The sequence below is a fragment of the Chiloscyllium punctatum genome, chromosome 34 (genome assembly GCF_047496795.1).
Source record: "Chiloscyllium punctatum isolate Juve2018m chromosome 34, sChiPun1.3, whole genome shotgun sequence".
Lineage (NCBI taxonomy): Eukaryota > Metazoa > Chordata > Chondrichthyes > Orectolobiformes > Hemiscylliidae > Chiloscyllium > Chiloscyllium punctatum.
Window position 1 is genome coordinate 47,839,233 of NC_092772.1, and position 72,089 is coordinate 47,911,321.

Here is a 72,089-nt window from a genome sequence, read left to right on the forward strand (position 1 = left end):
TTGTTCCTTTACCTTCTTGAAACTTTCTAACTCTCTGGGAAGCATTTATCATCCCACAGAGAATCAAAGTAGTCAGTGAGGACATGGTCGAAAAGCAGCTCTGATCTCTGGAGACCTATCGACAATAGTTGAAGTCTCACCAACTCCCTTCTCTTTCAGAGCTTGACAGGGAGAAGCCGGTGAAATATCTGGGAGTAGACACTGATTGAGAAATCTTACTTCCTGCAGTCACTTCTTCAAGGTAATGTCATCGTCAGCTTTGACAGATTTATGTTTAATATTGTTTGTAAAAGCTCATTGTTATTGAGCTCCGTCTGGGAAATCAGTGTAGCAGTGAGGCAGTGTACACATTCATACCTAGTCCTGGTCACCCATCACATTGCGCTCACTGATATACACTGGCTCCCAGTCTGACAAAGAGACCCCACAGTGTACATTGCAGAGGGAGATTTCAGAGGGAGGGAGTTGAGAGGGGTGACAGAGGGATGGGAAAACAGTGGTGATTATCATAAAGTTGAAACGTTGTTAACCAGTGGAATTATGTGAACAAGAATTCAGTCCTGGGGGTAACCTGTGATAAAACCTGGGGAATGATGTTTAACCTGACACTGCAAGTTCAATTGCAATTTTTTGAAATTTATGCTTTTTACTGGTTTAGTTAGAATTTCCCATGAAGACAGTACAGCAGCTCCTAGAATAGACAGACTGGTCAGCATCGCACTTCCTGTTTATTCTCACTGTGCTAGAAACCTCAATAAGGGTGTGAGATAACCGACAGAGAGAAGGGAGAGTGCAGGGCTGTCATATTCCCATGAAGGTGAAGGGCAGGACAATAGGCTGAGAGAATCCTGAATGTCAGTGGATGCACAGGATTGGATACGGGGAAAAACCCTTTTGACAGATTTTGAGGGCTCAAAGCACTAAATGCCTCAGAAGAAAATACAGGGGTTTACTGAAAATGGAAATTAGGAGAACAATGAGGAGACATGACGAAGCAATGGTGGGTACCATTAAGGAAAACCCAAAGGTGTTTTATAAGTGTATTTGGGCTCAGAGAAAAGGCAGAAAAGGAGTAGGCCCCATTGGGGACTAAACAGGCAAACTGTGCGTGTGGAGCCAGAAGACACAGCTGAGGTTCGAAATTAGTACTTTGTATCTGTATTCACTGTAGAGAAGGACAAGGTAAATCTAGGATGCAGGAATCCCTGTTTCTGTAATGACCCTCAGCCCTTACACCCCTCTCTATCTCTGTAACCACCTCCAGCCTCTATAACCCTCCATATCTCTGTCGCCTCCTCCAGCCCCAACATCGCTCCTGATCTCTGTCATCTCCTGCAGTCCCTACACCCCTCCCTATCTCTGTCACCTCTTCCAGCTACTACAACTCTCCCTATCTCTGTTACCTCCTCCTGCCTCTACACCCCTCCTTATCTGTAAACTCCTCCAGCCCCTATCACCCTCCCCTATCTCTGTAACTTCCTTCTGCACCTACACCCCTCCCTATCTCAGTCACCTCCACCAGCCCGGATGAACATCCACAATCTCTGTGCTCCTGCAATTCTTGAGTATCTCTTGATTCCATTGCTTCCCCATTGATTGGTGTGTCTTCAGCTGCCTGGGGGCCCTTAGCTCTGGCATGCATCCATAGACCTATCCAAGTCCATTTATTTATCTCTCTCTATTTCTGTCAATCTCTCTCTCTCTCTCTCTCTCTCTCTCTCCCCCTTTGTTTCTGTCATCTCTATCCCTGTTAGTTTCCCTCACTCTTTCTCCTGCTCCCACCTTTTCAATGCACGACTTCAACAATGTCCTCTTCAACCAAACCTTTCATTGCCTGTTTCATGATATCCCCAAGCGGACCTCGGAGTGACACTGTGCTTGATTGAGATGCTGTGGTTTCTTCATATTAAAGGCATTACGTTACTGCACAATTGATTTCTCAATCAATTTCGATAGTGCCAGTCTGTCGGAAGGTCAGTACTGAAGGAGTGGGCACTGTTGTACGTCAGTACTCAGGGAGTACCACACTGTCAGGGGGTCTGTGCTGAAGGAGTGGGCACTGCCGGAAGGTCAGTACTCAGGGAGTACCACACTGTCGGAGGGTCAGTACTGAAGGAATGCTACACTGTCGGAGGGTCTGTGCTGAAGGAGTGGGCACTGTTGTACATCAGTACTCAGGGAGTACCACACTGCCAGAGGGTCAGTGCTGAAGGAGTGGGCACTGTTGGAAGGTCAGTACTGAGGGAGTGCCACACTGTAGGAAAGTTGATATGCAGTGAAGAAGGCATATGGCGTACTGGCTTTTATTGGTAGAGGAATTGAGTTCTGGAGTCCTGAGGTCATGCTGCAGTTGTATAAGACTCTGGTGCGGCCGCATCTGGAATATTGTGTGCAGTTTTGGTCGCCATACTATAGGAAGGATGTGGAGGCACTGGAACGGGTGCAGAGGAAGTTTACCAGGATGTTGCCTGGTATGGTAGGAAAATCCTATGAGGAAAGGCTGAGGCACTTGGGGTTGTTTTCATTGGAGAAAAGAAGGTTTAGGGGTGATTTGATAGAGGTGTACAAGATGATTAGGGGGTTAGATAGGGTTGACAGTGAGAACCTTTTTCCACGTATGGAGTCAGCTATTACAAGGGGGCATAGCTTTAAATTAAGGGGGGGTAGATATAGGACTGATGTTAGGGGTAGGTTCTTCACTCAGCGAGTCGTAAGTTCATGGAATGCCCTGCCAGTAGCAGTAGTGGACTCTCCCTCTTTAGGGGTATTTAAGCGGGCATTGGATAGGTATATGGAGGATAGTGGGTTAGTGTAGATTAGGTGGGCTTTGATCGGCGCAACATCGAGGGCTGAAGGGCCTGTACTGCGCTGTATTCTTCTATGTTCTATGTTCTATGGCATCGTGTTAAACGAGGCTGACTTGCAGATGATGTTAGCATTATCAGTATGGCCGTGTGTGGTTTGTCACTGCCTTGCTATTTTGGGGAGCAGACTGTGTGGAATTCTTGCTCTCGGTTGGGTTTCCTTGCTACAAATCCGCTCTGTCTAATAATGGCAGAGGTTTCTGGGATATCTTGCTGCAATTGTTCAGGGGCCTTGTTGAGACCATACTTGGCGTGTTTTAGTCTTCTTATTTGAGGAAGGATGTTCTAGCGATGGAGGGAGTTTGGCAGAGTGTTTCTCAGATTGATTCTGGGATGGCAGTGCTGATGGATAAAGAGAGACTGGTCTGGTTAGCAATACATTCACTGGCATTTAGAAGAGCAAGGGGAGAGATCTCAGAGAAACCAATAAAATTCTAATTTCAGAGGGTAAACAGAGGAAGGGATTCCAATCTAAGGATACAGAGTAAACCCTTTTGGACTTTGATGAGGAGAAACACCTTCACCCAGAGAGTGGACAGCCTGTGGAATTCTCTACCACAGAAAATATTTGATGCGAAAACATTGAATATTTTCAAGAATCAGATAGAGGTAGTTCTTAGAGCTAAAAGGATCAAAGGCTATGGGGGAGAAAGAGGAAAAAGGGGCCTGAGTGGGAGAATCAGCCTTGATCAGATTGAATAGCAGTGCAGGCTAGAAGGGCCAAATACCTAATCATGCACCTGGTTTCTCTGCCTCTATGGTTCTAGGAACTGGTTGGCCATTCGGCTCCTCCAGCCTGTTTCTCCTCCATTAGAATGTCTCCATGCCCACCTCCTTCTCGGTGAACTTGATCCTACTACCCCCCCCCCTCACCCATTATTGTCAAGAAGCTGTCTATCTCTGCCATAAATATTTTAATACTTAAACACATCTCATATGCCATCAATGTTGAAGGAATTGTGTTCCACAGGCGCATGCTTCTGTGAGAGAGAAAGAGAGAGTGAGAAAGAGAGAGAGCGCAGGATTCCCTACTGATCTCCAGTTTCAGCTGATTTTAAACCAAATCCTCGCTGGTCAAGACCATTTCACAAGGTAAGCATCATCTAACAGTCCTCCCTGTTCTTCGAAACAGTCGGTATGCCTTGTAGCGACATGCTCGGGACATTATCACTACATCGTAACATGTGACCTGAAGATGTAATGGTCTCAGATTCATGTTTTTGGGACATTGGTTCGAATCCTACCATGGGAACTGGTGAATTTTGAATTCAGCAAAATGAAAATCTAATCTAATGACGAGCATATGAACACTGTCAATTGTTGGATAATCCGATTGGAGTCACTAAAATCCTCCAGAGAAGGAAATCTGCCATTCTTCTCCGGTCTTGCCCTATGTGTGACTCCAGACTCACAGCACTCAAAGATCCCTCTGGACATACCCTCTTGAGGGTCCTGGCATTTACTGTATATTTAACTTTTGCATGTGTCCTGCCAAAATGCTGTGGAGGTGCCACTGTTAGACCGGGGTGGACGCAGTTAAAACTCGTGCAACATCAGCTTATAGTCCAACAGGTTTACTTGGAAGTACCAGCTTTCAGAGCACTGGTGCTTCATCAGGTAGCTAGTGGGGCAGGATCATCGCACACAGAATTTATAATAAAAGATCAAAGTGTCAAACAACTGATGTATTGAACACATCTAGATTACTGTTAAGTCTTTAATCACTTTAGAATGGGGTTGCAAATTTCAAGTGATTAATATGTAAATCCCAGAACTTCTTTCAAGTCACTTTCCTGAGATAACTTAAGGTTTTATGAAAAAAAAATGACAACTCAGCTCAGATAATTCATTAAATGGGTGAGGTTCCTACTTTGGAAATAGAACTGGTCTGACTCAAGGTTGGAATATAGACAGATTCTAACTTCACACCCTTTAATGCATTGTCTGAGCTGAGATGTCACCTTTTTTTGAATAAAACTCGAAGTTATTTCGGGAATGTAATGTGAAAGAAGTTCTGGGACTTCCATATTAATGAATCGAAACCTGCAACTCGTTCTAAGTGATTAAAGACTTAACGGCAATCTAATACATCATATTAGTTCAATACATCATATCAGTTGTTTGACTCTTTGATCTTTTACTATAAATTCTGTGTCCTAAGATTCTGCCCTACTAGCTACCTGATTAAGGAGCAATGCTCCAAAAGCTTGTATTTCCAAATAAATCTGTGAGACTATAACCTGGTGTTTTGTGTGATTTTTAAAAATGAATCACCTCACACTTATCCTGATTAAACTCCATCTGCAGTTTCTCTGCCCAACTTTCCAGATGATCTGTATCCATTGATGACTTTCCTGACTATCCACTACTTCACCAATGTTCATGTCGTTTGCAAACTTATTAGACAGACCATTCAAATTTTCACCCAAATTATCTATATGTATCACTAAACATTCCATTCGCAAAGACCTGAAGAGAAATGGAACACCACTGGTCACAGACTTCTCGTTATAAAAACACCCCTCCACAACTATCCTTTGTGTTCCATGACCAAGGCAAATTTGTATCTAACTGACCAACTCACTGTGGATCCCATGTGCCTTAACCTTCTCAACCAGTTTACCTTTTCAAATGCATTAGTAAAGTATGAGTAGACAACATCCACGGCCCTACCCTCATCAGTATTCCTCATCACTTACTCAAAAAGCTCATTCAAGTTTGTGAGACATAATTTCCCTGCATAAAGCTATGGGGACTATCCCTCATCAGAACATTCTTTTCCAAATGCAAGTAAATCCTGTGTCTCAGAATCTTCTCCAATAAATACCAATTAGAATATAAAAATAATATCTAACACCTTCGTAAAAACATTCATTGTTTTAGCCTCAACTGCTTTTTGTGACAGAGAATTCTACAGGCTCCCCACTCCATGGATGAAGAACATTTACTCATCTCAGTCCTAAATGGTCTACCTCTCAGACTGAGACTGAGAGCCCCTGGTTCTGGAGTCTCCAGTCATCAGGAGCATCATTCCCGTATTTACAGTGTAAAGTCCTGTTAGAATTTTAGGTGCCTTACATCTCTCTTAGTACTGACTCTCCGACAGTGTGGCGCTCCCTCAGTACTGACCGTCTGACGGTGTGGCACTCCCTCAGTACTGACCGTCTGACGGTGTGGCACTCCCTCAGTACTGACTCTTCCACAGTGCGGCACTCCCTCAGTACTCACTTAAAATTGGCCTCCAATACTACTGCCCTCCATCAGTACGAATCCCCCAAAAGTGCCGCACTCCCTCAGAACCAACATTTCTTCACTCCCTCAGTACTGATCCTCTGACACCATGGCCGTTCCTCAACACTGTCCCCCGACAGTGCGGTACTCCCTTGATGCTGGCCCTCCACCAGTTCGGCACTCCCTCGGCACTGACCGTCAGACAGTATGGCTTTCCTTCAGCACTGACGCTCTGACAGCGCGGCACTCCCTCAGCACTGACCCTCTGACAGCGTGGCACTCCCTCCGCACTGACCCTCAGACAGTGTGGTGCTCCCTCAGCACTGACGCTCTGACAGCGCGGCACTCCCTCTGACAGTGTGGCGCTCCCTCAGCACTGACCCTCCGACAGTGTGGCACTCTAACAGTATGACACTCTGACAGTGTGAGACTCATTCTGCACTGGTCCACTCAGATGTCTTCCAATTGGGGCTGGTTCAGTTAGTGAGTAGGAATTTAGACATTTAGGATGTAAATCTTATCATGAAATGTCTCCATTTCTCTTCAGGTCTTTGCGAATGTTGTGCTTCATCTTGTCACTGCTCCTGTCTTCAGTCTGTGGTATGTGTCTTTCAAAATGTACATCTACAGCAAACAGGTGAAGGAGCCTTGTTGGAGTGAGGCAGGGATAGAGAGGGAGATTGGAACATTTTCGTTCAAATAATTTGGATAGAACAGGTTTTGTCAGGTGTGTCCAGGAATGGTTCTTGACTCAATATGTAGATAGGCCAACTAGATGGGAAGCCATATTGAATTTTGTGCTTGGCAGGTGTCAGATCTCTCGGTGGGAGAGCATTTTGGTGATAGTGATCACAACACCCTGACCTTTACTGTACTGTTGGAGAGGGATAAGAGCAGATGGTATGGGAAACTAATTGGGGGAGGGAGAATTACAATGCAATTAGGCAAGAACTGTGGTGCCTAAATTGGGAAGAGATCTTCCCTGGGAAATAGAGTCATAGACATGCACAGCATGGAAGCAGACCCTTCGGTCCAACCAGTCCATGCCGACCAGATATCCAAAGGCAATCTAGTCCCACCTGCCAGCACCCGGCCCATATCCTTCCAAACCCTTTCTATTCATATACCCATCCAAATGCCTCTTAAATGTTGCAATTGTACCAGCCTCCACCACATCCTCTGGCAGCTCATTCCATACACGTACCATCCTCTGCGTGAAAAAGTTGCCCCTTAGGTCTCTTTTATATCTTTCCCCTCTCACCCTAAACCTATGCCCTCTAGTTCTGGACTCCCCGACCCCAGGGAAAAGACTTTGTCTATTTATCCTATCTGTGCCCCTCATAATTTTGTAAACCTCTATAAAGTTACCCCTCAGCCTCCGATGCCCCAGGAAAAACAGCCCCAGCCTATTCAGCCTCTCCCTGTAGCTCAGATCCTCCAACCCTGGCAACATCCTTGTAAATCTTTTCTGAACCCTTTCAAGTTTCACAACATCTTTCCAATAGGAAGGAGACCAGAATTGCACCCAACATTCCAACAGTGGCCTAACCAATGTCCAATACAGCCGCAACATGACCTCCCAACTCCTGTATTCAATACTCTGACCAATAAAGAAAAGCATACCAAATGCCTTCTTCACTATCCTATCTACCTGCGACTCCACTTTCAAGGAGCTATGAACCTGAACTCCACGGTCCCTTTGTTCAGCAACACTCCCTAGGACTTTACCATTAAGTGTATAAGTCCTGCTAAGATTTGCTTTCCCAAAATGCAGCACCTCGCATTTATCTGAATTGAACTCCATCTGCCACTTCTCAGCCCATTGGCCCATCTGGTCAAGATCCTGTTGTAATCTGAGGTAACCCTCTTCACTGTCCACGAATTTTGGTGTCATCTGCAAACTTTCTAACTGTACCTCTTATGCTTGCATTCAAATCTACATTATGTTAATGACAAAACGTAGAGGGCCCAGCACCGACCCTTGTGGCACTCCACTGGTCACAGGCCTCCAGTCTGAAAAACAGCCCTCCACCACCACCCTCTGTGTTCTACCTTTGAGCCAGTTCTGTATCCAAATGGCTAGTTCTCCCTGTATTCCATGGGGAACCTTGTCGAACGCCTTTCTGAAGTCCATATAGGTCACATCTGCTGCTCTGCCCTCATCAATCTTCTTTGTTACTTCTTTAAAAATCTCAATCAAGTTTGTGAGACATGATTTCCCACGCACAAAGCCATGTTGACTATTCCAAATCAGTCCTTGCCTTTCCAAATACATGGACATCTTGTCCCTCAGGATCCCCTCCAACAAGTTGCCCACCACCGAGGTCAGGCTCACCAGTCTATAGTTCCCTGGCTTGTCTTTACTGCCCTTCTTAAACAGTGGCACCACGTTTGCCAACCTCCAGTCTTCCGGCACCTCACCTATGACTATTGATGATACAAATATCTCAGCAAGAGGCCCAGCAATAATTTATCCAGCCTTTCACATCATTCTCGGGTACACCTGATCAGGTCCTGGAGATTTATCCACTTTTAACCGTTTCAAGACATCCAGCAATTCCTCCTCTGAAATCTGGACATTTTGCAAGAAGTACCATCTATTTCCCTACAGTCTATATCTTCCAAATCCTTTTCCACAGTAAATACTGATGCAAAATATTCGTTTAGTATCTCCCCCATTTTCTGTGGCTCCACACAAAGGCCACCTTGCTGATCTTTGAGGGGCCCTATTCTCTCCTGAGTTACCCTTTTGTCCTTAATATATTTGTAAGAACCCTTTGGATTCTCCTTAATTCTATTTGCCAAAGCTATCTCATGTCCCCGTTTTGCCCTCCTGATTTCCCTCTTAAGTATAGTGCCTTTATAGTCTTCGAAGGATTCACTTGATCTATCCTGTCTATACCTGACCTCTGCTTCCTTCTTTTTCTTAATCAAACCCTCAATTTCTTTAGTCATCCAGCATTCACTATACCTACCAGCCTTCCCTTTCACCCTGACAGGAATATACTTTCTCTGGATTCTTGTTATCTCATTTCTGAAGGTTTACCATTTTCTAGCCGTCCTTTAACCTGCGAACATCTGCCTCCAATCAGCTTTTGAAAGTTCTTGCCTAATACTGTCAAAATTGGCCTTTCTTCAATTTAGGACTTCAACTTTTTGATCTGGTCTATCCTTTTCCATCACTATTTTAAAACGAATAGAATATGGTCGCTGGCCCCAGAGTCCTCCCCCACTGACACTTCAGTCACCTGCCCTGCCTTATTTCCAAAGAGTAGGTCAAGTTGTGCACCTTCTCTGACAGGTACATCCACGTACTGAATCAGAAAATTGTCTTGTACGCACTTAACAAATTCCTCTCCATCTAAACCTTTAACACTATGGCAGTCCCAGTCGATGTTTGGAAAGTTAAAATCCCCGACCATAACTACCCTATTATTCTTACAGATAGCTGAGATCTCCTTACAAGTTTGTTTCTCAATTTCCCTCTGACTATTGGGGGGTGTATAATACAATCCCAATAAGGTGATCATCCCTTTCTTATTTCTCAGTTCCATCCAAATAACTTCCCTGCATGTATTTCTGGGAATATCCTCCCTCAGCACAGCTGTAATGCTATCCCTTATCAAAAATGCCACTCCCCCTCCTCTCTTGCCTCCCTTTCTATCCTTCCTGTAGTATTTGTATCCTGGAACATTAAGCTGCCAGTCCTGCCCATCCCTGAGCCATGTTTCCGTAATTGCTATGATATCCCAGTCCCATGTTCCCAACATGCCCTGAGTTCATCTGCCTTCCCTGTTAGGCCCGTTGCATTGAAATAAATGCATTATAATTTATTAGTCCTACCTTGTCCCTGCCTTTCCTGACTGTTTGATTCACTTCTGTTCTCAACTGTACCAGTTTCACATTGATCTCTTTCCTCACTATCTCCCTGGGTCCCACCCCCCAACCTTACTAGTTTAAATCCTCCCAAGCAGTTCTACCAAATCTCCCTGCCAGTTCCAATTTAGATGCAATTTAGATTCCCTTCCAATTTAGATGCAATCCGTCTTTCTTGTACAGGTCATTTCTATCCCAAAAGAGATTCCAATAATCCAAAAATGTGAATCCTTCTCCCACCCATACACCAGCTCCTCAGCCATGCATTCATCTGCTCTGTCTGCCTATTCCTGCCCTCACTAGGTCAGAGAACTGGGAGTAATCCAGATACTACTACCCTTGAGGACCTCATTTTTAAATTTCTGCCTAACTCTCTGTAATCTCCCTTCAGAGTCTCAACGTTTTCCCTTCCAATGTCGTTGGTTCCAATGTGGACAATGACCTCTTGCTGGCCCCTCTCCCCCGTGAGAACATTCTGCACCCTCTCTGAGACATCCTTGATCCTGCCACCAGGGAAACAACACACCATTCTGCCTTTTCTCTGCTGGCCACAGAAACATCTGTCTGTACCTCTGACTACAGAATCCCCTAACACAATTGATCTCTTGGAAGCTGACATACCCCTCGTTGCATTAGAGCCAGCCTCAATACCAGAAACTTGGCTGTTCGTGCTACGTTCCCCTGAGGATCCATCACCCCCTACATTTTCCAAAACAGCATTCCTGTTTGAAATGGTTATATACAGCTTTCATTTGTGGGGGATTGAGTTTAAGAGCTGCAAAGTTATTGCTGCAGCTCTATAGAGGCCTAGTTAGAGCATACTTGGAATATTGTGATCAGTTCTGGTTGCCTCATTATAGGAAGGATGTGGAAGCTTTAGAAAGAGTGCTGAGGAGATTTACCAGGATGCTGCCTGGACAGAGGGCATGTTTTATGAAGAAAGGTGGAGGAAACCAGGGCCTTTCTCATTTGAGTGAAGAGGGATGAGAGGTGACTTGAGAAAGGTGTACAAGATGGTGAGAGGCATAAATAGAGTGGATTGCCAGAAACTTTTTCCCAGGGCGGAAATGGCTATCTTGGGAAGGTGGGAGAGGGGGCATAATTTTAATTTAATTCGAGGAAGGTTGAGGATAAGATGTCAGAGATGGATTGTTTACACAGAGAGTGTTGGATGCGTGTGTTGCACTGCCAGCTGTGATGGTCAAATCAGATACATTAGGGACACTTAAGCGACTCTTGGGTAGGTACATGGAAGGTAGTACAATGGAGGGTATGTAGCTTAATCTCACTTTTGAGTAGGATAAAAGGTCGGCATAACATTGAGGGCTGAAGGGCCTGTACTGTTCTATGTTCTGCAAAGTGGAAAATCTGATTGGAAGCTTCACCTCAAAAAGCTTCAGGATTGAGGTGCGCTGTGAGTGACATTCCCAGGGCAGCCCTTTCCCAGTGTAAATTCCCCAGTCTCTGTCACCACTCGCTGCATGAGATCACTGACCCCTGTCGCTGAGTCCCTTTCACCAGTCATCCTCCTTTTGTTCTCTCTCCTGCATCATTTCCCAGTCCCAGAAACACCTCGATTATAAACTTCCCACTTTTGGTTTCGAATCCTTTCACCACTCCTCCATACCTTGGGCGACTGTCTGTGTAGAGTTTGCACATTCTCCCTGTGTCTGCATGGGTTTCGTCCGGGTGCTCCAGATTCCTCCCACAATCCAAAGATGTGTAGATCAGGTGAATTGGCCATGCTAAATTGCCCGTATTGTTAGGTACATTAGTCAGGGGTAAATGTATAGAAATGGGCCTCTTTGAAGGGTCGGTTTGGAATTGTTCAGCTGAAGAACCTGTCTCCATACTGTAGGGAATCTAATCTAATCTAATCTAATCTGCGTAACCTTCTCCAGCCCCCTACACCACTTCCGATTGTTGTAACCTTGTCCAGCCTCACAGTGTAAGTAAAGACAGTGTGTGATAGGCAGAAAATATCCCTCTGCTTCAAACTTGCACACTTCCAGTTTCCATTTCCATCATTTAGAACACACTCTGAGCTTTATGCACATTTCCAGTCTTCGCATTTCTCGGTCAGACCCACATTCGGAGCACCATGCACAGTTCCAGTCTCCGTACCCCTCAGTTAGACCCACACTCGGAGCATCGTGCACAGTTCCAGTCTCTGTACCCCTCAGTTAGACCCACACTCGGAGCACCATGCACAGTTCCAGTCTCCGTATCCCTCAGTCAGACCCACACTCGGAGCACCGTGCACAGTTCCAGTCTCCGTACCCCTCAGTTAGACCCACACTCAGAGCACCGTGCACAGTTCCAGTCTCTGTATCCGTCAGTTAGACCCCCACTCGGAGCACCGTGCACAGTTCCAGTCTCTGTATCCCTCAGTTAGACCCACACTCGGAGCACCGTGCACATTTCCAGTCTCTGTATCCCTCAGTTAGACCCACACTCGGAGCACCGTGCACATTTCCAGTCTCTGTATCCCTCAGTTAGACCCACACTCGGAGCACCGTGATCAGTTCCAGTCTCCGTATCACTCGGTTAGACCCACACTCAGAGCACTACGCTCATTTCCAGTCTTGTATCCTCAGTTGGACCCACAATCTGAGCATGGTACACAATTCCCAGTCTCCATGTCCCTCCATTAGACCCACACTCTGAGCACTGTGTGCGGTTTTCTGGTCTCCATAGTATAAGTGGATAGTCAAGCATTACAGAGGTGGACCAACTTGAGAATGTGAAACATTGATCCAGAGTAGAGGGGCTGGATAGGCTGTTCTAGGATATGATTTTGGAGGAATTCTGATGGTCTCTCTCTGAAATGATGTCCGTGCTCAGGGGCAGCATTTATGAGGGAACTTGGAAGAATGTTCCATGATATTCCACAGCTTTATCCCTCTCCCTGGCTTGAATTGAGCTTTAATTCCCATTATAGATGGTCCAGAAGGTAATGTTCGCAGTGAGGCACAGGGAGAGGTGAAGGAGGGAGTCTGAGGTACCTTGATCTGTAACACCAGGAGTAATCCAGGAGCTCTCTACACTTGGCATAAGGACCATGTGAACACAACATCTGACAAGGGGATAGGGAAAGTCGGGACCATTTTCTCCATCAACCCCATGGCTTCTAGAGATTATTACGACAAAGCAGAAAACTACTTTGGAAGCTTCACTTCAAAGAGCTTCAGGATCAGGATATCCTCTCCCAGGGCCAACGTCCCTTGCTATCTGTCATCGAAACCAGCCCTGACAACCATCCATTTCCTTTATAGCTTCCTTGACACCCTAGATCCCTTGCTGTATCCGTGACCTTCTACAGCCTTTACACCCCTCCCTGTCTCTGTAAATTCCTCCAGCACCTACGCACTTTCCCTATCTCTGTAACCTCTTCAAATTGGACCTGTCAAGTATTGCCTGATTCCCATTGCTCTGACATCATGTGTCGTGCCTTCAGCTGCCTGGAGGTCAGGTATTCCTCCCTACAGCCGTCCATCTCTTTCTCTCCCACTCTGTCTCCTCCTCTAGGATGTACCTCAAAAGTGACCTCCTCTGACACATTGATCACCTGCCCTTACTCTTTGTTGATGCAGCTTCGAGTGGAGCTGTTGTTTCATCCCTTGCAGTCCATATCCTGGTGAAGCAGGTGCTACACAAATGCACATTGCATCTTATTGCCATTGTTGGACAAATTTCCTGGGTTCATTTTCTGATCAGCAATTTTTCTGATGTCACCCAATCCTACCATTATCCCATTCGTCCTCAGTCGAAGCAAAACACTCAGAGACACAATGTAGTTTTACCTCCTTCATCTTTATTCCGGACCCTGGAGGGAGAGAGAATGATCACCCATGTGCACAGAGATATGAGTTCATGGTCTTCTCTGGAAGGCTAGTTTCTCAATGAACTATGTAGCCATTTTACAGGGAGGAGCATCCAGATACAGCAACACACCTGTTGAGGTGGTGACCGTTAACAATCAGCAAGTGTTAATTATTAAGTCATCTGCTGTTATACAATGAATAACCTGTTTCATATAATGAATACTTTTCACCTTGTTAAACTGACCTCACATATTGAATGCTTAAAATATTTTTAAATGCATCTACCTAATGAATGCTTTTCCACCTTGTTAACCCATTACCCTTGCCTCCAACACCCCATCGTTAACTGTAAATTGTTATCTGATCTGAGTAATGCTCAGCTGAATCTCTTGTTTCACAAAACTCAGAACTTAACTCTTTCCCTGCCTGCTTATACTCTATACACATTCTTAGTATGACACCGCGTGCAGGGCTGGATAGGTGAAGGATTCTGAAACCTTGGATAAACCTCTCTCCCCGCAGATGGGCCGAGAAATGTGGAGATTATTCCTGAGGTTACAATGAAGGAGGGGACTGAGATCACATTAACGTGCTGAAGTGAAGCCAGCCCCCCAGTTCATCTGTACAGCTGGTGGAAAATGTGCAACAGACAACGTAGAGATCTGCGAGAAAATACCATCACAATTAGGATTCAACCAATCAGGGATGATGCATCTTGTAGCTACATCTGTACAGCATGGAATTCTGTCAGTTCCTGGGATTCTACACCCAAACACATTAATGTAGAGTGGAAGTAAATACGGTGCAGGATATGCAGAAAATATCTCTTAGTTCCACACCTTGAGCACTGTGCACAGTTCCAATCTCCGTATCCTACAGACCAAACTGGGAGCACTGTGCACTGTTCCAGTCTCCGTTTCCTTCAGTTAGACCCACACTCGGAGCACCTGGGGCATGATGCACCATTCTGGTCTCTGTAACCCTCATGTATTGCCCACATTTGGAGACCTGTGCGCAGTTGCAGTCTTCATATTCCTCAGTTAGATCACACTCGGAGCACTGTGCACAGTTCCTTGGTCCTCGTAGTATAGATAGATTGTCAGGCATTAGAGAGGAAGGTGCACTTGAGAATGAGAAATTCTGGAACTGAGCAGATGGGCTGAATGGCCTATTCCATGATGTGATTTCTGAGGAATTCTAGTGTTCTCTATCTGAACTAATGTCAGTGCTCAGAGGCAGCATTTATGAGGGGATTTGGGAGAATATTCCACAGCTTTATCCTGCTCTCTGGCCTGAATTGAGCTGTAATTCCTTTTGTAGATGGTCCATTGTTCGCAATATGCCACAGGGAGAGGTGGAGGAGGGAGACAAGGTTACCTTGACCTGTAACTCCAGGAGTAATCCAGGAGCTCGCTACACCTGGTATAAGGACAATGTGAACACATCAGCTAACAAGGGGACAGGGAAAGTCCTGACCATTCACTCCATTAACCCAATGGATGTTGGTGATTATTACTGCAAAGTGGAAAACGTGATTGGAAGACAAACCTCAAAGAGCTTCAGGATTGAAGTGCTCTGTGAGTGACATTCCCAGGTCGACCTTTTCCCAATGTAAACTTCCCGGTCTCTGTCACCACTCATTGAATGAGAGCTATTTATCCAAGATGCAACCGACCCCTGCCCCGTCTCTGACTCACACTGAGTTACTTTCCCCTCTCACTCCCTCTCCTGCATTGTTCCCCAGTCCAGCAGCACCTCGAATGTTAACTTGCGATTCATTTTCAAATCTTTTCATCACCGTCTCCTTATCTCTGTAACCTTCTCCAACTCGGAACCCAGCTCACTATCTCTGAAACCTCCTCCAGCCAACACACCCTTCCCTATCCCTGTCACTTCCTCCAGGCTGTGTACGCTTCCCTATCCCTGCAACGGCCCCCATTCTCTATACCGCTCCCTATCACTGTCGCCTCCTCCAATCCTGCGATTCAAATGTTACCTGGTTCCCATTACTCGGGCATCATGGGCCATGCCTTCAACTGCTCGGGTGCTCTCTCCCTGCACCCCTCCATATCTCTTTCTCTCCCTCTCGTTCTCTTCGCCCCCCCACCTCCTCCAAGATGTACCTTAAAAACAACATTTTCTCCTGACATAATGATCACCCACCCTTGAGTTTGTTGAGGCAGTTTGGAATTGGTTTGCTGTTTTACCCCTTGCAACCATCTCCTGGTTAAGCAGGTCCTATGCAAATGCACATTGTCTTTTATTGCCATTGTTTGTCACATTTCTTCATTTCATTTCTGATCAGCAAGCTTTCTGCTTTCGCCCCTCCCCCTTCCTGCGAGACCACTGGTTTCCTGCGGACTTTGGATATTTGAGGGACTCTGAAATCTTGGATGAACTTCTCTTCCCACAGTTGGACCAAGAAACATGGAGATTATGTCAGGAGATGCAGTGAAGGAGGGAACCCAGATCACATTAACGTGTCGAAGTAAAGCTGGTTAATACGTACAGCTGGTGGAAAGTGTGCAACGGACAGTGGAGAGATTTGTGAGGAAATACTGACACAATTAGGATTCAACCCACCAGGTATGATGCATCATGCAGCTACACCTGTACAGCATGGAATTCTGTCAGCTTCCAAGAATCTAAATCCAAACACATTAATGTGAAGTGTAAGTAAAGAAGATGTGGGATATGCAGAAAATAGCCCTCAGACCACACTCGGAGGACTGTGTACAAGCACAGCCTCCGTATCCCTCAGATCACATTCAGAGCACTGTGCACAGTTCCCTGGTCTCTATATCCATCAGTTAGACCACACTCGGAGTACTGTGCACAAATCCCTGTTCTCCATGCTTAAGTTGGGTAGTCAGGCATTACAGAGGAGGATGCAGCTGGGAAGGAGAATGTCTAGCATGGAGAAGAGGGGATGAATGGCCTCTTTCAGGATGTGAGGATTGAGGAATTCTGGTGGATTGCTGTGGACACAGCAGCTAACAAGGGGACAGGGAACATCCTGACCATTCGCTCCATCACCCCAACGGAATCTGGAGATTATTACTGCGAAGCGGAAAACATTATTGGAAAACAAACTTCAAAGAGCTTCAGGATCGAGGTGCTCTGTGAGTGAGATTCCCAGGTTGACCTTTTCCCAATGTAAACTCCCCGGTCTCTGTCACTGCTCACTGCATGAGAGCTACTTATCCAAAATGTCACTGCCCCCCAGTCTCTGAACTCACAGCGAGTCCCTTTCTCGAATCACCCTCCTCTCACTCCCTCTCATGCATCGTTCCCCAGTCCAGCAACACATGATTATACATTTCCCATTATAGGTTTTCAAATCCCTCCCATCACCCCCTCCCTATTTCTGTTACCTCCTCCAGCCCCAACACTCCTCCCAATCTCCATAACGTTCTCCAGTACCTACCACCTCCCTATTTCTGGAACCCGCTCTGGTCCCAAAACCTCTCCCTATCCTTGTATCATTCTCCTGCCTCGACACCCCTCTCTGTGTCTGTAACCTCCACTGGTCCTTACACTCCTCCCTACTCTGGACCTCCCCCAGTCCCTACATCCCTCTCTGTCTCCGTAATGATCCCCATTCCCTACACCCCCTCCCTATCCTTGTAACACCTTCCAGTTTCAGCCTCTTGAGTATTTTCCGATCCACTCTCCTATTTGCAGCCCTGAACTTTGGCAATCTGTCCTTAATCTGTTTTAAGATTAGATTAGATTACTTACAGTGTGGAAACAGGCCCTTTGGCCCAACAAGTCCACACTGACCTGCGAAAGCAACCCACCTAGTCCCATTCCTCTATATTTACCCCAGCACCTAATACTACTGGCAATTTAGCATGGCCAATTCACCTGACCTGCACATTACCTCTCACCCTTTCTCTTCCTTAAAAGCTGAGCCCTTTAATTGAAAAATTGTAAAGTTATCTGCCCTGTGGGATCTGTGACCGATTTTCCTGTTACGTCACCCCTTGCAATGTCTCTCTTAGTGAGTGATGCTCAAGTAATGCTATATCTCACTGAGAGTCTTGTCCCTTTCTGTCAGATGCCCCGCGGAACATGAAGGTGTCGATCTCTCCATCGGACAGTACGATACACGAAGGTGACAACATCACCCTGACCTGCACCAGCGACAGCAACCCCCCAACCAGCTGGTACAAGTGGGAACGGAGACAGAGAGAGGAGACTGAGACTCTGGAATCATCTGAGAGAGACCTGACCTTGTACAGAATCACTCACAGACAGGAGGGTGTGTACTCCTGTGAGGCGGGGAACTCAGTCAGTGCCAACAGATCAGACGTTTGCAGGATAATGTTTGGGAGTAAGTAAGCAGCCCTGATATTGATGTCTGACTCCCTGCCCTCACACTGAGTGTTCAGCACAGCCCTCAGTGTTCACATTGCTCTACTCCCATTTGTCAGTCGCCTCAAATAACAGCTGGGAGGTTTTGACAGTTTACAGCTTGAGTCATCTCAGCTGAGGAAGGATTTGCTTAACTTAGAGTCAGCACATTGAGGGTTCACCAAATTGAATCCTGGAATGTAGGGCAGAGAAGAGATACAGTCAATCATAGAATGTCTGTAGGGTGTAAAGAGTCCATTCAACCCATCAGGTCCACATTGACCCTCTGATGAGCATCCCAGATACAGCCTAGCTTCATATCCCCACGTTTCCATTGGCTAACTCACCTAGCTTGCACATCCCTGGACACTATAGGACAATTTTGCATTGCCAATCCACACTAACCTGCACATCACTGGACAGTATGAAATAAGAGGTGGTCCCACTGTATTCCAGTAAATTCTAAAATAACCAAGGGGAGGAAATAAATACAGTAATGCTCACAAGAGGAAATGAACCAGGGAAACTAGTGGGAGAAAAGGCCAACAAGTCCCCTGGACCTGATGGGATGCAGCCTCAGATAATAAAGGAAGTAACTAATGTTAGAACTCTCATTATTTTTGTTTGTATTGTTTTACCAGTTTTGGTTGGAGTTGTGAATTGGGAAGTATGAGCTGAAAAGGAACTGTGGAATTTGGGACAGCTTGAGGTAAAAGGAAGATCGCAGATCAACAAGCATCTGTTTGTTTGTGAGGGCAGGCCTGGAGGATAATTGCAGGCAGATTCTTGGTTAAAGGAATTCCAACAGACAAAGTGAAGGGTATTGTGTTTAAACAGATAGCAGAAGGTGGCTATTAACAAGGTCTGTATCTGGGAATTGGTTCCAGCAAGTCTGGAAGAGGCCCTATGTTGAAGCAGACAGCAGTTGTTTAATGGTTATTGAGACCTCAGGAAGAGGCGATCAGACTATCAGGGCAGAACCAGAACTGAAGTAATTTTGTGTATTTGCTGTGTAGATGAGTTTGGCTTCTAACAAAGGCAGCTTGAAGATTTGAAAGCTCTGTGCCAAATCTGTCATGTCGGCGTTTAGAAATCCAAAGAGTAGGAAGTTGCATTAGAAGTATTGGTACTTTTGCCTGGGTGAACTGAGAAGGTGACCCTAATCAGTGTTTTGAAAAAGCAGCCCCATTCCTACCTGTGAAACAATGCAACATGAAAATAGTTTCAGCAATCTGGCCAATTATGATATTTCTTTTATGTTAGTTTGTCTGTCTATCTGTCTTTTGTGTGAATGGGGTCTGAAACCAAATGTTTCGGGTTTGAAACGTAAACATTAATTAGATTACAGAGAGGTCATTTTCTCTTTGCTGAACTTATTGTGTATTTAATAAATAGTGAAGTGTTTTGTTTCAGGTACAAACTGGTTTCTGAAATTTCATTATTTGCAAAGTATGGGATTGCTTATTCAAACGTCTGGTTAGGAACCACTGAGGTGCTCGTTGAGGCCTTCAACAATGTTACTGTGTTGCAAATACAGTAGTTCAATGGCTGGTTTAATTTGGTTATTTCACTTTGTGCCATAAAACTGTCATGATACACTGGCACTAGAGCAAAAAGTGTACAAAGTCACCATATCTGGCATGATCCTAGGAACAAAGATATCTAGGCACAAAATCTTAGGTATGAATTAGAGAAATGAAAAGTAAGATCAAAAATCAGCATTACAGACCTTCTAAAGCTCGGTGCAGAGGCAGCTTTTGAGGAGATGCTGCACTTGCTCTGAATATACTTATAAAAAGCCTTGGGATTTTCCTTGATCCTGTCAGCTAAAGATATTTTATGACTTCCTTTTTAATCTATTCCCTAACACTCTCAATTCCTATTACAGAATCACATTTCTTTTTTTTTGGTATAGACATGTACCACAACAGCTGGTTGTTCACCCTCCCCCTTCAGAATGCCTGGCAGCTACTCTGGAGCTCTGACCAGGAGAATAATATCTCATTCAAGAGTCCCATTTGTGGACATAGAGAATCATAGAGTCATATAAGGTCACCCCTCAGCCTCCAACGCTCCAGGGATAACAGCCCCAGCCTGTTCAGCCTCTCCCTATAGCTCAAACTCTCCAAACCTGGTAACATCCTTGTAAAACCTTTCTGAACCCTTTTGAGTTTCCGATAGGAAGGAGACCAGAATTGCACCCAATATTCCAACAGTGGCCTAACCAATGTCCTGTAAAGCCGCAACGTGACATGCCAACTCCTGTACTCAATACTTTGACCAATAAAAGAAACCATATCAAACGCCTTCTTCACGATCCTATGTTCCTGCGACTCTACTTTCAAGGAGCTATGAACCTACACTCCAAGGTCTCTTTGTTCAACAACACTCCCTATGACCTTAGCATTAAATGAATAAGTCCTGCTAAGATTTGCTTTCCCAAAATGCAGCACCTCGCATTTATCTGAATTAAATTCCATCTACCACTTCTCAGCTCATTGGCCCATCTGGTAGCCCTCTTCGCTGTCCACCACACCTCCAATTTTGGTGTCATCTGCAAACTTTCTAACTGTACCTCTTATGCTCGCATCCAAATCATTTATGTAAATGACAAAACGTAGAGGACCCAGCACCGATCCTTGTGGCACTCCACTGGTCACAGGCCTCCAGTCTAAAAACAACCCTCCACCACCACCCTCTGTCTTCTACCTTTGAACCAGTTCTATATCCAAATGGCTAGTTCTCCCTTTATTCCATGAGATCTAACCTTGCTAATCAGTCTCCCATGGTGAACCTTGTCAAATGTCTGGCTTATTCCCTGACTTGTCTTTACCGCCCTTCTTAAACAGTGGCACCACGTTAGCCAACCTCCAGTCTTCCGGCACCTCACCTATGACTATCGATGATACAAATATCTCAGCAAGAGGCCCAGCATGATACTGTCATGATACACTGGCACTACTGCAAACTCACAGAGTTCTCGGGTACACCTGATCAGGTCCTGGAGATTTATCCACCTTTAACCGTTTCAAGACATCCAGCACTTCCTCCTCTGTAATCTGGACAGTTTGCAAGATGTCACCATCTATTTCCCTCCAGTCTATATTTTCCAAATCCTTTTCCATAGTAAATACTGATGCAAAATATTCGTTTAGTATCTCCCCCATTTTCTGTGGCTCCATACAAAAGCCGCGTTGCTGATCTTTAAGGGCCCCTATTCTCTCCCTAGTTACCCTTTTGTCCTTAATATATTTGTAAGAACCCTTTGGATTCTCCTCAATTCTGTTTGCCAAAGCTATCTCATGTCCCCGTTTTGCCCTCCTGATTTCCCTCTTAAGTATACTCCTACTGCCTTTATAGTCTTCTAAGGATTCACTTGATCTATCCTGTCGATACCTGACATATGCTTCCTTCTTTTTCTTAACCAAACCCTCAATTTCTTTAGTCATCCAGCATTCACTATACCTACCAGCCTTCCCTTTCACCCTGACAGGAATATACTTTCTCTGGATTCTTGTTATCTCATTTCTGAAGGCTTCCCATTTTCCAGCCATCCCTTTACCTGCGAACATCTGCCTCCAATCAGCTTTCGAAAGTTCTTGCCTAATATCGTCAAAATTGTCCTTTATCCAATTTAGGACTTCAAGTTTTAGATCTGGTCCATCCTTTTCCATCATGATTTTAAAACAAGTACAATTTTGGTCTCTGGCCCCAAAGTGCTCCCCCACTGACATCTCAGTCACCTGCCCTGCCTTATTTCCAAAGAGTAGGTCAAGTTTTGCACCTTCTCCAGTAGGTACATCCACATACTGAATCAGAAAATTGTCTTGTACGCACTTTACAAATTCCTCTCCATCTAAACCTTTAACACTATGGCAGTCCCAGTCAATGTTTGGAAAGTTAAAATCCCCGACCATAACTACCCTATTATTCTTACAGATAGCTGGGATATCCTTACAAGTTTGTTTCTTAGTTTCCCTCTGACTATTAGGGGGTCTATAATACAATCCCAATAAGGTGATCATCCCTTTCTTATTTCTCAGTTCCACCAAATACCTTCCCTGGATGTATTTCTGGGAATATCCTCCCTCAGCACAGCTGTAATGCTATCCCTTATCAAAAACCCCACTCCCCCTCCTCTCTTGCCTCCCTTTCTATCCTTCCTGTAGTATTTGTATCCTGGAACATTAAGCTGCCAGTCCTGCCCATCCCTGAGCCATGTTTCAGTAATTGCTATGATATCCCAGTTCCATGTTCCCAACCCTGCCCTGAGTTCATCTGCCTTCCCTGTTAGGCCCGTTGCATTGAAATAAATGCATTATAATTTATTAGTCCTACCTTGTCCCTGCCTTTCCTGACTGTTTGACTCACTTCTGTTCTCAACTGTACCAGTTTCACATTGATCTCTTTCCTCACTATCTCCCTGGGTCCCACCCCCCAACCTTACTAGTTTAAATCCTCCCAAGCAGTTCTACCAAATCTCCCTGCCAGTGTATCAGTCCCCTTCCAATTTAGGTGCAATCCAGCCTTCTTGTACAGGTCACTTCTACCCCAAAAGAGATTCCAATGATCCAAAAATGTGAATCCTTCTCCCACCCATACACCAGCTCCTCAGCCTTGCATTCATCTGCTCTGTCTGCCTATTCCTGCCCTCACTAGGTCTTAGCACTGGGAGTAATCCAGATATTACTACCCTTAAGGACCTCATTTTTAAATTTCTGCCTAACTCTCTGTAATCTCCCTTCAGAATCTCAACTTTTTCCCTTCCTATGTCGTTGGTTTCAATGTGGACAGTGACCTCTTGCTGCCCCCTGTCCCCCGTGAGAACATTCTGCACCCTCTCTGAGACATCCTTGATCCTGGCACCAGGGAAACAACACACCATTCTGCCTTTTCTCTGCTGGCCACAGAAACGTCTGTCTGTACCTCGGATTAGACAGTCCCCGAACACAATTGATCTCTTGGAAGCCGATGTACCCCTCGTTGCATTAGAGCCAGCCTCAATACCAGAAACTTGGCTGTTCGTGCTACGTTCCTTTGAGAATCCATCACTCCCTACATTTTCCAAAACAGCATTCCTGTTTGAAATGGGTATGTCCACAATAGACTCCTGCCCTAGGTGCCGACCTCTCTCACCTTTCCTGGAGTTAACCCATCTATGTGACTGTATCTGAGACTTTCCCCCCTTCCTTACACTGCCATCCATCACATACTGTTACTGTTGCAAATTCCTCATTGCTCCAACCAATCCACTCGATCTGATAAGATTCACATCCAACAGCATTTATGACAGGTATCATCCGCAGTAACCCTCAGACTCTGTTTAAACTCTCACATCTGACAAGAAGTACATATCACTGCAAAGGCCATTTTTGCTCCTTCATAATCTATAGACCCAGAAAATAACGATGTCTTATTCCTCTACAAAGCACTGCACCAGGTTAAATTAGGAGCCATGGCTTATATTTTAAGTTTAATCAAGAGACTTATCTCCAAAAACATATTATCAAGAAAGAACCCAATGTAATAACTAATACAGCCTTTCTCTTGGACAGACTTAAAACAACAATTAATTTATCTGATTCTGTGTTGTGAACTTCGCCCAAACCGGTTCCTCCAAGATTAGTTGTGAAATTCACTGTTTGTTAATTTTCCAAGATGCACTCCGGTGTCCAGCGATACATGAATTCAAAAACAGCAAAGGCAGTAACTGTGCAGGTTCTCTTTCTCTCTCTCTCTCTCTCTCTCTCTCTCTCCTGCACTGTCCTCACCATGTCTGTTCTTCTCCCTTTTAAAACTGCTGCTGTTTTGGCATTTTTCTCTCCAATGAAAACAGCCTCAAGTCCCTCAGCCTTTCCTCATAAGACCTTTCCTCCATACCAGGCAACATCCTAGTAAATCTCCTTTGCACCCTTTCCAAAGCTTCCACATCTCTCTTATAATGCGGTGACCAGAACTGAACACAATACTCCAAGTACGGCCGCACCAGAGGTTTGTACAGCTGTAGCATAACCTAATGGTTCCGGAACTCGAACTCTCTATTAATAAAAGCTAAAATACTGCATGCCTTCTTAACAACCCTGTCAACCTGGGTGGCAACTTTCAAGGATCTGTGTACCTGGACACCGAGATCTCTCTGCTCATCTATACTACCAATAATCTTACCATTAGCCCAGTACTATGCATTCCGGTTACTCCGACCAAAGTGAATCACCCCACACTTGTCCGCATTAAACTCCATTTGCCACCTCTCAGCCCAGCTCTGCAGTTTATCTAAGTCTCTCTGTAACCGACAATATCCTTTGTCACTATCCACAACTCCACTGACCTTAGTGTCATCTGCAAACTTACTAACCCACCCTTCTACGTCCTCATCCAGGTCGTTTATAAAAATGATGAACAGCAGTGGATCCAACACCAACCCTTGCGGTACACCACTGGTAACTGGACTCCAGGATGAACATTTCCCATCAACCACCACCCTCTGTCTTCTTTCAGCAAGCCAATTACTGTTCCAAACTGCTATATCTCCCACAATCCCATTCCTCCACATTTTATACAATAGCCTATCATGGGGAACCTTATCGAACGCGTTGCTGAAATCCATACACACCACATCAACTGGTTTACTCTCATCTACCTCTTTGGTCACCTTCTCAAAGAACTCAATAAGGTTTGTGAGTCACAAAACCGTGCTGACTATCCCTAATCAAATTATTCTTTTCTCGATGATTATAAATCCTAACTCTTGTAACCTTTTCCAACACTTTACCAACAACTGAAGTAAGGTTCACTGGTCTATAATTACCAGGGTTGTTTCTACTCCCCTTCTTGAACAGGGGAACACATTTGCTACCCTCCAGTCTTCTGGCACTATTCCTGTAGGCAATGACGATTTAAAGATCAATGCCAAAGGCTCAGCAATCTCCTCCCTGGCTTCCCAGAGAATCCTAGGATAAATCCTATCGAGCCCAGGGGACTTATCTCTTTTCACACTCTGCAGGATTTCTAATACCTTTTCCTTGTGAACCCCAATCCCACATAATCTAGTAGCCTGTATCTCAGTATTCTCCTCGACAACATTGTCGTTTTCTAGAGTGAATACTGTCAAAAAATATTCATTTAAGTACTTCCCCTATCTCCTCTGACCCCACACACAAATTCCCACTTCTATCCTTGATTGGCTCTAATCTTACTCTCGTCATTCTTTTATTCCTTAAATACCTATAGAAAGCCTTAGGGTTTACCCTCATCCTATCCGCCAACAACTTCTCATGTCTCCTCCTGGCTCTTCTGAGCTCTCTCTTTAGGTCTATCCTGGCTACCTTGTAACCCTCTAGCACCCTAACTGAGTCTTCACATCTCGTCCGAACATTAACCTTCTTCTTCCTCTTGACCAGAAATTCCACTTCCTTCGTAAACCACGGCTCCCGCGCTCTACAGCTTCCTCCTTGCCTGACAGGTACATACTTATCTAGGACACTCAGGAGCTTTTCCCTGAATAAGCTCCACATTTCTAATGTGCCCATCCCCTGCAGTTTCCCTCCCCATCCTATGCTTCCTAAATCTTGCCTAATCACATTGTAATTGCCTTTCCTCCAGCTGTAACTCTTGCCCAGTGGTATACACCTATCCCTTTATATCACTAAAGTAAACATGACAGAATTGTGCTTGCTATCACCAAAGTGCTCACCTACTGTCTTCTTCTGGATGAAGATTTCCCTAGGTTGTCTTCTTTCTTTCCTATGAATAAGTACCTTTGGTAGAGAGTGTTTCCTAAATACTTGGATCTGTGTTGATGGCAGTTGCTCTATCTGCAATTGTCAAAATGCCTGCATTTTTATATTCCCAACATCAGATTGTTTCATTGGTTTGATGTTGGCAAAACAGTAAATTCAAACTTGGTTAGGTTTTAGTATCCAGGGGCATAACTTAAACCGGTTACAGTCATGGAGATGCACAGGACAGAAACAAACCCTTCAATCCAACTCGTCCATGCTGACCAGTTACACTAACCTAATCTAGTCCCATTTGCCAGCACTTTGCCCATATCCCTCTAAACCTTTCCAGTTCATACACCTATCCAGATGCCTCTTAAATGCTGTAATTGTACCAGCCTCCACCTCTTCCTCTGGCAGCTCATTCCATACATGCACCACCTTCTGCATGAAAAAGTTGCCTTCAAGGTCATTTTTGTCGCTTTCCCCTCTCACCCTAAACCTGTGCCCTCTAGTTCTGGACTCTCCCACCCCAGGAAAAAGACCTTGTCTATTTACCCTATCCATGCCCCTCATGATTTTATAAACCTCTATAAGGTCACCTCTCAGCTTCCAACACTTCAGGGAAAATAGCCCCAGTGTTTCAGCCTGTCCCTATAGCTCAAACCTTCCGAACCTGGCAACATCCTTGTAAATCTTTTCTGAACCCTTTCAAGTTTCACCACTGATTAAATTTGAACTATTATCAAAACAGCAACCTACTCAGGTATCCATTTCACAGCTAAATGTTACATGTTCCCAATTTTCCAGTACACTCTGAGACAACTATCTATGTGCTTGTAATCTCTCAGTTCAGAATAGCATTCACTCTCTCTTAATGATCCAGTATATGCCTTCAATATCATAACACCAATGCATTGTTGTGACTTTCATAAAGCAAGAAGGAGGCGTTTGGTGGTGATGGAGAAAAATGGACTAAAATAGACTGTGGCAGTAGGGTTAGAAAGCAATAGATCTCTCTCAGCTGCTACATGCGGTCTCTGAAGTTTCTCTGGATTTGTTTTACCTCTAGGGCTGCTGGAGTTGTGTGTGAGACATTTCTGTTTTCTGAATATACTTTTTGGCAAGGATGTGTATACAAGGTGTAACTATATTGGAACAGTAACTGTTTAAGTTTAAAATAATCTATTTTTCTGTTCAGTTTTCCAGTGGAGTAGTTAAGTTATTCTTAGAGTAGTTAAGTAGTTAAGTTCCTTTTTTTTTGTTTGTAGTTTAACTATAGTGTTTGAATAAATTGTGTTTTGCTTAACATTGAATATTTTGACCAATCGAATTGCATCTGGGACATCGCAGTTACTTTGAACAAAGAGAAAGTTAGGGTCTAGTATACCTTCCGAATATATTTTGAGGGGTCTGACCTGGTCCATAACACCTGTTATGAGCCCGTCACTCAGATAAATAGTGACTTGAAATAAACCTTGGAAGATGTTCTCCACCCTGCACTGCAAAATGGTACAGGCTGATGATCCCGCAAATGGCAGTCTCGTATATTGGTACAAACCCTTATGGGTAACGTACTTCTGGGAATCCTCATCGAACTGCAATGGCAGGTGCGCATAGGTCATGTCCAGCTTCATGAAGGATAACACCCGCCCCCTGCCAACATTGTGTCCAAGTCCTCTATACGAGGGACTGGGTATTTATCCAGAAGCGGTTTATTGTTTGTAATTAAATAGGCAGGGGGTAGCAGCAAAGGAGAAGGCCATTCAGTCCAAGCAGAGTGTCCTGGCAGTTGGTAAGTAATGAGGCTATTGCAATTCACTTCCACAACCAATATCTTTGATGATGTGATGTGACACACACAGATTCCAATGGTCAATGCCTTCAATAGGTTGCTATTATTATTGAGCTCTGGGAGAAAGTGAGGACTGCAGATGCTGGAGTTCAGAGCTGAAAAATGTGTTGCTGGAAAAGCGCAGCAGATCAGGCAGCATCCAAGGAGCAGGAGAATCGACGTTTCGGGCATAAGCCCTTCTTCAGGAATGAGGAAGGTATGCCAAGCAGGCTAAGATAAAAGGTAGGGAGGAGGGACTTGGGGGAGGGGCATTGGGAATGCGATAGGTGGAAGGAGGTTAAGGTGAGGGTGATAGGCCTATCACCCTCACCTTAACCTCCTTCCACCTATCGCATTCCCAACGCACCTCCCCCAAGTCCCTCCTTCCTACCTTTTATCTTATTGAGCTCTGGGCCTGTTACTCACAAACAGGACAATTCCACTTCAGACCCTTGGTTCCTGTTAGACACAAACAAGACCACTCATCCCCTTGAGCCTGTTACACTGGACCAGTATGAGGTCCATCCAGCCCTAGAAGCCTTCAGCACAGGAACAGGAGGAGTCACATTCATCCCCTCAGGTCTGTGAGAAGCTCCATTCACCCCCCTTGGACCATGTTAAATGCTGCCCAGGTCTGCAGAGAGACAATATCAGGATACACAAAGGGTTAACAGTGTGTTTGTAATCCAGGGCTAATTGCTGCTTTCTCCCTTTGAACCACTTGCTGCTCTCACTCACAGTGACACATTGACAATTCTGATTAAATACACAAGGGGAACACCACAGGAAGTGGCCATTCCACCCAGACAGAGTATGTGGGCAGTTCCTCCCCAGGCGAGCATTCGGACAGGTCCAGGGTAAGTAAAGTCACAGCAAGAACTTTCTGCCGCGACCAGCATCATTGTTTGCTGATGTTGTGATGTTGTGAAGATATATTCCAATGAATGATTTCTGTTTGTTAGTGAGATCTGGCTGTAGGGCTCAAGTCTGTCAGACAGAATATCTTTCTGCATCAACGAGCATGGGTAATGCAGAGACAAGAGCTTTGGTACATCCTGAGGAGGTGAAGGCTGCTATAGAAATTCAAACATTTTGTTGTTTTACCTTCTTGAAGCTTCCTAATTCTCTGAGGAGCACCTATCATCCCACAGAGAATCAAAGTAGTCTGCAAGGACTTAGTCTAAAAGCAGTTCTGATCTCTCGAGAGCTGGTGACAAGAGGTGAAGTCTCATTAACTCCTTTGTCTTTCAGAGCTTGAGAGGGTGAGGCTGATGAAATATCTGGGAGCAGACACTGATCAAGAAATTTTACGTCTTGCTGTTACTTCTCCAAGGTAATGACATCGTCAGCTCGGACACGCTCATGGTTAATAGTCTTTGTAAAAGGTTGTTCTTATCGAGGTCTGTTTGGGAACCAGTGCAGCAGTGAGGCAGTGTACACACCCATACCTAGTCCTGGTCACCCATCACCCTGTGCTCACTGATATACACTGGCTCCCATCCTGACAACAGTTGTGGAGTAACACAGAGATCCCACAGTGTAATTTGCAGATCGAGAGGAGGTTACAGAGGGAGGGAGTGGAGAGTGGTGACAGATAGATGGGAAAGCAGTGGTGATTATCATAAAGCTGAAGTTTTGTTGACCAATGGAATTCAGTGAATAAGGATTCAGTCATGAGGATGAACTGGAATAAATACTGGGGAATAATGTTTATTCTGACACTGCAAGTTCAGTTACAATTTACTGAAACTTATGTTTTTTTACTGGTTTAGTTAGAATTTCCTACAAAGACAGTACAGCAGCTCCTAGAATAGACAGACTGGTCAGCATCGCACTTCCTGTTCATTCTCACTGTGCTAGAAACCTCAATAAGGGTGTGAGATAACCGACAGAGAGAAGGGAGAGTGCAGGGCTGACATGTTCCCAAAAAGGTGAAGGACAGGACCGATAGGCTGAGAGAACCCTGAATGTCAGTGGATGCACAGGATTGGATATGGGGGAAAAAACCCTTGTGATAGACACCGAGGGGTCAAAACACTAGATACCTCAGCGGAGAAAATACAGGGGGTTACTGAAAATGGGAATTAGGAGAACAACCAGGGGACAGGTCAAAGTAATGGTGAGTACTATGAAGGAAAACCCAAAGGTGTTTTATAAGTATATTCGGGGTCAGAGAAGAGGCAGAGAAGGAGCAGGCCCCATTAGGGACCAAACGCACAAACTGTGTGTGTGGAGCTAGAAGACACAGCTGAGGTTCGAAATGAGTACTTTGTATTCCCTGGAGAGAAGGACAAGGGAAGTCTCGGAATCAGGAAGGGAGACTCTCATATATTTTAATGAATTAACATTGAGATGGAGGAGGTATCGACGGTTTAATTGACTCGAAAATTGATCAGTTCCTTTGGCCCAGATCACACGTACCTCAGACTGCTGTGGGAGGCAAAGGGAGGAGATTGCAGGCACCCCGACATTAATTTACAAATCCTCTCGTTTTGAGGTTTTGATTTATTATTGTCTCATGCAAATCTGTACAGTGAAAGGTTTTCCACGCAGTACGTAAACATCACACTGTACAAAGACCATCGTGTGATTGTACAGAGTGGGGAATACAGCTGCTCAGAATTTGTACAAACAGCAAGATGAACATTAGGTTTGAAATTTGAGAGGTCCATTCAGAAGTCTAACATCAGGGAAGAAGCTGAACTTGAACCTGTCGGTATCTGTGTGGAAGGTTTTGTATCTCCTGCCTGATGGAAGGGTTGGAAGAGATTAGAACCAGGGTGGGGAGGGCTCTCTGATGATGTTGGCTGTCTCTCTGAGGCAAGGAGAGGTGTACATGGAGACAATGGACAGATGATCAGCTTGTGTGATGGTCCAGGCTGTGTTCACAACCCTCTGTAGTTATTTACAGGCCTGGGCAGAGCGGTTGCTGTTCCAAGACGTGATGTATCCAGATAGAATGCTCTCCTTGGTGCATCTGGAAAGGTAGGTGAGGGGCCTAATGCTGAATTTCCTTCACCTCCTGTCAAAGAAAACCTCCTCCTGCCCCTACATCGCCTCCTTATCCCTGTAATCTCCTCCAGCCCCTACACCCCCTCGCTATCTCCATAACCTTCTCCAGCCCCGACACCCCTACCCTACCTCTGTAACCCCTTCCAGCCCCTACACCCACTCCTTATCTCTGTAACCCCTTCCAGCCCCTACACCCCCTCCCTATCTCTGTAACGTCCTCCTGCCCCTACATCCCCTCCTTATCCCTGTAACCTTCGCCAGCCACTACACCCTCTGCCCTATCTCTGTAACCTCCTCCATCTCCTACACCCCTGCTTATCTCTGTAACCTTTTCCAGCCCCTACTCCCCCTCCCTATCTCTGTAACCCCTTCCAGCCAATACACCCCCTCCCTACCTCTGTAACCCCCTCCAGCCCCTACTCCCTCTCCCTTTCTCGTAAACCCCCTCCAGCCCCTACTGCCCCTCCCTATCTCTGTAACCCCTTCCAGCCAATACACCCCCTCCCTATCTCTGTAACCCCCTCCAGCCCCTACTCCCTCTCCCTTTCTCGTAAATCCCCTCCAGCCCCTACTCCCCCTCCCTATCTCTGTAACCCCTTCCAGCCGCTACACCCCCTCCCTATTTCCATAACCTTCTCCAGCCCCTACACCCCTACCCTATCTCTGTAACCCCCTCCAGCCCCTACACCCCCTCCCTATTTCCATAACCTTCTCCAGCCCCTACACCCCCTCCCTTTCTCTGTAACCCCCTCCAGCCACTACACCTCCTCTCTATCTCTGTAACCTCCTCCAGCCCCTACACCCCCTCCCTTTCTCTGTAACCCCCTCCAGCCACTACACCTCCTCCCTATCTCTGTAACCTCAGCCGCCCCTACATACCCTCCCTATCTCTGTAACCTCCTCCAGCCCCTACACCCCCTCCCTATCTCTGTAACCCCTCCAGCCCCTACACCCCCTCCCTGTCTCCGTATCCCTCTCCAGCCCCTACACCCCCTCCCTATCTCTGTAATCCCCTCCAGACCCTACATCCCCTCCCTATCTCCGTAATCTCCTCCAGCCCCTACACCCCCTCGCTATCTCCATAACCTTCTCCAGCCCCGACACCCCTACCCTACCTCTGTAACCCCTTCCAGCCCCTACACCCACTCCTTATCTCTGTAACCCCTTCCAGCCCCTACACCCCCTCCCTATCTCTGTAACGTCCTCCTGCCCCTACATCCCCTCCTTATCCCTGTAACCTTCGCCAGCCCCTACACCCTCTGCCCTATCTCTGTAACCTCCTCCATCTCCTACACCCCTGCTTATCTCTGTAACCTTTTCCAGCCCCTACTCCCCCTCCCTATCTCTGTAACCCCTTCCAGCCAATACACCCCCTCCCTACCTCTGTAACCCCCTCCAGCCCCTACTCCCTCTCCCTTTCTCGTAAACCCCCTCCAGCCCCTACTGCCCCTCCCTATCTCTGTAACCCCTTCCAGCCAATACACCCCCTCCCTATCTCTGTAACCCCCTCCAGCCCCTACTCCCTCTCCCTTTCTCGTAAATCCCCTCCAGCCCCTACTCCCCCTCCCTATCTCTGTAACCCCTTCCAGCCGCTACACCCCCTCCCTATTTCCATAACCTTCTCCAGCCCCTACACCCCTACCCTATCTCTGTAACCCCCTCCAGCCCCTACACCCCCTCCCTATTTCCATAACCTTCTCCAGCCCCTACACCCCCTCTCTTTCTCTGTAACCCCCTCCAGCCACTACACCTCCTCTCTATCTCTGTAACCTCCTCCAGCCCCTACACCCCCTCCCTTTCTCTGTAACCCCCTCCAGCCACTACACCTCCTCCCTATCTCTGTAACCTCAGCCGCCCCTACATACCCTCCCTATCTCTGTAACCTCCTCCAGCCCCTACACCCCCTCCCTATCTCTGTAACCCCCTCCAGACCCTACACCCCCTCCCTATCTCTGTAACCCCCTCCAGCCCCTACACCCCCTCCCTATCTCCGTAAGCCCCTCCAGCCCCTACACCCCCTCTCTATCTCTGTAACCCCCTACACCCCCTCCCTATCTCTGTAATCCCCTCCAGCCCCTACACCCTCTCCCTATCTCTGTAACCCCCTCCAGCCCCAACAGTACCCTTCCACTGACACTCTCATTCATTTGGCCAAACTGGTCCTCACCCTTAACAATTTCACCTTTGAATCCTCCCACTTCCTCCAGACCAAAGGCGTAGCCATGGGCACACATATGGGCCCCAGCTATGCCTGTCTCTTTGTTGGCTACGTAGAGCAGTTGATCTTCCGTAATTACACCAGCACCACTCCCCACCTCTTCCTCCGCACATTGATGACTGCATTGGCGCCACCTCGTGCTCCCGCGAGGAGGTTGAGCAATTCATCAACTTCACCAACACATTCCACCCAGACCTTAAATTTACCTGGACCATCTCTGACACCTCCCTCCCCTTCCTGGACCTCCCCATCTCCATTAGTGACGACCGACTTGACACTGACATTTTTTACAAACCCACCGATTCCCATAGCTACCTGGATTACACCTCGTTCCACCCTATCTCTTGCAAAAATGCCATCCCATGTTCCCAATTTCTCCTCCTCCGCCGTATCTGCTCCCAGGACCAGTTCCACCATAGAACACACCAGATGGCCTCCTTCTTTAGAGACCGCAATTTCCATTCCCCCGTGGTTAAAGATGCCCTCCAACGCATCTCGTCCACATCCCGCACCTCTGCCCTCAAACCCCCTCCCTCCAACCATAACAAGGACAGAACGCCCCTGGTGCTCACCTTCCACCCTACAAACCTTTGCATTAACCAAATCATCCGCCGACATTTCCGCCACCTCCAAAAAGACCCCACCACCAGGGATATATTTCCCTCCCCACCCCTTTCCGCCTTCCGCAAAGACCATTCCCTCTGAGACTACCTGGTCAGGTCCACACCCCTCTACGACCCACCCTCCCAATCTGGCACTTGCCCCTGCCACCGCAGGAACTGTAAAACCTGTGCCCACACCTCCTCCCTCACCTCTATCCAAGGCCCTAAAGGAGCCTTCCACATCCATCAAAGTTTTACCTGCACATCCACCAATATCATTTATTGTATCCGTTGCTCCCGATGTGGTCTCATCTACATTGGGGAGACTGGGCGCCTCCTAGCAGAGCGCTTTCGGGAACATCTCCGCGACACCCGCACCAATCAACCAAACCGCCCCGTGGCCCAACATTTCAACTCCCCCTCCCACTCTGCCGAGGACATGGAGGTCCTGGGCCTCCTTCACCGCCGCTCCCTCACCACCAGACGCCTGGAGGAAGAACGCCTCATCTTCCGCCTTGGAACACTTCAACCCCAGGGCATCAATGTGGTCTTCAACAGCTTCCTCATTTCCCCTTCCCCCACCTCATCCTAGTTTCAAACTTCCAGCTCAGCACTGTCCCCATGACTTGTCCGGACTTGTCCGACCTGCCTATCTCCTTTTCCACCTATCCACTCCACCCTCTCGTCCTTGATCTATCACCTTCATCTCCTCCCCCACTCACCCATTGTACTCTATGCTACTCTCTCCCCACCCCCACCCTCCTCTAGCTTATCTCTCCACGCTTCAGGCTCACTGCCTTTATTCCTGATGAAGGGCTTTTGCCCGAAACGTCGATTTCGCTGCTCGTTGGCTGCTGCCTGAACTGCTGTGCTCTTCCAGCACCACTAATCCAGTATTTGCTTTCCAGCATCTGCAGTCATTGTTTTTACCTCTCTGTTTATTGTGGCACAGAGTCTCCCACAGGACAGCTCACACCTTCAATGCATTATCTGGGCTGACATGACACCAGTTGTTAAAGTTCATTGAGAACATAACTTTTACATTTTTTGCGATTTACATATGAAAGAACTGAAACCAACATGTTCATTCTAAAAGATGAGAGACTTAACAAACATTCCAGGTCTTTTTCAAGATATAATTTTAGTTACATCATACTACACTTTTGCTGTAAATTCTGTATCTTGTGATCTTATGCTCCACAACCATCTGATGGAGGAGCAGCGCTCTGAAAGCTAGTGCTTTGTTGTGTGATTTTTAACTTTGTACACCCCAGTCCAACACTGGTATCTCCAAATCATAATCTAATGATGGCCATATGAACACTGTTGGACAAACCAATTGAGGTCACTGATATACTTCAGGGAAGGAAATCTGCCATTCTTCTCCAGTCTCACCCTACATGTAACTCCAGACCCTCAGCACCCAAAGATCCCTCTGTGTATCAGCGCTCCTTAGGGTCCTGCCATTTATTTGATATTTTCCTAAACATTTGTCCTGGCAAAATGCATCACCTCACACTTATCCAGATTAAACTCCATCTGCCATTTCTCTGTCCAACTTTCCAGATGATCTATACCCTGCTGAATCCATTCACAACCTTGCTCACTATCCACAACTCCACCAAAGTTCATGATGTTTGCAAACTTATTAAACAGACTGCTGACATTATCATCCAAATTATTTATCTGTTTCATCAACTACAGGGAGCCCAGCTCTGGGCCCTGTTTAACACCACTGGTCACAGACCCCCATTTCCCCCACATCCCTCCACAGTGACTCTCTGTAATCTATGACCAAGCCAAATTTGTATCTAACTGACCAACTCACCCTGGATCCTGTGTGCCTTAATCTTCGGAACAAGTTTACCATGAGGGACCTTGTCAAATGCTTTAGTAAAGTCTGAGTAGACAACATCCACTGCCCTTCCCTCATCAGTCATCCTCATCACTTCCTCAAAACACTCAATCAAGTTTGTGAGACAGACTTCCCCTGCATAAAGCCATGGGGATATCCTTCATCAGAACATTCTTTTCCAAATATGAGTAAATGCTGTCTCTCAGAATCTTCTCCAATAAATACTGATGAGAACTTAAAATAATTTTTAACACTTACGTAAAAACACTCATTGTTTTCACCTTGCTCGCTTTCTGTGACAGTGCGGCACATCCTTCGCACTGACCCTCCGACAGTGCAACATTCCTTCAGTACTAACCCACCAACAGTGCAGCACTCTCTCAGCACTGACCACTCTGACATAATGGTACTCACTCAGCACTGACCCTCTGACAGTGCAGCACTCCCTCAGCACTAACCCTCCGACAGTGCGGCACTCCCTCAGCACTGACCCTCCGACAGTGCGGCAATCCCTCAGCACTGACCCTCTGACAGTGTGGCATTCCCTCAGTGATGACCCTCTCAAATGTCTTCCTAAATGGGTTGGTTCAGAAGGGAGTATGAATTTCAACAATGATGATGTAAATCTTTTCATGAATTGTCTCCATTTCTCTTCAGGTCTTTGCTAATGAAGTGGTTCCTCCTCTTGTCAGTGTTCCTGCCTTCAGCCTGTGGTATGTGTCTTTCTCAATGTGCATCTACAGATACAGAGGAACCTTGTGAGAGAGGAGGGGAGACAGAGAGGGAGAGAGAGAAAGAGAGTGGGGTTGGGGGAAGAGAGGGACGTGGGGAGAGAGAGACACACACACACAGAGACAGCTAAAGGCAGAAAGGATGAGGAAATATCAGTCGCAAAGACAGATCCTAATTAGAAAATGGAATGTGGAGAGACTGGGATATTATGAAGGGCAGCATGTTAATGAGTTAGACTGGGTGGGATATTGCAGGGAGTGTGGGGAGAGTGGGATTAGAATAGGTGGGATCTTAAAGGGAGTGGAGAGTGAGGGGAAGAGTGGGATTAGACTGGTTGGGATATTAAAGGGAGTGGGGAGTGAGGGAGAGAGTGGGATTAGACTGGGTGGGATATTAAGGAGTGTGGAGAGTTCGGGGGAGAGTGGAATTAGACTGGGTGCAATATTAAAGGGGGTGGAGAGTGAGGGGGAGAGTGGGATTAGACTGGGTGGGATATTAAAGGGTGTGGGAAGTGATGGGGGAGAGTGGGAATAGACTGGTTCGGATATTGAAGGGTGTGGGGAGTGATGGGGAGAGAAGGATTAGACCGGGTGGGATATTAAAGGGAGCAAGGAGTGTGGAGAGATAGGAGGAGAGTGGAGTTAGACTGGGTGGAATATGAAAGAGGGTGGAGAGTGTGGGGGAGAGTGGGATTAGACTGGGTGGGATATTAAAGGGAGTGGGGTGTATGAGGGGAGAGTGGGATTAGACTGGGTGGGATAAAAAGGGGAGCGGGGATTGAGGGGGAGAGTGGGATTAGACTGGGTGGGATATTAAAGGGAGTGGGGAGTGAGGGGGGAGAGTGAGATTCGACTGGTTGGGATATTAAAGGGTGTGGGGAGTGAGGGAAAGAGTGGGATTAGACTGGGTGGGATATTAAGGGTGTGGGGAGTGAGGGAGAGAGTGGGATTAGACTGGGTGGGATATTAAGGGGAGCGGGGAGTGAGGGGGAGAGTGTGATTAGACTGGGTGGGATATTAAAGGGTGTGGGGAGTGAGGGGAGAGTGTGATTAGACTGGGTGAGATATTAAAGGGTGTGGGGAGTGAGGGGAGAGTGGGATTAGACTGGGTGGGATATTAAAGGGAGCGGGGAGTGAGGGGGAGAGTGGGATTAGACTGGGTGGGATATTAAAGGGAGCGGGGAGTGAGGGGGAGAGTGTGATTAGACTGGGTGGGATATTAAAGGGTGTGGGGAGTGAGGGGAGAGTGTGATTAGACTGGGTGAGATATTAAAGGGTGTGGGGAGTGAGGGGAGAGTGGGATTAGACTGGGTGGGATATTAAAGGGAGCGGGGAGTGAGGGGGAGAGTGGGATTAGACCGGGGGGTATTAAAGGATGTGAGGAGTGAGGGGAGAGTGTGATTAGACTGGGTGGGATATTAAAGGATGTGAGGAGTGAGGGGAGAGTGGGATTAGACTGGGTGGAATATTAAGAGGAATGAGGAGTATTATGACATGGGTAACCCCCTCCTGCTTAATGTAAACCTGCAACACAAAAAAGATTTATCCCCTGCAGTAATCTGTGAAAATTCGAGAGGTCAAGAACTATTTGAAAGAAAAATTAACAACTTTATTTCTTAAGGTATACGAGAGAATAACTAACCAGCAACTGTTTTCATCTCCTTCCTATAACCTATCTTTTACTTTCCCTTCTGCAATACTAGTCTAATTAAACCCCAATTAAAATTTACAAAACAAAACTTCTTATCTCAAAAGACAGCTTTGTGTTCTTCTCTGTATTCCTGTCTTCATTCCATCTTCTAGCTAATTCTACTTCACAGGTCATTCATCGATAAAGGTACCTGTAAGAGAGCGATTTTTCAGGCAGTCTCTACATGCTACTGGCTTGGCAGCTCTCCTCCCAACTGTTCGATTTTCCTCAGTCTTTTACGCCCCCCCCCCCCAAACCATCGGATTATGTCATTGACCTTTAAAATTGTCAAAAAACTAAATTCAAACTTGATTGGAATTTGGTATTTTTCAGGGTATAATTTAAACTGATTGGCCTCACTCGAATTTGTTTTGTCAATTCTCAGCAACCCAGCAAACCTAGCTTTCGACCAAGTGTTATATTGTTAGGTCATTGAGAACATTTGGTGCTGTCAGGTTGTTCTGTGAGCTTTTAACTCTCTTACAAGTGCAGTCCATCCACATCTTCATAACAGGAGGCAAGGGGGAGCATAGGATTAGTCTGCATGGGATTTCAAATAATTCCTACCTATCTCTGTAGCCTCCTCCAGCCCATACACCCCTCACTATCTCTGTAACCGACTTTGACCCCTACAGCCCCTCCCTATCTCTGTTACCTCCTCCAGCCCCTGCACACCTCTCTCTCTGCCACCTCTTCCAGTCTCTACACCCCCTCTCTATCTCTGTAATCCCCTCCAGCCCCTATGCCCCCTCCCTATCTCTGTAACCCCCCTCCAACCCCTACACCCCCTCCCTATCTCTGTAACCCCTACATCCTCTCCCTATCTCTGTAACCCCCTCCAGCCCCTACATCCCCTCCCTATCTCTGTAACCCCCTCCAGCCCCTACACCCCCTCCCTATCTCTGTAACCTCCTTCAGCCCCAACACCCCCTTGCTATCTCTGGAACCCCCTCCCGCCCCTACACCCCCTCCCTATCTCTATAACCCCCTCCAGCCCCTACGCCCCCTCCCTATCTATGTAACCCCCTCCAGCCCCTACACCCCATCCCTATCTCTGTAACCCCCCTCCAACCCCTACACCCCCTCCCTATCTCTGTAACCCCTACATCCTCTCCCTATCTCTGTCACCCCCTCCAGCCCCTACACCCCCTCCCTATCTCTGTAATCCCCTCCAGCCCCTACACCCGCTCCCTATCTCTGGAACCCCCTCCCACCCCTACACCCCCTCCCTATCTCTGTAACCCCCTCCAGTCCCTACAACTCATCCCTATCTCTGTAACCCCCTCCAGCCCCTACCTACGCTCCCTATCTCTGGAACCTTCTACAATCCCAGACTCTCAAGTATCCCCCAATTCCCAGCGTTCCACCATTGGGGCTGTGCCTCACATGGCTGGGAAATCAGAGCTTTGGAATTCCCTCCGGAAATCTTTCCACCTCTCTCTCTCTCTCTCACTCACTCTCTGTTTCTCTCTCTGTCTCTCTCTCTCTCTCTCATACTTTCTCATGTTTTCTGTCTCTCTCTCCATCTCTCCCTCACTTTCTCTCTCTCTTTCTCTCTCTCTCTCTCTCTCTCTCCCTCCCCCACTCTCTCTCTCCCTCCCACTGTCTCTCCTCCTTACAGCTAAACACTGACTGAATGTTTCGGATCCTCTCTCCCTGACCCCTCCCTAGGTGTCTGAGGTGTGACCTTCTCGAGAGTGACCCAGAGTGAATGGCTCACTCTGTTCACTTTCAGATAAACCTCGCAATGTCAGTATCTCACTGACCGAGGGACACAAAGACAGACTGCAGGAAGGGGACTCTGTTACCTTACAGTGTGATGTCCTCTACAGTCAACCAGCCGTCACTGGGTATTCCTGGTATCAGGACGGAGTTCAGCTCCCCAGCGCTTGGCGTCAAACCATGGAAATCAGAGACATCAGCTACTCACAGTTTGGGGAATATTTCTGTGAAGTGAGGAACAGGATTGGGAGCGGCAGGTCGGAGGGTATTGAATTGAGAGGGCAGTGTAAGTGCCATAGATCTCTGTGTGGAGGGTTATTGGGGGAACTGAGTCTCATTCAGGCACCCCTGACACGGCAGTGAGGAAATACTCCCGGCAGGATGGGGATAATCAGAGGGAGATGGAGGGAAGGCCGAAGGCAACACAATGAGAGGTGAGCACAAGTGGAGAACTGGGAGCACTGTATACAGCTCCCCAGACTGTATATCTCTCAGTTAGACCCACACACACAGCACTGTGCACAGCTCCCCAGACTGTATATCCCTCAGTTACACCCACACACACAGCACTGTGCATAGCTCTCCAGACTGTATATCCCTCAGTTAGACCACACTCAGAGCACTGTGCATAGCTCCCCAGACTGTATATGCCTCAGTTAGACCCACACTCACAGCACTGTGCACAGCTCCCCAGACTGTATATCCGTCAGTTACACCCACACACACAGCACTGTGCACAGCTCCCCAGACTGTATATCCCTCAGTTACACCCACACTCACAGCACTGTGCATAGCTCCCCAGACTGTATATCCCTCAGTTACACCAACACACACAGCACTGTGCATAGATCCCCAGACTGTATGTCCCTCAGTTACACCCACACTCACAGCACTGTGCACAGCTCCCCAGACTGTATATCTCTCAGTTAGACCACACTCACAGTACAGTGCACAGCTCCCCAGACTGTATATCCCTCAGTTACACCAACACACACAGCACTGTGCATAGATCCCCAGACTGTATGTCCCTCAGTTACACCCACACTCACAGCACTGTGCACAGCTCCCCAGACTGTATATCTCTCAGTTAGACCACACTCACAGTACTTTGCACAGCTCCCCAGACTGTATATCCCTCAGTTAGACCACACTCACAGCACTGTGCACAGCTCCCCAGACTGTATATCCCTCAGTTAGACCACACTCACAGTACTTTGCACAGCTCCCCAGACTGTATATCCCTCAGTTAGACCCACACTCACAGCACAGTGCACAGCTCCCCAGACTGTATATCTCTCAGTTAGACCACACTCACAGCACTGTGCACAGCTCCGCAGAACTGTATATCCCTCAGTCAGACCCACATTTGGAGCACTGTGCACAGTTCCAGTGTCTGTATCGTTTGGATAGACTACACTCAAAACTCGGTCTGTATTTCCTATCTCATTATTCCAAATATGATACCCAATCTGGAGGTTATAACCATTGGGAGATTGTGAACAGACTGAGGCAGGTGTCTCTCGAGAAGAGGGGTCTGAGGGAGTGACCTGATCGATGTGTTTACAATTCTTCAAAGGATTTCTCTCGGGGAGTCAGATGGAAGATATTTCCACTTCTGTGTGTGTTGGTGAGGGGAGGTGGTACAGTGGGAGGGAGTGACCGGAAGGAGAGGCCGTCGGTAAGACAAAGTCCTGAATAACTCCCATTGGGAATTCAGGAGAAACATCTTCACCCAAAGAGTTGGGGGAGAGGTGAATGTGGGACTCACTCCCACAGGGAGTTAGAGGCCAGGGAATGTGAGACTCACTCCCACAGGGAGTTGGAGGGCTGGGAATGTGAGACTCACTCCCACAGGGAGTTGGAGGGCTGGGAATGTGAGACTCACTCCCACAGGGAGTTGGAGGGCTGGGAATGTGAGACTCACTCCGACAGGGAGTTGGAGGGCTGGGAATGTGAGACTCACTCCGACAGGGAGTTGGAGGGCTGGGAATGTGAGACTCACTCCCACAGGGAGTTGGAGAGCTCGGAATGTGAGACTCACTCCCACAGGGAGTTGGAGGGCTGGGAATGTGAGACTCACTCCGACAGGGAGTTGGAGGGCAGGGCATGTGGGACTCACTCCGACAATTCCCTGTGGAAGTGAATCCTTTCCATGCATTGGTGCAGGGGAAGCTGGTTAAACACACGAGGGAGAGAGGGAGATGAAGATGAGGTGCTGAGGAAGCTGATCTGGAACAGAAACCCTAGCATGGAGCAGAGGGGCCGAATGGAAACTTCAGTGACAACACCATCAGTAAAACATTTCCCACCATGTCAACATTAACCAGATTGGTAACAAACCTCTGTTTCAGATAAACCGAGAGATTTTCAGATTGTACACAGTGTGAATGGTGTCGCTAGGAGAGATTTAACGTCTGTGAACGAGCGTGACACTGTGAATATTAGCTGTACCAGTCAGAACAGTGACCCTGCAGTCTCAGGGTACAGCTGGTACAGACTCACTCAGAACAAGCCGGTCAGCGGGCAGATACTGCTGTTTGAAAGCATCAGCAAGGACGACAGTGGGGATTATCAGTGTGAGGCTAGAAACAACGTTGGGACAGGGAGATCACACACCATCAACATCAAGGTGCAGTGTGAGTATCCCCAGAAACACAGCTCCTGAATTCATTCACCTGGTATTTCCAAACCTGGTCAAACAGCTTCTGTACGTTAACCATTCAAGGGCACATGCAGATAGAGTGCCGCACTGTCGGAGGGTCAGTGCTGAGGGAGTGCCGCACTGTCGGAGGGTCAGTGCTGAGGGAGTGGCGCACTGTTGGAGGGTCAGTGCTGAGGGAGTGCCGCACTGTCGGAGGACCTGTGCTGAGGGAGTGCTGCACTGTCAGAGGGTCAGTGCTGATGTAATGCCGCACTTATGGAGGGTCAGTGCTGAGGGAATGCCGCACTGTTGGAGGGTCAGTGCTGAGGGAGTGCTACACTGTTGGAGGGTCAGTGCTGAGGGAGTGCCGCACTGTTGGAGGGTCAGTGCTGAGGGAGTGCCGCACTGTCGGAGGGTCATGGCTGAGGGAGTGCCGCACTGTCGGAGGGTCAGTGCTGAGGGAGTGCCGCACTGTCGGAGGGTCAGAGCTGAGGGAATGCCGCACTGTCGGAGGGGCAGTGCTGATGTAATGCTGCACTGATGGAGGGTCAGTTCTGAGGGAATGCCGCACTGTTGGAGGGTCAGTGCTGAGGGAGTGCTGCACTGTTGGTGGGTCAGTGCTGAGGGACTGCTGCACTGTTGGAGGGTCAGTGCTGAGGGAGTGCTGCACTGTCGGAGAGTCAGTGCTGAGGGAGTGCCACACTGTCAGAGGGTCAATGCTGAGTGAGTGGGCACTGTCGGAGGGTCAGTGCTGAGGGAGTGGGCACTGTCGGAGGGTGGTTGCTGAGGGAGTGGGCACTGTCGGTGGGTCAGTGCTGAGGGAGTGGGCACTGTCGGAGGGTCAGTGCTGAGAGAGTGGGTACTGTCGGAGGGTCAGTGCTGAGGGAGTGCTGCTCTGTCGGAGGGTCAGTGCTGAGGGAGTGGGCACTGTATGAGGGTCAGTCCTAATGGTGTTGGGTGTTTATTTCCAGATGCTCCGACCAGTGTCCGAATCACATTCCCGCCTTCAGTTCGAGCTGGAGTGTGGACATCCCTCAGCTGTCAGTCTGATGGCCATCCAGCAGCAGTTTCCTATCACTGGCGGAAGGTGTGTCCACACGGTTCGATGTCTCTCTGTTCTGGGAATCAATGGACGTCTCAATGTTCATTCTACGCTTCTGTTGAAGATGTTGGCTGTGAGATCACCTGTACAGCGGGGAACACCGTGGGTGAAAAGGAATCTGATCCCATACGACTGGATATTCAGTGTGAGTGTCATCAGTCTGAGAGTCCCACTCACCAACAAACTCTCACATTATACTGAGCTAAAACTTCATGTCCCTCCCTATCCCTGTACCCTCCTCCAGCTCCTACACCTCCTCCCTATCTCTGTAACCTCCTCCAATCCCTACACCCCCTTCCTATCCCTGTACCCTCCTCCAGCTCCTACACCTCCTCCCTATCTCTGTAACCCCCTCCAAGCCATAAACCTCCTCTGTAACTTGTAGCTACATCTGTACAGCGTGGAATTCTGTCAGCTCCCGGGATTCTACACCCAAACACATTAATGTACAGTGTAAGTAAAGAGGGTGTGGGATATACAAGAAATAGCCCCCAGACCACACTCGGAGCACTGTGTTTAGATCCCGGGTCTCCACACGACAGTTGGATAGTCAGGCATTACAGAGGAGGGTGCACTTGGGAATGAGAAATTCTAGCATGGAGAAGAGGGGATGAATGGCCTCTTTCAGGATATGAGGAATTCTGGTGGTCTTTCTGTGAAATGATGTCAGTGCTCAGGGGCAGCATTTATTCGGGGATTTGGGAGAATGTTCCACAGTGTTATCCCTCTCCCTGACCTGAATCGAGCTGTAATTCCTCTTGTAGATGGTCCTCGAGATGTTACCATTGTTCGCAGTGAGCCACAGGGAGAGGTGAAGGAGGGAGACCGGGTTACCCTGACCTGCAACTCCAGGAGTAATCCAGGAGCTCGCTACACCTGGTATAAGGACAATGTGAACACAGCAGTTAACAGGGGGACAGGGAACATCCTGACCATACGCTCCATCACCCCAACGGAATCTGGAGATTATTACTGCAAAGCGGAAAACGTTATTGGAGAACAAACTTCAAAGAGCTTCAGGATCGAGGTGCTGTGTGAGTGACATTCCCAGGTTGACCTTTTCCCAATGTAAACTCCCCGGTCTCTGTCACTACTCACTGCATGAGAGCGACTTATCCAAAACTTCACTGTCCCCCGGTCTCTGAACCCACAACGAATCCCTTTCCTGAATCACCCTCCTCTCACTCCCTCTCCTGCATCGTTCCCCAGTTCAGCAACACCTCAATTGTAAAATTCCCATTCTTGGCTTTCAACACCCTCCATCAGTCCCTCTCTATCTCTGTCACCCCCGCCAGCTCCTACACGCCTCCCTCTCTCTGTTAAACCCTTCAGTCCCTAAACCCCCTCCCTATCTCTATAACCTACTCCAGCCCCTACACCCCCTCCCTATCTCTGTAACCTACTCCAGCCCCTACACCCCCTCCCTATCTCTATAACCTACTCCAGCCCCTACACCCCCTCCCTATCTCTGTAACCCCCTCCAACCCCTACACCCCCTCCCTATCTCTGTAACCCCCTCCAGCCCCTACACCCCCTTCCCTATCTCTGTAACCCCTCCAGCCCCTACACCCCCTCCCTATCTCTGTAACCCCCTCCAGCCCCTACACCCCCTCCCTATCTCTGTAACCCCCTCCAGCCCGTATACCCCCTCCCTATCTCTGTAACCTCCTCCAGACTCTACACCCCCTCCCTAACTCTTTAACCCCCTCCAGCCCGTATACCCCCTCCCTATCTCTGTAACCCCCTCCAGCCCCTACACCCCCTCCCTATCTCTGTAACCCCCTCCAGCCCCTACACCCCTCCCTATCTCTGTAACTCCCTCCAGCCCCTACACCCCCTCCCTATCTCTGTAACCTACTCCAGCCCCTACACCCCCCTCCCTATCTCTGTAACCTACTCCAGCCCCTCCACCCTTCCCTATCTCTGTAACCTACTCCAGCCCCTCCACCCTTCCCTATCTCTGTAACCCCCTCCAGCCCCTCCACCCTTCCCTATCTCTGTACCCTACTCCAGCCCCTACATCCCTCTACATGTCTGTAACCCCCTCGAGTCCTGGCCTCTTGAGTATCGCCTGATTCCTGCCCCCGTCGGCTCTGCCTTCAGCTGGCAATGACCCTGAGCTCTTTTTTGTCACTATTCCTGGTTTCATTTCCGATCAGGGATCTTTCTGGTGTTCCCCCACCCCACCCCTCGGAGACCCCCTGTCTCCTCTGGACCTGGATATGTGTGGGATTCTGAAATCTTGGAATCACGTCTCTCTCTCTCTCTCTCTCTCTCTCTCTCCCAACAGATGGACCGAGAAACGTGGAGATTATTTCTGAGGATACAGTGAAGGAGGGGACCGAGATCACGTTAACGTGTCGAGGTGAAGCCAACCCCCCGGTTCATACCTACAGCTGGAGGAAAATGTGCAACGGACAACGGAACAATCTGCGAGAAAATACCGACACGATTAGGATTCAACCCACCAGGGATGATGCATCTTGTAGCTACATCTGTAGAGCACGGAATTATGTCATCTCCCGGGATTCTACACCCAAACACATTAATGTACAGTGTAAGTAAAGAGGGTGTGGGATAACCAGAAAATAGCCCCCAGACCACACTCGGAGCACTGTGTTTGGATCCCGGGTCTCCACACTACAGTTGGATAGTCAGGCATTACAGAGGAGGGTGCACTTGGGAATGAGAAATTCTAGCATGGAGAAGAGGGGATGAATGGCCTCTTTCAGGATATGAGGAATTCTGGTGGTCTTTCTGTGAAATGATGTCAGTGCTCAGGGGCAGCATTTATTGGGGGATTTGGGTGAATGTTCCACAGTGTTATCCCTCTCCCTGACCTGAATCGAGCTGTAATTCCTCTTGTAGATGGTCCTGGAGATGTTACCATTGTTCGCAGTGAGCCACAGGGAGAGGTGAAGGAGGGAGACCGGGTTACCCTGACCTGTAACTCCGGGAGTAATCCAGGAGCTCGCTACACCTGGTATAAGGACAATGTGAACACATCAGTTAACAAGGGGACAGGGAACATCCTGACCATACGCTCCATCACCCCAACGGAATCTGGAGATTATTACTGCAAAGCGGAAAACGTTATTGGAAAACAAACTTCAAAGAGCTTCAGGATCGAGGTGTTCTGTGAGTGACATTCCCAGGTTGACCTTTTCCCAATGTAAACTCCCCGGTCTCTGTCACGACTCACTGCAAGAGAGCTATTTATCCAAAACTTCACTGTCCCCCGGTCTCTGAACTCACAGCGAGTCCCTTTCCCCAATCACCCTCCTCTCACTCCCTCTCCTGCATCGTTCCCTTGTCCAGCAACACCTCGATTGTAAAATTTCTATTCTTGGCTTTCAACACCCTCCATCACCCCCTCCCTATCTCTGTAACCCCCTCCAGCTTCTACACCCCTCCCTCTCTCTGTTAAACCCTCCAGTCCCAAAACCACCTCCTTACCTCTATAACGATCCCCAACCCCGAAACCCTCTCCCTGTCTCTGTAACCCCCTCCAGCCAATACACACCCTCCCTCTCTCTGTTACCCCCTCCAGCCCTTACACCCACTCCCTATCTCTGTAACCCCCTCCAGCCCCTACACCCCCTCTCTATCTCTGTAACCCCCTCCAGCCCCTACACCCCCTCCCGATCTCTGTAACCTCCTCCAGCCCCTACAACACCTCCCTATCTCTGTAACCCTCTCCAGCCCCTACACCCCCTCCCTATCTCTGTAACCCCCCACACCCCCCCTCCCTCTCTCTGTTAAACCGTCCAGTCCCTAAACCCCCTCCTTACCTCTATAACGATCCACAGCCCCTACACCCCCTCCCTATCTCTGTTACTCCCTCCAGCCCCTCCACCCCCTCCCTATCTCTGTAACCCCCCTCCAGCCCCTACACCCCCTCCCTATCTCTGTAACCCCCCTCCAGCCCCTACACCCCCTCCCTATCTCTGTAACCCCCTCTAGCCCCTACACCCCCTCCCTATCTCTGTAACCCCCTCTAGCCCCTACACCCCCTCCCTATCTCTGTAACCCCCTCCAGCCCCTACACCCCCTCCCTATCTCTGTAACCCCCTCTAGCCCCTACACCCCTTCCCTATCTCTGTAACCTACTCCAGCCCCTACACCCCCTCCCTATCTCTATAACCTACTCCAGCCCCTACACCCCCTCCCTATCTCTGTAACCCCCTCCAGCCCCTACACCCCCTCCCTATCTCTGTAACCCCCTCCAGCCCCTACACCCCCTTCCCTATCTCTGTAACCCCTCCAGCCCCTACACCCCCTCCCTATCTCTGTAACCCCCTCCAGCCCATACACCCCCCTCCCTATCTCTGTGAACCCCCTCCAGCCCCTACACCCCCTCCCTATCTCTGTAACCCCCTCCAGCCCCTACACCCTCTCCCTATCTCTGTAACCCCCTCCAGCCCCTACACCCCCTTCCTATCTCTGTTACCCCCTCCTTATCTCTCTAACCTCCTCCAGCCCCTCCACCCTTCCCTATCTCTGTAACCCCCTCCAGCCCCTACACCCCCTCCCTATCTCTGTACCCTACTCCAGCCCCTACACCCCCTCCCTATCTCTGTACCCTACTCCAGCCCCTATACCCCCTCCCTATCTCTGTAACCCCCTCCAGCCCCTACACCCCCTCCCTATCTCTGTAACCCCCTCCAGCCCCTACACCCCTCCCTATCTCTGTCACCTACTCCAGCCCCTACACCCCTCCCTATCTCTGTAACCTACTCCAGCCCCTCCACCCTTCCCTATCTCTGTTACCCCCTCCAGCCCCTCCACTCTTCCCTATCTCTGTACCCTACCCCAGCCCCTACATCCCTCTACATGTCTGTAACCCCCTCGAGTCCTGGCCTCTTGAGTATCGCCTGATTCCTGCCCCCGTCGGCTCTGCCTTCAGCTGGCAATGACCCTGAGCTCTTTTTTGTCACTTTTCCTGGTTTCATTTCCGATCAGGGATCTTTCTGGTGTTCCCCCACCCCACCCCTCGGAGACCCCCTGTCTCCTGTGGACCTGGATATGTGAGGGATTCTGAAATCTTGGAATCACGTCTCTCTCTCTCTCTCTCTCTCCCAACAGATGGACCGAGGAACGTGGAGATTATTTCTGAGGATACAGTGAAGGAGGGGACCGAGATCACGTTAACGTGTCGAGGTGAAGCCAACCCCCCGGTTCATACCTACAGCTGGAGGAAAATGTGCAACGGACAACGGAACAATCTGCGAGAAAATACCGACACGATTAGGATTCAACCCACCAGGGATGATGCATCTTGTAGCTACATCTGTAGAGCACGGAATTCTGTCATCTCCCGGGATTCTACACCCAAACACATTAATATACAGTGTAAGTAAAGAGGGTGTGGGATAACCAGAAAATAGCCCCCAGACCACACTCGGAGCACTGTGTTTGGATCCCGGGTCTCCACACTACAGTTGGATAGTCAGGCATTACAGAGGAGGGTGCACTTGGGAATGAGAAATTCTAGCATGGAGAAGAGGGGATGAATGGCCTCTTTCAGGATATGAGGAATTCTGGTGGTCTTTCTGTGAAATGATGTCAGTGCTCAGGGGCAGCATTTATTCGGAGATTTGGGAGAATGTTCTACAGCTTTATCCCTCTCCCTGACCTGAATCGAGCTGTAATTCCTCTTGTAGATGGTCCTGGAGATGTTACCATTGTTCGCAGTGAGCCACAGGGAGAGGTGAAGGAGGGAGACCGGGTTACCCTGACCTGTAACTCCAGGAGTAATCCAGGAGCTCGCTACACCTGGTATAAGGACAATGTGAACACAGCAGTTAACAAGGGGACAGGGAACATCCTGACCATACGCTCCATCACCCCAACGGAATCTGGAGATTATTACTGCAAAGCGGAAAACGTTATTGGAAAACAAGCTTCAAAGAGCTTCAGGATCGAGATGCTCTGTGAGTGACATTCCCAGGTTGACCTTTTCCCAATGTAAACTCCCCGGTCTCTGTCACTACTCACTGCATGAGAGCGACTTATCCAAAGTTTCACTGTCCCCCGGTCTCTGAACTCACAGCCACTGCACCCCTTCCCTATCTCTGTAACCCCCTCCAGCCCCTAACCCCCCTCATCTCTTTAACCACCTTCTGCCCCTACACCCCCCACTATCTCTGTAACCCTCTCCAGCCCCTGCACCCCCTCCCAGCTCTGTAACCCCCTCCAAACCCTACACCTCTCCCTATGTCTGTAAACCCCTCAGCCACTGCACCCCCTCCCTGTCTCTTTAACCCCCTCCAGCCCCTACACCCCCCTCCCTATCTCTGTAACCCCCTCCAGCTTCTACACCCTCTCCTATCTCTATAACCCCCTCCAGCCCCTACACCCCCTCCCTATCTCTATAACCCCCTCCAGCCTCTACAACCCCCTCCCTATCTCTATAACCCCCTCCAGCCCCTACACCCCCTCCCTTTCTCTGTAACCCCCTCCAGCCCCTACACCCCCTCCCTATCTCTGTCACCCCCTCCAGCTCCTACACCCCCTCCCTATCTCTATAACCCCCTCCAGCCCCTACACCCCCTTCCTGTCTCTGTAACTCCCTCTGGTCCCTACACCCGCTCCCTATCTCTGTAACCCCCTCCAGTCCCTACACTCCTCCCTATATCCATAACATTCTCCAGTACCTACCCCCTCCCTATTTCTGTACCTCCCTATGGTCCCAAAAGCTCTCCCTATCCCTGTATCATTCTCCAGCCTCGACACCCCTCTCTGTCTCTGTAACCTGCACTGGTCCTTACACCCCTCCCTACTCTGGACCTCCACCAGTCCCTACATCCCTCTCTGTATCTGTAATGCTCCCCATTCCCTATACCCCCTCTTATCCTTGTAACCCCTTCCAGTTTCAGCCTCTTGAGTATTTCCCGATTCACTCTCCCATTTGCAGCCCTGAACTTTGGCAATCTGTCCCTAATTTGTTTTACCTCTCACCCTTTCTCTTCCTTAAAAGCTGAGCCCTTTAATTGAAGAATTGTCAAGTTATCTGCCGTGTGGGATCTGTGACCGATTTTCCTGTTATGTCACCCCTTGCAATGTCTCCCTTTGTGAGGGATGCTCAAGTAATGCTATATCTCACTGAGAGTCTTGTTCCTTTCTGTCAGATTCCCCTCGGAACATGCAGGTGTCAGTCTCTCCATCGGACAGTGCGATACACGAAGGTGACAACATCACTCTGAGCTGCACCAGCGACAGCAACCCCCCAACCAGCTGGTACAAGTGGGAACTGAGACAGGGAGAGGAGGCTGAGTCTCTGGAATCATCTGAGAGAGACCTGACCTTGTACAGAGTCACTCACAAACAGGAGGGTGTGTACTCCTGTGAGGCGGGGAACACAGTCGGTGCCAACAGCTCGGACGGTCGCAGGATAACGTTTGGGAGTAAGTAAGCAGCCCTGATATTGATGTCTGACTCCCTGCCCTCACACTGAGTGTTCAGCACAGCCCTCAGTGTTCACATTGCTCTACTCCCAGGAAGCATGGGCCCTGTGGATATGACCCAATGTAGGCAGAATGATGGAAGTCTTAAGAAGTGCTTCATTTTATGGCCATTTGTCAGACGCCTCAAATGACAGTTGGGAGGTATTGACAGTTTACAGCTTGAGTCACTTCAGCTGAGGAAGGATTTCCTTATCTTAGAGTCAGCACATTGAGGGTTCACCAAATTGAATCCTGGAATGTGGGGCAGAGAAGAGATATAATCAATCAAGAGATACAAGTAACTAATGTTAGAACTCTCACTGATTTTTCATTATTTTTGTTTGTATTGTTTTACCAGTTTTGGTTGGAGTTGTGAATTGGGAAGTATGAGCTGAAAATGAACTGTGGAATTTGGGACAGCTTGTGGTAAAAGGAAGATAGCAGATCAACAAGCATCTGTTTGTTTGTGAGGGCAGGCCTGGAGGCTAATTGCAGGCAGATTCTTGGTTAAAGGAATTCCAACAGACAAAGTGAAGGGTATTGTGTTTAAACAGATAGCAGAAGGTGGCTATTAACAAGGTCTGTATCTGGGAATTGGTTCCAGCAAGTCTGGAAGAGGCCCTATGTTGAAGCAGACAGCAGTTGTTGAATGGTTATTGAGACCTCAGGAAGAGGCAATCAGACTATCAGGGCAGAACTAGAACTGAAGTAATTGTGTGTATTTGCTGTGTAGATGAGTTTGGCTTCTAACAAAGGCAGCATGAAGATTTGAAAGCTCTGTGCCAAATCTGTCACGTTGGCATTTAGAATTCCAAAGAGTAGGAAGTTGCATTAGAAGTATTTCTGCTTTTGCCTGGGTGAACTGAGAAGGTGACCCTAATCAGTGTTTTGAAAAAGCAGCCCCATTCCTACCTGTGAAACAATGCAACATGAAAATGGTTTCAGCAATCTGGCCAATTATGATATTTCTTTTATGTTAGTTTGTCTGTCTATCTGTCTTTTGTGTGAATGGGGTCTGAAACCAAATGTTTCGGGTTTGAAACATAAACATTTGTTAGATTACAGAGAGATCATTTTCTCTTTGCTGAAATTATTGTGTATTTAATAAATAGTGAAGTGTTTTGTTTCAGGTACAAACTGGTTTCTGAAATTTCATTAATTGCAAAGTCTGGGATTGCTTATTCAAACGTCTGGTTAGGAACCATTGAGGTGCTTATTGAGGCCTTCAACAATGTTACTGTGTTGCAAATACAGTAATTCAATGGCTGGTTTAATTTGGTTATTTCACTTTGTGCCATAAAACTGTCATGATACACTGGCACTGGAGCAAAAAGTGTACAAAGTCACCATATCTGGCATGATCCTAGGAACAAAGATATCTAGGCACAAAATCTTAGGTATGAATTAGAAAAATGAAATGTAAGATCAAAAATCAGCATTACAGAACTTCTAAAGCTCGGTGCAGAGGCAGCTTATGAGGAGATGCTGCACTTGCTCTGAATATACTTATAAAAAGCCTTGGGATTTTCCTTGATCCTGTCAGCTAAAGATATTTTATGACTTCCTTTTTAATCTATTCCCTAGCACACTCAATTCCTATTACAGAACCACATTTCATTTTTTTTATATATAAACATGTACCACGACAGCTGGTTATTCACCCTCCCCCTTCAGAATGCCTGGCAGCTACTCTGGAGCTCTGACCAGGAGGATAATATCCCGTTCGAGAGTCCCATTTGTGGACATAGAGAGTTATAGAGTCATATAAGGTCACCCCTCAGCCTCTGACACTCCAGGGAAAACAGCCCCAGCCTGTTTAGCCTCTCCCTAGAGCTCAACTCTCCAATCCTACCAACATCCTTGGAAATCTTTTCTGAACCCTTTTGAGTTTCACAACATCTTTCCGATAGGAAGGAGACCAGAATTGCACCCAATATTCCAACAGCGGCCTAACCAATGTCCTGTACAGCCGCAACGTGACATGTCAACTCCTGTACTCAATACTTTGACCAATAAAAGAAAGCATACCAAATGCCTTCTTCACTATCCTATCTACCTGCGACTCCACTTTCAAGGAGCTATGAACCTGCACTCCAAGGTCTCTTTGTTCAGCAACACTCCCTCGGCCCTTACCATTAAGTGTAAAAGTCCTGCCAAGATTTGCTTTCCCAAAATGCAGCACCTCGCATTTATCTGAATTAAACTCCATCTGCCACTTTTCAGCCCATTGGCCCATCTGGTCCAGATCCTGTTGTAATCTGAGGTAACCCTCTTCACTGTCCAACACACCGCCAATTTTGGTGTCGTCTGCAAACATACTAACTGTACCTCTTATGCTCGCATCCAAATCATTTATGTAAATGACAAAAAGTTGAGGACAAAAAGCACCGATCCTTGTGGCACTCCACTGGTCACAGGCCTCCAGTCTGAAAAACAACCCTCCACCACCATGTCTTCTACATTTGAGCCAGTTCTGTATCCAAATGGCTAGTTTTCCCTTTATTCCACGAGATCTAAACTTGCTAACCAGTCTCCCATGGGGAACCTTGTCAAATGCCTTACTGTAGTCCATGTAGATCACATTTATGTTCTGTCCTCATCAATCTTCTTTGTTACTTCTTCAAAAAACTCAATCAAGTTTGTGAGACATGATTTCCCACGCACAAGTCCATGCTGACTCTCCCTAATCAGTCCTTGCCTTTCCAAATACACGTACATCCTGTCCCTCAGGATTCCCTCCAACAACTTGCCCGCCACTGACGTCAAGCTCACCAGTTTATAGTTCCCTGGCTTGTCTTTACCACCCTTCTTAAACAGTAGCACCACGTTAGCCAACTTCCAGTCTTCCAGCACCTCACCTGTGACTATCGATGATACAAATATCTCAGCAAGAGGCCCAGCAATCACTTCTCCAGCTTCCCACAGAGTTCTGGGGTACACCCGATCAGGTCCTGTGGATTTATCCACTTTTATGCATTTCAAGACATCCAACACTTCCTTTTCTGTAATCTGGACATTTTACAAGATGTCACCATCTGTTTCCCGACAGTCTATGTCTTCCATATCCTTTTCCACAGTAAATACTGATGCAAAATACTCATTTAGTATCCCCCCCCCCATTTTCTGCACCACAGAACTGCCTGTCAGTTCCTCTGACAAACGAGTTCCTCTGTCACTGAAGACCAGCCAGCCTTTTACTTCCTGCAATATGCAGCAGAGCCAGTTGCGACACTGCAAACTTTCCACTGATAGGCCACCCCCAACAACCGTATCCAGCACGCGGTATCTGTTTGTGAGGGAATAGCCACAGGAGACTTGTGCATGACCTGACCACAGTCTTCCGGTGGTTGCCCCAGACCTTTCTGCCTGTGTAGCTCTTACGTATGGTGTAACAGCTCAGTATATGGACTATCCACAATGTCTTCAGCATCATGGATGCTCCATCATGACTCCATCTGCAGCTGCATCTGCTCCTTGTGCCAAATCAGGAGCTGCAGCTGAATATACTTCTTGAATACATGGTCACCAAGGAGACTGGAAGTGTCTTTGATTTCACACATTCTAGTAGGAGGAGCATTCCGCAGTGCCGAGTTCTCCTTAGCAAGTACAAACAATAAACTAGGAAGAAACTACCCAACCTTACCCATTACTCAACAAATCAGATTTCTTGTGCTTTCTCTATTCCTAAAGAATGACAAGGCACAAGGATAAGGACTTTACATTCTGTCTCCCGACAGGTTTTACTCTGAGCCCCGAAAAGTGGTTCCTAGACAACCAATCCTCTTTCCCTGAGCTAATTGTTAAATTGTGAGGTCACCTCAGGAGACTTGCCTCTGGACAGAGTGAAGACTCCAACCTTTCTGCTCCTCTCCGACTGCTGCTCTGACAAAGCATTGGGCTGGAGGAGGTAACAGAGATAGAGGTGTAAGGGCTGGCAGACCTTACAGAGATAGTGACAATTGTAGGGGCTGGAGGAGGTTACACAAAACAGGAAGGTATGTGCAGTGGGAGGTCGTTACAGAGACAGCGAGGGGGTATAGCGGTTGGAGGGGGTTCCAGAGATAGGGAGGGGGTGTAGGGACTGGAGGGGATTACAGAGATAGGGAGGGAGTGTAGGGGCTGGAGGGGGTTCCAGTGATAGCGAGGGGGTGTAGGAGTGGGAGGGGGTTACAGAGATAGGGAGGGGGGTGTAGGGGCTGGAGGGGATTACAGATATAGGGAGGGGGTGTAGGCTCTCGAGGAGGTTACAGAGACAGGGCAGAGGTCTAGGGACAGGAGGGATTTACACATATAGGGAGGGGATGTAGGGGCTGGAGGAGGTTACAGGAATAAGAAGGGGGTTTATGGTCTGGAGGAGGTTACAGAAATAAGAAGGGGGTGTAGGGTCTGGAGGAGGTTACAGAAATAAGAAGGGGGTGTAGGGTCTGGAGGAGGTTACAGAAATAAGAAGGGGGTGTAGGGTCTGGAGGAGGTTACAGAAATAAGAAGGGGGTGTAGGGTCTGGAGGAGGTTACAGAAATAAGAAGGGGGTGTAGGGTCTGGAGGAGGTTACAGAAATAAGAAGGGGGTGTAGGGTCTGGAGGAGGTTACAGAAATAAGAAGGGGGTGTAGGGTCTGGAGGAGGTTACAGAAATAAGAAGGGGGTGTAGGGTCTGGAGGACGTTACAGAGATAGGGAGGGGGTGTAGCGGGTGAAGGGGTTTACACATATAGGGTAGTGTGTAGCATTTGGAGCATGTTACAGACATAGGGAGGGATGTATGGAAGGAGAGGTGACAGAGATAGGGAGGGAGTTGGTGGGGCTAGAGGAGTCTACAGAGATAAGGAGGTTGTGTCGTAGCAGGAGGAGGTTACAGAGGAAATGATGAGTGAATGGGCTGTGGCATATCACAGAGGTGATGTTGGGTGAGGGGCTGGTTGAGTTTAGAGATTGTGGCAGTTGCTGAATGGGTTGAGGTGACATAGATAGGGAGGGTTCTCACACGCTCACTTGTCGTGGTTCCCTCCAGTCTCTGGGTAATGTCTGGAGCTGTTTATTTAATGGAATCTGAAATTCTGTGCAGTGGTCTGTTGAGATCATGGCTGATTTACACGAGACCAAGATACATTTCACACTCTGTGAACAGCGTTTCCAGATTTCTCTCCAACAATTCACAACAACACAACCCTGTGTGCAAAAACGAGAGAAACATTTGACAGGGAATTAAACAGGACAAACCTGCGCTGTCTCCAATATCCCACAGTTTGATTTGATTCATTCACTAGATTCATTCCTGTGAGTCAGACCTGATAATGTCAGCACTGCCCTTCCCTGACAGACATCAGTGAACCAGATGGGTTTTGCTGATGATCTTCAATGATTTTATGGTTATCATTGGAGCGTGAATTCCAGATTTTTAAATGAATTCACATTCCACGATCAGCTATAATGGATCCAATCTGCAATCTCCAGACAGCACCGCGCTCTCTGGATGATTCCTGTCGAGATATTAACACTAGACCATCGTCTCCCCACTAAAGTGGAAGGTCAGAATGGCACTTGCAGCAAGTTCACAGTGAAAAGATCTTGGACACTTTGGTGTCTCTGAGAAACCATTAGTTGCTCAGAAAGACATATTTTATATTTCATCCCAGTTTTTCTGGTTTGGAAGGCAGTTCAGAGACAGTCAAATTGCTGTGGGTCTGGAATCACATGTAGGGTAGGCCGGGTAAAATTTCAGTAGATTCTCATAAGGCCGTAAGTAAACTAGCTGGTTTTTTACAACAATCAGCAATAGTTACATGATCTCAATTAGGCAAACGTTTTAATTACAGATCTTTAATTACATTTAAATTTCACCATCTGTAACAATGTAATGTGAACCAATGTTCCCAGAACCATTAGCTTTGGATTCTGAATTGCTCACCCAGTGACATTCTCACTGCATCACTGCCACATTTGTAATGAAGTGGAGCTTGAGAGAGATTGAACATGGACAGGAAGTGATTAATTCTTTCTCTGTGTTTTCTAGATAGCAGAGGAGAGAGTCTGCATGTGATCCTGATCCTGGGAATACGAGCTGGGATATTCATTGTAGCTGTTGTTCTGACTGTTGCTGGTGTTTGTGTCAGTGAGGGGCAAACAGTTAAAGGAAGCTGAAAGGCTGTTTCAAGCTTTATCAGTGTAACCGAATCCAATGGGATGTTGGGTTAGGTTGTACTGAGTCCAGTTAAGGGCACTGGTACGGATCGTCTGAGATCAATAGAGATCTCAGGTAGCCATTCAGTCCATTGAGCTATGCCAGCTGTCTCTGTACAGTAATCCAGTCAGTGCCATTTCCCCTCTCACTCCTCATTGTTCTGAGAGTTTATTTCCCACAAATATTCATCCAAATTCTGTTTGAAATCAGTGAGCATCTTCCTTTCCATCCCACCTTGTAGACAGTGAAATCCAGATTATTATCACTCACAGTGTATAGCAGTCCTTCTTCACAATCCCTGCTCTGTCTATCCCACCCTGAATCTTCAATATGTCTCCCCTTGTCCTTGTATCATCAGCAAATGGAATAGCTTTCCTTTGTCTCCCTGATCTAAACCTGGCCCCATCTCATCCTCATCAGTCAGATTCACCCCCAGTCACCGTCGCTCTGAGAGGAACAGCCCCAGCTTCCCCAAATGAACCCTGTCACTGAAATCCCTGCTCATTGGAGCTGTTCAGGGAAATCTCTTCCATGTCCTCTCAGACTCTCACATCCTGAAATTTCTGAGACATGGGTTTCAAAGGAATTTTTATACTGAGCTTCAAAATGTTTTAAGATCGAGCTCATTCAGTGTGCTCCCATGAGTAATGACATCACTCCCTCTGACAAAGGACACACCCTCAATGCTGACACTCCAGTTGGATAGTGGTCTTAAAGGAATAACCCTCTAACAAAGTCTCATACTCCCTCCCTATCACTTTGTGATGATGTTATGGCTTTAAGAGATGTATTTTGTCCTGTCTTTGTTTTGAAGAAAGGTTTTAAGGCAGAGGTTTGTTGTCCATTGAAAACCTACAAAACAGCTTAGGTATTTTCAAAGATGGAAGAATTGAAGCAGCCTGAATGGGTGTGATCAAACTCCCACAGAACGAGTATATTAGTTTTAACTTTCAACAGTTATTGCTGAGGTCTCAACAGAGTGTGGAAGCTGTAGGATGTCTCTCCCAGCTCCATTCATTCACTGAATGCCCTCTTGATGTTTTTTCTTCCTGCTGCTGGAATTGCATGTAGACAATCTGTTTTTCTGAACTTACCTTTTGCCAACGGTGTGTTTATGGGGTATTACGACATTACAATAGTTACTCTTTAGTAGCAAAATAATTTCTTATTCTGTTTAGTTTTGAATAAAGTTATTCTCATTGCCTTTTCCATTTATTGTCTTTTAACTATAGTGTATGAATAAAGTGTGTTTTGCTTCAAATCTGGTCGTTTGACGGATCAAACTGTGTCCGGAACACAATGCCTTGCATGTACCTTTACAAGAAGAAAAAGTGAGGGTTAGGCTGTGTTCTGGATTTTTTGTGGGGGTTTACTCTGGTCCATAGCAGACTGGGGATTCTCATCAGGATCAAAATCTCTAATTCCACTTTGAGTCAGGATTATTGTTCTCAACGATAGCGAATGGTAAGTGTTTGTGTCTTTTTTGGGGTGTTGAATTTGATTAATTTAAACAGGATGGACCTTGTTTTAATAATGGCTCTTTCAGTCACTGAGAGTTTCTTAGGGGTGGAGAAAGTTGCTTTGGCAGTTTTACAAAAAGTGAGCAAGGAAAACCATTTGGAATTGGCAAACCAGCTGGAGTTGGGGTTGGCTGTGTCTGTGAGGAATGGGGAGATATGTGTGGCAATCACGCAGCATTTACAATGGCCAGGAATGCCATCAGAATCTTTGGAAATAGCTAAAATGTAATTGCAAATGAAGCAGTGTGGGTTAGAGGCAAAAGAAAAGGAAAGATAGCACTGACAGAACAAAAATGAAGAGAGAATGAAATGAGACAGCTTGAATTATGATTAAAAGCAGCAGAAAAAGAAAAAGAGAAGAAATCCCTAGGAGAAGAAAGTGTGTGGGAGAGAGACAGAGAAGAAAGACTGAAGGAGAGAGAGAAGAATCGGAAAAAGAGGTAAGACTTGAACTTCAGAGGTTGGAACTGAAAACCCAAAGTCAAGTTAAAATGTAGGAGGTCGAGGTGAAAGTCGGAATAATGATGAGGGCGGTGACGGAGAGCAATCCCATCTGAGTTAAAGGCCTGGTGGGATCTGTTTAAATATGTTCAAGCATCACCAACGTTCAACAAGATGGATCGAGAAGCCTTTTTCATTCCATTTGAGAAAATAGCGAAATATATGAAATGGCCAGTGACCATGTGGGTATTGTTGATTTAACCAAAGTTGGTATGTGGAGCCAGTGAAGTATTTGCATTGCTAACACAGGAGGTACCTGGTGAGGGTAATGAGGTGAAAAATGCCACCTTCAATGCATATGAACGAAGACCAGAAGCTGACATAAGCGTTTCAGGAGAGGGATCCTGGTCAAACATACATTGAATTCGAAAGGATCAAACACCGTAATTTTGATAGAGGGAGAAAAGCATTGAAAATATATCAAACATATGATGCTCTGAGAGGGATGATTATTTTGGAGGAGTTCAAAGAATCACTTCCTGAAGCCCTGAGAACTGACGTGGAAAAGCAGATATTTAAAACTGTTAGATTAACTGCTGAACTGGCAGGTCATTATGAATTGATTCATAAATCAAAATTTGACTTCTGACATCAATCTCAATCTGTGAAGGATAGTAATTGGGGAAAAAGAGAAATCCTCAAGTGGTAAGGGAAAGGAGATCTCATTGAAGATAGTAAAGGTAGTTTACCAGAGGGTGAAAAGGAACCCCATGATAGGGGAAAGAGGAGTAAAAATGCTCCAGTGTTTTCACTGTAATAAAGTAGGCGCCACATCAAGTCACAATACTGCTGGTATAGGAGAAGCACTTTGGGAAGACAGGTGTGGGAAAACAGGATAAACCAGTGAATATTGTTATTGTGGGAAAGGAAAGTGCAGTGAAAGCTAAAAAAAAAGCTGTGAAAGAACGCACAATCCAATCAGAGGTTGGTTGAGAAGAGAATGCCAGATCTCTTTATAAAGAATTTACTTGTGAGGGTAAGGTTGACTCATGTATGGCAGCAGGAGCAGGTAAAAAAATTAACATTTTTGGTGATATGGGAGGAAGTCAATTTTTGATAGGGAGAGATGAGGAGATATGTGTTCACAAGGCATATTGCCAGGAAAAGTAATTATACGTGGAATTCATGATGAGAAATGCAGTGTTTCATGGTTTGAAGTGAGGTTGGAAAGTCCAGGAAAAAGTGGCAAAGTGGTGGTAGGAGTAATCGAGAAATTCTCAGTTCCAGGAATGCAATTTATCCTTGGTCATGATACAGCTGGATCACAGGTGAGAGTGATGCCTACAGCAGTTGAAAAGCCTGTGGAATATCAGGCAACTGAGGTATACCGGGAAGGATATCCTGGGATTTTTCCTGACTGTATGGTAAGACAGTCACAAAACAACAGGTGGAATCAGGAGGAGAAATCAAAACATGAAGACAAGGAAGTTGACGTTCAATTATCAAAGCCTATGTCTGATCCAATGGTTGAGAACAAACAGGAACAGGTGGAAGATGAAGTGGATATCTTTAGTTCAGAGAAAGTAAATGAATTACAACAGGAAGATGAAAAACTAAAGCAGCTGTATCAAAATACATATGTAGAAGGAGAATCTGTGTGTATCCCAGAATGTTAGGACCATAACAATGACTTCTTGATGAGGAAATGGAGACCATCGCATATTCAGGCAGAAGGGAAGTGGAGAGAAGTCCATCAGATTGTATTACCAGTGGGTTAAAGAAAGGAGGTGTTGTGGGTAGCACATGAATTACCAGGAAGAAGTCACATGGGAGTTAGGACATCACAAGCCAAAATACAGAAACATTTTTGTTGGCCTAGACTGCATAAGGATGTAATCAGTTTTGCCAAGCATGTCATGGGTGCCAGGAAAACCTCAAGCAGTAATAAAACCAGCACCCTTGATGCCCATTCCCATGTTTGAGGAACCTTTTATATTGGTTCCATAGGACCCCAACTTTAAACATAGAATGGGCATCAGTGTTTATTCACCATAATGAATGAGTTTACTCGATTTATCAGATGTAATTCCATTAAGCAGTATCACAGTTAAAGGATTGTGGAAGAGTTACTCAAATTCTTTACGAGATATGGACTACCCACTGAGATATAATCAGGGTCACATTTACATCCAAAGCATTCAAGGATGTTATGGATAGAATCATAGAGATGTACAGCACAGAAACAGATTCTTCAGTCCAAATCGTCCATTCTGATCAGATATCCTAACCTAATCTAGTCATATTTGCCAGCACTTGGCCCATATCCCTCTAAACACTTCCTGTTCATATACCCCACCAAATGCCTTTTAAAAGCTACAATTTTACCAGCCTCCATGACTTCCTCCAGCAGCTTGTTCCATACATGCACCACCCTCTGCATGAAAAAGTTGCTCTTTAGGCTCCTTTTATATCTTTCCCCTCTCACCCTAAGCCAATGCCCTCTAGTTCTGGACTCTCCCATTTCAGGGAAAAGACCTTGTCTATTTAACCTATCCATGTCCTTCATGATTTTGTAAAACTCTATAATGTCACCCCTCAGCATCTGACACTCCAAGGAAAACAACCTCAGTCTATTCAGCCTCTCCCTGTAGCTCAAACCCCCAGCCCTGTCAACATCCTTGAAAATCTTTTCTGAACCCTTTCAAGTTTCACAAAATCCTTCTTCCAAAAGTGGCCTGACCAATGTCCTGTACAGCCACAACATGACCTCCCAACTCCCATATTCAGTGTTCTGACCAATAAAGGAGCTTGGGAATAAAACAAATCAAAACCACTCGATACCATCCAGAATCAAAAGGAGCATTAGAATGGTGGCATGAAACTTTAAAGACCATGTTGAAGGCTTATCATCAAGACTATCCAGAGAATAGGGATAAAGGAATTCCATTTGTACTTTTTTGCAATTTGTTTGCACCAAATGAATCTATCAAATTCAGTTCATTTGAATTTGTTTTGGGCTGAAGTTGAGAAGTCCACTGAAATGAATTAATTGAAAATTGATGAGTCAGAGTTTTGAGACCATACAATTCGACTGTGTGTCAGATTTTAGTGTAGAGAGCAAGTGAGTTGGCTCGACAACATTTGAAAGTAGCTCAGAATATAATGATAGAGGAAGTATACAAGAAATCAAAAAATTGCCATGTTGCTAGTGGAGATAAAGTGGTAACGTTATTTCCAACGATAAGGGAACGTTTACAGGCAAGTATTACTGGACCTGATCAAATTGAAAGGAAATTGAATAAGGTGAATGTTTGCAGAACTCAGATCAGATTGTTCTGAATTGGGCATTCCTCAAATTAGACCGTGAAGAAGTTCTCAAAAATTGGGATAAATTATTGAGTTATCTTTCAGAGGAAATTCAAAGTGGCCTTAAAGAGTTATTCCAATCACATGGAGAGACATAGCTAGGAAGCACTAATTAAATTATGCATGATTCCAATCCAGAAAATGCTGTTCCAATTAAGCAACATCCTTATTTACTTGTCCTCTGAAGTTGGCACATGTTCAAATAAAAATTGAATGCACGTTGAAAGACAACATCAGTAACTGGAGCTCACTCATAGTAATGGTGCCAAAACCAGATGGTACCCAACGATTATGTGTAGCTTATTGCAAAGTCATAACCTATTCCACATTTTGAAGACTGTATTGAGAAGTTGGGACACGGAACATAGTCTTCTAAGTTGGACCTACTCAGTTACATGGCAGGTACCTTTATGAGTGGAGACAGTTTCAGTTTCTGTAACACAGAATGAGCTATATCAGTTTGAAGTCATGCCATTTGGTCTGAAAATCCACCAGCCACATTTCAAAGACAAATTAATAAAGTCATTTCTGGATTACCCAATTGTGTGCTAGATATCGACGAGCTGGTGATTTTTAGGCACACATGGAAGGAACATTTGCAGCATTTATTGGAATAGTTTGATTCACTTTCAGAGGCGGGCTTGGTGATAAACCTGGCTCAGGGTGAGTTTGTAAAAGGCCAACTTGCATTCCATGTCAGTGGACACGGACAGATGGCCCACAGGATGTGAAAACAGAAGTTATTTGGGAGTCTTACATCCCAGCAGCAAAGAGGGCAGTGCTATAATTCCTGGGTTTGAGTGTTTTTTATTGGAATTTCATCCCCAGGTTGAGCAGTGTGTTTCCTCCACTGACTGACCTATCAGTGGACAGCAAACCATCAGAAGGAATTTGCCAGCCTGAAAGCTGTCCCAGTGCTAGCCACACCTCATCAAGCAAAGCCATTCAAGGTATTGGTGCTGTACTCTTGCAAGAAGATGACGAGAAGATGGATATTGGGTATTTTTCCAGAAAATTGAATAATCATCAACGGAACTGTTCCACGATGAAGAAGGAAACCTTGAGCTTCGTATTGGAGTTACAATATTTCAACACTTATATTGTTAGTTATGTGTCTGAGATATTAGTACATACTGACCACATCCTTTTAAGGTTCTTAGAAACATTTAAGGAGAAAAAGTTGAGACTGTTTCGATGGAGCTTATAATTGCAGCTATTCAATTTGAAAGTTTTCCACCCGGCAGAATGAAGAGGTGTCAATTGTAATGAAGCAATGGTGAACCCCTCTGTCAGTTCAACCAAAAACCCAGAAAAGCACACCTCGCCTTGTAATCTGTAATGAGTGACAGAGAACTCCCAAATTGCACTATGTTAAAAAAAATCCATTTAGTTTTTTAACTTGAAAAGTGAACATTAAACAACAATTATTCATAATTCTAAGACCCCCCTTCTCTTTCCTGCTCGTTAGTTGCCTCCAACTCGATAACAACATGCTGTTCCAATAAAACACTTGTTGGAATACATCAACTTAATTTCACAACCACACAGCGGCTGTCATCTTCGGTGTCTGTCTTTTCCAGATGAAGATCTCCCCAGGTTGTCTTCTTTCTTTTTACTGTGAGTATGTTTCATATGAATAAGTACCTTTGGCAGAGAGTGTTTCTTAATTACTTAGATCTGTGTTGATGGCAGTTGCTCTATCCGCAATATTCAAAAATTTTAGATTTTTATATTCACAACGTCAGATCATTTCATTGGTTTGATGTTGGCAAAACATTAAATTCAAACTCGATTAAGTTTTAGTTTCCAGGGCCATAATTTAAACTGGTTACAGTCATAGAGATGTACAACACAGAAACAGACACTTCAATCCAACTCGTCCATGCTGAACAGTAACATTAACCTGATCTAGCCACATTGGCCAGCACTTTTCCCATATCCCTCTAAACCTTTCCAGAAGGCTCTTAAATGCTGTAATTGTCCCAGCCTCTGGCAGCTCATTCCATACATGCAGCACCTTCTGCATGAAAGCATTGCCCATAAGGTCACTTTTATATCTTTCCCCTCTCACCCTAAACCTGTGCACTCTTGTTCTGGACTCCCCCATGCCAGGGAAAAGACCTTGTCTATTTACCCTATCCATGCCCCTCATGATTTTATAAACCTCTATAAGGTCACCCCTCAGCCTCTGACACTCCAGGGGCAACGACCCCAACCTATTCAGCCTCACCCTGTTGCTCAAACCACTCAACCTTGGCAGCATCCTTGTAAATCTTTTCTGAACCCTTTCAAGTTTCACCGTTGGTTAAATCTGAATTATTATCAAAACAGCAAACTACTCAGGTATCCATTTCAGACTGCTATCTATGTGCTTGTCATCTCTCAGTTCAGAATAGCATTCACTCTCTCTTAATGGTCCAGTACATGCCTTCAACATCATAACACCAATGCATTGTTGTGACTTTCGTAAATCAAGAAGGAGGCATTTGGTGGTGATGGAGAAAAATGCACTAAAATAGACTGTGGTAGTAGGGTTAGAAAGCAATAGATCTCTCTCAGCTGCTACACGCTGTCTCTGAAGTTTCTCTGGATTTGTTTTACCTCTAGGGCTGCTGGAGTTGTGTGTGAGACATTTCTGTTTTCTGAATATACCTTTTGGCAAGGGTGTGTTTATGAGATGTTACTATATTGGAACAGTAACTGTTTAAGAGTAAAATAATCGGTTATTCTGTTCAGTTTTCCAGTAGAGTAGTTAAGTAATTCGTGAGAGTAGTTAAGTAGTTAAGTTCCTCTTTCTTTTGTTTGCAATTTAACAAAAAGTGCTTGAATGAACTGTTTTAAATATTACAGTGAAGTACAGACCCTTCAGCCCTCGATGTTGTGCCTCGATGAAGCCCATCTAACCTACACTATTCCATTCTCACCCAGATGACTATCCAATGACCATTTAAATGCCCGTAATGTTGACGGGTCTACTACCGTTCCATGCCCCACCTACTCTCTGAGTAAAGAAACTATCTTTGACATCTGTCCTATATCTATCACCCCTCAATTTGAAGATATGCCCCTTTATGCGAGCCACCAACATCTGAGGAAAAAGGCTTCACTGTCCACTCAATCTAACCTTCTGATTATCTGATATGTCTGCAACGAAAACAGCCTCAAGTCCTTCAGCCTCTCCTCATAAGACCTTCTTCACCAACACATTCCACCCTGACCTTAAATTTACCTGGACCATCTCTGACACCTCGCTCCCCTTCCTGGACCTCTCCATCTGCATTAGTGACGACCGACTTGACACTGACATTTTTTACAAATCCACTGACTCCCATAGCTACCTGGATTACACCTCTTCCCACCCTATCTCTTGCAAAAATGCCATCCCGTATTCCCAATTTCTCCGCCTCCGCCGTATCTGCTCCCAGGAGGACCAGTTCCACCATAGAACACACCAGATGGCCTCCTTCTTTAGAGACCGCAATTTCCCTTCCCACGTGGTTAAAGATGCCCTCCAATGCATCTCGTCCACATCCCGCACCTCCGCCCTCAGACCCCACCCCTCCAACCGTAACAAGGACAGAACGCCCCTGGTGCTCACCTTCCACCCTACAAACCTTCGCATAAACCAAATCATCTGCCGACATTTCCGCCACCTCCAAAAAGACCCCACCACCAGGGATATATTTCCCTCCCACCCCTTTCCGCCTTCCGCAAACACCGTTCCCTCCGTGACTACCTGGTCAGGTCCACACCCCCTTACGACCCACCCTCCCATTCTGGCACTTGCCCCTGCCACCGCAGGAACTGTAAAACCTGTGCCCACACCTCCTCCCTCACCTCTATCCAAGGCCCTAAAGGAACCTTCCACATCCATCAAAGTTTCACCTGCACATCCACTAATATCATTTATTGTATCCGTTGCTCCCGATGTGGTCTCCTCTACATTGGGGAGACTGGGCGCCTCCTAGCAGAGCGCTTTAGGGAACATCTCCGAGACACCCGCACCAATCAACCACACCGCCCCGTGGCCCAACATTTCAACTCCCCCTCCCACTCTGCCGAGGACATGGAGGTCCTGGGCCTCCTTCACCGCCGCTCCCTCACCACCAGACGCCTGGAGGAAGAACAGCTCATCTTCCGCCTCGGAACACTTCAACCCCAGGGCATCAATGTGGACTTCAACAGCTTCCTCATTTCCCCTTCCCCCACCTCATCCTAGTTTCAAACTTCCAGCTCAGTAACTGTCTCCTTGACTTGTCCGACCTGCCTATCTTCTTTTCCACCTATCCACTCCACCCTCTCCTCCTTGACCTATCACCTTCATCTCCTCCCCCACTCACCCATTGTACTCTATGCTACTCTCTCCCCACCCCCACCCTCCTCTAGCTTATCTCTCCACGCTTCCGGCTCACTGCCTTTATTCCTGATGAAGGGCTTTTGCCCGAAACATCGATTTCGCTGCTCGTTGGATGCTGCCTGAACTGCTGTGCTCTTCCAGCACCACTAATCCAGTATTTAGTTTTCAGCATCTGCAGTCATTGTTTTTACCTCCATGCCAGTCAACATCCTAGTAAATCTCCACTGAACCCTTTCCAAACGTTTCCACATCCTTCTGATAATGTGGTGACCTGAACTGCACACAATACTCCAAGTGCGGCTGCACGAGAGTTTTGTATAGCTGCAGCATGACCTCATGGTTCCAAAACTCGATCCTTCTACCAATAAAAGCTAACACACCTAATGCCTTTTAACATCCCAATCAACCTCAGTGGCAACTTTGAGGGATCTGTGTATGTGGACGCTAAGATCTCTCTGCTCACCACAATACAAAGGATCTTATCATTGGTCTGGTTCTCTGCATTCCTGTTACTCCTTGCAAAGTGAATCACCTCACACTTTCCTGCATTAAACTGCATTTGTCACCTCTCAGCCCAGTTCTGCAGCTTATCTATATCCCTCTGTGACCTCCAAAATATTCTGGCACTATGCACAACTGTACCAACCTTAGTGTCGTCCACAAAGTTACTCACCCATCCTTCTATGCCTTCATCCATGTCGGTTATCAAAATGACAAACAAGAGTGGAACAAAACAGATCCTTGCAGTACCCAACTTGTAACTGAACTCCAGGATGAACATTTCCCATCAACTACCACTCTCTGTCTTCTTTCAGCTAGTCAATTTCTGATCCAAACAACTAAATTGCCCTCAATCCCATACCTCTGTATTTTGTGCGGTAGCCTACCATGGGGGAAACCTCATTAAACACCTTACTGAAATTCATACACACCATATCAATGGCTTTAGCCTCATCCATCCTTCTCAAAGAACTCAATAAGGTTTGTGAGGCACGACCTACCCTTCACAAAACCATGCTGACTATCCATTATCAACTTATACCTATCGAAATGATTATAAATCTTATCTCTTGTAATCTTTTCCAACATTTTACTCACAATTGAAATAAGGCTCACTGGTCTGTAATTACCAGGGTTGTCTCTACTCCCCTTCTTGAACAAGGGAGCAACATTCGCTGTCCTTCAGTCTTCTGGTGCTATTACTGTAGACAATGACAACATAAAGATCAAAGCCAAAGGCTCCGCAATCTCCTCCCTAGCTTCCCAGAGAATCCCATCTGGCCCAGGGGATTTATCTATTTTCACATTTTACAGAGTTGCTAGCACCTCCCCCTTGTGAAGCGAAATCTCATCTAGTCTAGTAGCCTGTTTCTCAGTATTCTCCTCGACCACATTGTCTTTTTCCAGTGTGAATACTGACAAAAAATATTAATTTTTCACTTCCTCTATCTCCTCTGACTCCAAGCACAACTTCCCACTGCTGTCCCTGATTGGCTCTAATCTTACTCTTATCATTCTTTAATCCCTTTTATACCTATAGAAAGAGTTAGGGTTTTCCCTGATCTTATCCGCCAACAAATTCTCACATCCCCTCCTTGCTGATCATAGCTCTTTCTTTAGGTCTTTCCTTGCTAACTTGGAACTCTCAATCACCCTAACTGAGCCTTCACAATTCATCCTAACATAAGTCTTCTTCTTCCTCTTGACAAGAGATTCAACTTCCTTTGTAAACCATAGCTCCTGCGCTTGAGAACTTCCTCCCTGTCTGACAGGCACATACTTATCAAGGACACACATTAGCTGTTCCTTGAATAAGCTCCACATTTCGATTGTGCCCATGCCCTGCAGTTTCCTTCTCCATCCTATGCATCCTAAGTCTTGTCTAACTGCATCGTAATTGCATTTCCCCAGCTGTAGCTCTTGCCTGTCTACATACTGTGTCAGAATACACTCCTGTACACATTGGACAAAAACTGACCCATCTAAAGTTCTTGAACTATAGTATTCCCATTCAATTTTTGGGAAGGTGAAGTCTCTCATTACAACTCCCTGTCACTCTCACTCCTATCAAGGATCATCTTTGCTATCCTATCCTCTAAATCTCTGGAACTTTTCAGAGGCCTATAGAAAGTTCCCAACAGGGTGACCTCTCCTTTCCTGTTCCTAACCTCAGCCCACACTACCTCAGTTGACGAGTCCTTCAAAGTCCTTTCTGCAACCGTAACACTGACCTTGACTAACAATGCCACACCCCCACCTCTTTTACCATCTTCTCTGTTCTTACCGAAACTGCAACAACCATTCCTATCCCTGCTCTATCCATGTCTCCGAAATAGCCACAACATTGAAATCCCAGGTTCCGACCCATGCTGCAAGCTCACCCACCTTATTGCAATGCTTCTGACATTGAAAATAGACACACTTAAAACCAACGTTTTTTGCTTGTGACTCTGAAACCTTATTTCAGACCTCCTTATTCTCAACCTCCTCTATCCTCAAATTGTAATTTACTTTCCCATTCCAGTGCGGAATTAGTTTAAAGACACCCAAACTGCATGAGCAAATCTCCTTCCCCTCTCCCCCTCCTCCCCAAGGATATCGGTATGCCTCTGGTTCAAGAGAAGACCATCGTGTTTACAGAGGTACCACCTACACCAGAAAGAGACCCAATTATCCAAGAATCCAAAACCCTCCCTCCTGCACCATCCCTGTAGTCACATGTTCAATTCCTCCCTCTCCCTATTCCTCACCTCGCTAGCACGTGGCACGTGTAACAAACTAAGGATAATAACTTTGTTTATCCTAGCTCTAAGTTTCCATTCTAGCCCCCTGACTTTCTGCCTTAAATCCACATCTCTCTTCCCACCTATGTTATTAGTGCCTATGTAAACCATGACTTGGGGCTGCTCCCCCACCCCCTCAAGGATCCTGAAAACACGATCAGAGACATCTCGCACCCTGGTACCTGGGAGGCAACACACCAACCATGAGTCTGTCTCATTCCCAATGAATCTCCTCTCTATCCCCCCAACTATGGAGTCTCCAATGACTAATGCTCTGCTCCTCTTCTGCCTTCCATTCTGAGCAACAGGGACAGAATCTGAGTCAGAGACCTGTGCCCCATTGCTTACCCCTGGTAAGTTGTTTCCCTTAACAGTGCCAAAAATGGTCTCCTTGTTGTTGAGGTGATCGGCCACAGGAGATTCCTGCACTTCCTGCCAGTTCTCTTTCAGTCCCCTGATGGTAACTCATCGACCTTCTTCTTTTACCTGAGGTGTGACTACCTCCCTATAACTCCTTACAATAACCCCCTCTGCCTCCCAAATGATCCGAAGTTTGTCCAGCTCCAGCTCCAGTTCCCTACCGCAGTTTTCGAGGAACTGGAGTTGGGTGCACTTCCCACAGATGCAGTCAGCAGAGACACTAGTGGTGACCCTTCCCTCCCACACTCTGCATGAGGAACCTTCAACTGCTTTAACCACCATTCCCAACATTCCAAATTCCAAACGATCCGACTGAAAAACTAAAAAGAGGAAAAAACGAGTCACCTTATCAATCTGGCACTCAGTTCGAGGCAGAGGACAGGTGGGAGATACAACTCGGGTAGTGTTGTGGGTAAAGCAACCACCCAAACATAAGGCCTCACTTACCCATAAGTCCTGTGTCCACTCCTGCTCAGTGTGTGCTCTGCCTATTCACGAGGTGAGTTAATAAACTTTACTCCAAATTTCCTGACGGGTCTCTGGTCCTTGCTGTCGCTCCTCCCACTGCAACTGCCACTGAGAAAGTCCCTCTAATGCGAGGGTTTAGGTATTTATCCGGAAGCGGTTTACTGTATGTCATTAAATAGGCAGGGGGTAGCAATAAAGGAGGAGTTTATTCAGTCCAAGCAGAGGGTCCTGGCAGTACCTCCCCAGGCAAGCAGTCAGGAAGGTCATTAGTAAGTAATGAGGCTATTGCAATTCACTTCCACAACCAATATCTTTGATGATGTGATGTGACACACACAGATTCCAGTGATCGACGCCTTCAATAAATTGCTATTTATTATTGAGCTCTGGGCCTGTTACTCACAAACAGGACAATTCCACTTCAGGCTCTCGGTTCCTATTAGACACAAACAAGACCACTCAGCCCCTTTAGCTCGTTACATTGGACCAGTATAAGGTCCATCCAGCCCCAGAAGCCTTTAGCACAGGGACAGGAGGAGGCCCATTCAGCCTCTCAGGTCTGTGAGAGAGGAACAGGAGAAGCTCCATTCACCACCTCTCCCCCCCCGCCACCGCCCCCAGCCCCGCCATGTTTAATGCTGTCCAGGTCTACAGAGAGACAATATCAGGAAACACAAAGGGTTAACAGTTTGTTTGTAATCCGGGGCTAATTGCTGCTTTCTCACTTTGAACCAACTTGCTGCTTTCACTCACTGTGACAGAAAACAGTTCTGATTAAAAACTCAAGGGGAACAATACAGGAAGTGGCCATTCCACCCTCCCCAGGCGAGCAGTTGGACAGGTTCAGGGGAACTAAAGTCTTGCTGATGTTGGGATGTTGTGAAGATATATTCCAATGAACAATTTCGGTTGTTAGGAAGATCTCACTGTAGGGCTCAAGTCTGTTATACAGGATATCTTTCTCGATCAAGGAACGTGGGTAATGCCTAGACAGGAGCTTTGGGACATCCTGAAGAGGTGAAAGCTGCTATAAAATTTCAAACATTTTATTGTTTTACCTTCTTGAAGCCTCCTGACTCTGAGGAGCACCTATCATCCCACAGAGAATCAAAGTAGTCTACAAGGTCTAAAAGCAGTTCTGATCTCTCGAGAGCTGCTGACAAGAGGTGAGGTCTCATTAACTCCTTTGTCTTTCAGAGCTTGAGAGGGTGAGGCTGATGAAATATCTGGGAGCAGACACTGATCAAGAAATTTTACATCCTGCTGTTACTTCTCCAAGGTAATGACATAGTCAGCTCGGACATGCTCATGGTTAATAGTCTTTGTAAAAGGTTGTTCTTATCGAGGTGTGTTTGGGAACCAGTGCAGCAGTGAGGCAGTGTACACACTCATACCTAGTCCTGGTCACCCATCACCCTGTGCTCACTGATATACACTGGCTCCCATCCTGACAACAGTCGTGGAGTAACACAGAGATCCCACAGTGTACATTGCAGATCGAGAGGAGGTTACAGAGGGAGGGAGTGGAGAGCGGTGACAGATAGATGGGAAAGCAGTGGTGATTATCATAAAGCTGAAGTTTTGTTGACCAATGGAATTCAGTGAATAAGGATACAGTCATGAGGATGAACTGGAATAAATACTGGGGAATAATGTTTATTCTGACACTGCAAGTTCAGTTACAATTTACTGAAACTTATGTTTTTTACTAGTTTAGTTAGAATTTCCCACAAAGACAGTACAGTAGCTCCGAGAATAGACAGACTGGTCAGCATCGCACTTCCTGTTCATTCTCACTGTGCTAGAAACCTCAATAAGGGTGTGAGATAACCGAC

General features: G+C 46.7%; 1 protein-coding gene across 1 annotated transcript; it reads left to right on the forward strand.

The window, feature by feature from the left end:
- The first annotated feature begins 15,275 nt into the window (after positions 1 to 15,275).
- On the forward strand, positions 15,276 to 58,012 carry LOC140458810 (cell adhesion molecule CEACAM5-like). The gene is made up of 15 exons (XM_072553460.1): positions 15,276 to 15,372; positions 16,209 to 16,381; positions 17,856 to 18,131; positions 28,955 to 29,036; positions 30,605 to 30,688; positions 36,048 to 36,103; positions 41,885 to 42,169; positions 43,146 to 43,421; positions 44,041 to 44,310; positions 45,567 to 45,833; positions 46,145 to 46,414; positions 48,362 to 48,628; positions 48,940 to 49,209; positions 50,407 to 50,682; positions 56,732 to 58,012. Exons 3-15 carry the CDS (start codon positions 17,870 to 17,872, stop codon positions 56,857 to 56,859), a joined length of 2,793 nt encoding a protein of 930 aa, XP_072409561.1. The 5' UTR covers positions 15,276 to 15,372; positions 16,209 to 16,381; positions 17,856 to 17,869; the 3' UTR covers positions 56,860 to 58,012.
- Positions 58,013 to 72,089: the final 14,077 nt, after the last annotated feature.

Coding starts and splice junctions, on each gene's coding strand:
- LOC140458810 (XM_072553460.1), top strand. CDS start 17,870: ATGAAGGTGTCGATCTCTCCATCGGACAGTACGATACACGAAGGTGAC. Junction 30,689..36,047: donor TCCTTGGTGCATCTGGAAAG/GTAGGTGAGGGG, acceptor ATTTCTCTTCAG/GTCTTTGCTAATGAAGTGGT. Junction 49,210..50,406: donor CTTCAGGATCGAGATGCTCT/GTGAGTGACATT, acceptor CCTTTCTGTCAG/ATTCCCCTCGGAACATGCAG.